The 72089-nt window shown below is 38.9% G+C and overlaps 1 protein-coding gene across 1 annotated transcript; it reads left to right on the forward strand.

Moving 5' to 3' along the window:
- The first annotated feature begins 11287 nt into the window (after window positions 1-11287).
- On the forward strand, window positions 11288-27508 carry DAZL (deleted in azoospermia like). Its single transcript, XM_033131769.1, has 11 exons — window positions 11288-11362; window positions 16890-17036; window positions 17311-17402; window positions 17932-17983; window positions 18396-18459; window positions 18552-18688; window positions 19771-19842; window positions 20609-20659; window positions 21554-21667; window positions 22719-22817; window positions 25532-27508. The coding sequence occupies exons 1-11, from the start codon at window positions 11288-11290 to the stop codon at window positions 25583-25585; spliced, it is 957 nt and encodes a 318-aa protein (XP_032987660.1). The 3' UTR covers window positions 25586-27508.
- Window positions 27509-72089: the final 44581 nt, after the last annotated feature.

The raw sequence follows: 72089 nt of genomic DNA on the forward strand, positions 1-72089 counted from the left end.
TGATGGCATCAAAGAGGCTTTTTCGCTTTTTCTAGTCCTCCATCTTCAGTGGAATGATTTTCATGTCTGTGTTGGTCAACTCATGGTCCTCCAAAGGTTGCTGCCCCTCCAAGCATCACAACCATGTCTAAGAAGGAAAAGAACAAGGGACAATGGGTAAGGAAGGGGCTTTCTCTTCAGGAGGCTTTGCCTTTCTATTCAGGAAGTGACACACTAGGGGCCCCGACCCTCAAAGTGCTTCTGCCTGTATCTCACTGACTTGAAGTGTATCATTTTGTCCACAAGCTGTTTCAGCTTTCACAGCTTCTGTAGTAGAGACAGGTAAGGGAGCGGGGGATTGGGTGGAGGCTGAGTTTGGGTCAGCCAGCCTACAGCATCTGCCAGGATCCCTCTTCAGTGTGGAACAGAGAGCCAGGCTTGCCAGCCAAATCAGTGAGAGCCCAGCACAGATCAGAGGCCCTTCTTCTCCCTCCAACACGAGGCCTTATAAAATCTCCATTTATCGGTCACTATTTTTGAGAGAAATGGGAGGGAAACTTTAATGTGATCCTGAGGCACAAATAGAATGAATTCACCCCATAGGGGGCTACTGACATTAGAAGAGATTACAATATTACCAAGAGGCCATATTAGAGCTTTCCTCCCCTTCATTCAGACCCTAATCTACCCTTCACAGTGTGTGACCTCATGGGGGCCTGTTGAAGAAAGTTAAATGTAAGGAAGCTACCTTTTTTTTGCACCTCTGAAGATAGCAGGGGTGAATATTGAATTCTGGTAACCCTGATAATACCAATAGCAATAGATTTTTAAAGATGAGAAATCCGTGTATCTGCTGCCAATCCTATGATAGGAAGGTGTGTATGTATATAACATCAAGTCTTGAAGCATTTCGCTAAAACAATAGTGTTTATTTACTGGGTACAAGAGTACAATTTTTTTTGTGTGGCCCTAAAGTGAATTCATAAGTAGCAATTGTTTCTGCTTGGAATCAAAACAAAAACTGTATTCCCCTTATTGTTATTTTGGATACATCTGTGGTCCAGTTGCAACATCTGGAACCTGTTGAACCTAGGTCTTTTTACAAACAAAAAGAATTCTAATATTAATTTTTGTTTTTAAAGAGATGGATATTTACTTAAACTAGGGTGGTTTGATATAAAATGTTCAGAGTGTTGGGAAAAAACAGATTTGTCTAATTTGGGGCTTGAAACAAAAGCTTTTGTGATACTGGATTCTGGGGGAATTTTGTTTTTACTTGTCAGACTTTGCACAAATGCCCAGTAAACATTTGAATGATCTGCTAACAAAGCAGCATTCTTTTTAAACAGTGAGCAGAGATGTCAAGAAAACTCAAAGGATTTTAGACTTAAAACATAGCCAAGCAGTCATTAGTTCATTTTTAAATCACGTAAACTAAATAGAATTTTTTGTTGTTGTTGTTCTTTAAAACCTATAATTTGATACCGGCCAGGCATGGTGTTAAGCACTACAGACTTCGTATGCTTCCACCTATCCTATCCTTCTACTGATCCTCTAAGGTAAAACAGTATTAGCCCCCTTTCATGGACAAGAAAACGGAGCTTAAGAGAGGGTTTATGGCTTGCCCAGTGTCATTAAGTGCAAGAGACAAATCAAATCTAAAGACGTGCTATACTCCTTCCCCAGTTTCACGGATGCTGCCATCCAAAATTTCACATTACATACTTTGGGCACTGAAATGGCTTTGAGAGAGGAAAATTAAGGTGGAATAGGCAAAACATTTCACAGAGAAGGGGCAACTTGACTAGACCTTCAAAAATAGGTAGACTTCAGAGAGGAAAAGTAAAGCTGGAAGGGCATTCTAAACGGAAGGCATACAGAAGGCAGAATGAGAAGGGAATGTTGGTGAGACAGTCTGATGACAGCTATGTAGGCTGAAGTAGTATGTTAAAGGGTTCTAAGAGCCAGGCTGAAAGGGTTACATTTAATACAATGAAGCTGGAACTAGGAAACCCTGGATGGTTTGTGAGCAGAGCAAAAGAGCAATATATCGACAGTAGTGTTGGATGGAAATTTAGGTGGCATGGATTCTAGTCATATAACTTGGAATCACCCAGACACAAAATGAAAAGAACATGATCTAATTTTTTTTTAACGAAGGGTATGTCCTATGGTCTAAAAGAAAGTGGTGGGACTAGAAAAGAAGATCTGTTAGAGAATCAATTTAAAGGAAAACAAATGGAACATGTTGACTAACTAGATACAGGAAATGACACAAGACTGTTTCCCTCAACTATCTTTTTTTTTTTTTTTTAAGTAGAGTGTATTCTCTTCTTTTCATGTGTCTTTTCTTTCTTTACTCTGTGAATTTTCTTCCAACTTGTGTCCTATTCTGTCCTCTCACTTCTTTTTCCTTATCCAGGTTGGCTGAAACGCTAGCTGCAGTTACACAAAACACAGCATCTGCCAAAAGGGAAGCCATGATGGTCTGAAATTACAGACAGATTTGTTTCCAGTCAGTTCCACACAGGACAAAGGAAAAGTTCTTAGAGGGGGAAAAGGAAACATCTTAGCTTCTCCTTTTAAAAGGCTGATCAGAGATTAATTTTTATTCGTGTTAATCAGATTGTTTTCAGAGACTTTCCTGCTAAGCTCCAAATGTTGGCCTTGTAAATGTTGTTTTTATTCACCAGATATCTCACCTCTTTTCTCTACAGCTGTTCTCTAAATAGAGGGAACCAGGGGCAAGAACAGAACTTTAAAAGTTGTTGGACCTCAGCACATTGTTGCCCTCAGATTTCTCTGAGATTATCACATTGCCAAAAACAAACAAGCAAGCAAGTAAACAAACAAATGAACATATAGAAAAGCTCTTTAGAAATCACACCTCCTAACAGTTCTCCATCTCTTTGGCAATTCCTTGAGTTCCAAAACAAACAAACAAACAAACAAACAACAACAAAAAATGTTCTTTGACAGTGAGGGATTGACTGACTTAAATAAGAGCTCTTTTCTGTTTTTGAGGAGGATGTCCATGAAAGAATTGATACTCAAAGGCATTAAAAGGTGCAATGGTGTTTATACTGGAGAGTTCCTTTTTGCTCTTGTTTGTGGCTTACATCTCTTCAGTTTAGGGAAAGAAATTCTTGGAAAGAATGTAACTCTAGTTCATTGCACTGGACTAGAATTTCAAGAAGGCACCAATACTGCTGTATCCTTTGGCCAAAGGGCTGAGGAGGCAAAAAAAGAAGACAGACACCCACAAAACAATATAAAAAAGACAAGCAACCCAAAAGAAAAATGGCCAAAGGCTATGAAGACAGCATTCACAGAAGAGGAACCTGAATACCAACAAAAAGGAGGAGGTTCAACTCCATGAGTAATCAGGGAAATGCAGAGTAAAACGAAAATGAGATGCCATTGCTTGTCCATCAGGCTGGTAAATTAAAGTGTGATAGTATCAGTACTGGCAAGTGAATAGACAAATGGGACTCTCATTCACAGCTGTATAGTATATTTTGGTACAGCACTTAAAAGGGCTAAGTGCTATCTATTAAGTGCTATCTATTAAAATTTCAATTGTGCGCATCTCATGTCCTAGCTATTATACTTCTTGATGTTCACTGCAGAAAAATACTCATGTGGCTCAAATTAGATTCATTGTATATTATTTGTAATGAAGAAAAAGTTAAAAAAAACCTAAATCTCCATTGACCAGGGAATGGCTAAATAACCATGGTATGTCCATGTTATGTAAAATTATGCCACAATTAAAAGGAATTAGGTAGATCTATATACTGACATTAGAAGTCTCTGAGTCATATTGTTAAAGGAAAAAAAATCAAGCAAGATGCATATAGCATGATAACATTTGTATTAAAAGCACAACAAAATATTATATATTCTAAATATACATATACTCTGTAAGTACAAATATATAGCATATATTTTCTACTAGTATACAAAAAGGAGCACATATTTTCCATTAGTACAAGTACTTTCTGTAAGTACAAATACTAAATATTTTATACAAGTATACAAAAGGGAAAGCTTAGAAAAATATAAGAAAGGATTCTTACCAAACTAGCAACAGTGGTTACCTTTGGGGGAGGGATCTGGGAGGCAAAGTTGGTGGGCAAAGGGGACACAAACCTTGCCTTTAATGCTTTTAATTTTTTTTTAAGAAAAGAAAACATATTCATGTGTTCCCAAAAATGCATAAGGAAAAGAAAAAATGTGAACATAGAAAGAATAAAACTATGGAAATGAAGTTGAGAGTGACTAGGGATGAGGGAAAAAAGACAACTAAATTCTACCAGCTTTTTCTCCCTTCTCCTCCACAAGTACTAAACAGCTTCTGACTCTCTGATTTGAAAAAAGTCTGCTCAGTGATGCTTCTTGCCTCAGAAAACGCAGTTTCAAAGAGATTTGGAGGAGGAGTATACGTGTGCGTAGGGAGACAGCAGTGCAGGCCAAGGCTGGAGATGATCATACTTTTTAATGTAGATAAATCAGAAATGACTAAAAAAAACCTTTTTTTTTTTAAAATGAGAAAACATTCAGCTTCCCTCATTATTTGGCTACTCTCATAGAATCCAGGGATTTGACACATAACTTTATCCCACTCTATTAGCTCTTTCTTTCTCTGTATAGTTTGCTAATATAGCATAATGATTAAGAACTCAGACTCAAAAGCGACTGGGTTAAAACTGCCACTCTGATACTGAAAAATTGTGTAATCTTAGATGAGTTATTTGACCTCTCTGTGCCTCTGCTTTCTTCTCTATAATAATAGAGATAGTGGAGATAATAACAGTACTTATTACTATTATAAAGATTAGATGAACTAATAGAAGTAAATGGTTAGAATAATGCTTGGTACATAGTAAACACCATTATCAGTATCAGTGCTTATTCTCATCCCTGTTACTTTCAATAAGTCAATCGCTTTTTACGGTTACCTGTTAAGGTAGGTCTTATGAAGGCATTGTGAAGATTAGGTCAGCTTGGTTCAGACCAATCCCAAAATTCAGGTAACCTGCTCAGAAGATCAAACGTTCAGTGAGTAAACTATTATGCAGGTCCCAGGGTTAAAGTTGCACAAGCAAGGCTTAAGCAACATTGCTCAGTGGACAGACATCTCTGCAAGTATGCATATGTACACTTGAGATGTATGTTGCTATGCAGGGCCAGGTGAATACAGGCTCACTAGAAGTTGAGGCACCATATCTTGAGATTTAAATGAAATTGGCTCAAACTCTAGCCCACATACAGTGGGAATAGCACAAACAAGGTCGGACAATTAAGTTCACGAACTCATCCTAGAAAAAGTGCTATGTACATACATCATTGCTGAATATCACTACAGTCGAAGTACCCACCTTGAGAAACTAAGCTATGCACCAACACCAGCACCTAGTCCACCCTTCAAAGCAATTTTGGAACTCTTTTTCTGGAATGGCCATCAGAGCTGTCATCGTATTCCCCTTGATGTCCTGAATGGCATCAAAATGTCTTCCTTTCAACATTTCCTTTATCTTTGGGTAAAGAAAGAAGACATTGGGGCCAGACCTGGTGAGTAGGGAGGGTGTTCCAATACAGTTATTTGTTTACTGGCTAAAATCTCTCTCACAGACAATGCCCTGTGAGCTGGTGCATTGTCATGATGCAAGAGCCATGAATTGTTGGCAAAAAGTTCAGTTCATTTTCCTCTTTTTCACGCAGCCTTTTCAGCACTTCCAAATAGTAAACTTGGTTAACTATTTGCTCAGTTGGTATAGATTCATAATAAATAATCCTTCTGATACCAAAAAAGGTTAGCAACATCGGTGCAACAAGTTCGCGAACTTAATTGTCCGAACTTGTATGCCTCTTCCTATCTCTCTGAGAATTCTAAGAGTATGATTTATGTTTTTCCAGGCCACTTCGGGCTCCAAGCTTCTGTTCCTGGTAAACTATTTCATCTGTGAATCATCTTGTTGCCCAGCGTGCAGTCCTGTCTATACCATGTTGCTACAGAAAGGGGAGGAAAAAAACCTTTTCTTGACATCCCTCTCAGAACACCACTGGCACAAAGCTTTTATGTATATAGTAGAACCTTAGTAAAGGTTGGAAGCAATAGAGTGGCATTATGCTATGGAGTCACAGAGCAGAGCCATAAATCTTTTAGCTGTTAACCCTCTTCTTAAAAGTGCTTCGGTTTACCTCACTCATCACCTATTTCAGACAAGGTTCTTTGTTGCAAGCAAATGCCACATACATTTTGGTTGATTTAAGCAGGAAAGGAATCTCAGAAAGGACTGAAGAATAAGGCTGGAAGTTTGTGTCTCCAGGAACTATACATGGAATCAAGCTGCAGAACTGGTCCAGTGAAGAAGCTTCAGCTGCCACTGCTAAGCACTGAATTGCAGTACAGCTGGCACAACTGACAGCAGTGGACATTGCTGCTGTAACTGATGCCATGGCTGCTGCTACTGTTATCAACCTTTCCAGAATGTATTCTCTGAAGTCTTTGTGGAATCAGTCTCCTATTCAAAACTTAGGATGAATACATCTCATTGGTGTTGTGTAGGTCATATGCCCAAGTCTAGCTGCAAAAGAGGCTGGAAAAGCAGGCTCTGTCTGTACGGTAGGCATTCTCAATTCTTGGGATGCAAGTGTATGACAAATATTTTCCATTGTCAGTGCGTCCTGAACTTTAATGTGCTTGTGAGCCATCTGGAGATCTTGTTGAAATGCAGATTCTGATTCATTAAGTATCAGGTGGGGCCTGAGATTCCATAGCACCCAGGTGATGCAAAGCTGCTGGTCTCCGGGCCACAATGAGTAACAAAGCTCTATAACAAAGATTTTCAAATTTGGTTGTATATTGCAGTAACTTGAGAAATATTTTTTAAAAAATACTGATGCCTGGATCTCACCCTTATCTGATTTAATTCCTCTGGGGTAATGCCTGGGAATATGAAACTTGCTTTTTAAAAAGCCTCCAGATGACTCCTGTGTGCTCAGATAGCATCTTTTACTGTAGGCTGCAACTTCTTTTCACTTTGTAAGGTTACTTCTTTTTTTCAAATTACCAGATTTCCAGTTTTGGAGACTTGCTTGGTCTCACCCTTAAAATTCAATTACTGTCATTTATTATGCAGAACAATTTGACACTCTGCCTCTTAGTTCCTTGGACCTAACTTTGCATATCCAAAGACCAGATAAAGAGTTTTCACAAGCCAGTACTTTCCAAAAGTATGCTACCTGTTGTCCAGGGAGGGTGTGATCTGTAGTGATCCATGGAGAATTATTTTAAATGTTAATAGCTATATATTTATTTTAATGTGCATTGATAAAAAAAGTAACTAATAGATGTGATTTCATAAATATTATTGCTTAGGAAAACAATGAGTTGTTTTTTTAAAAAAATTAGGTAAATAATAATGTAGAGATTCAGAGCAGATACAACAAAAATCATGAAAATGGTTTGCAAATAAATGAGGTTTGAGCATGCATATACTAATTGTAAGCCTTCTATCAAAAGTCCCAGGCTTTTGAGGCACAATAGAAATGGCAGAGATGTTAAAAAGTAGCATTTTTTCTTCTCCCTTTCCTATCAGTCTCTAAAGAGAAAGGAAGCAGTATACAGATTTATTTCTGAATTTATATAAATTATGCTACAAATCTTAACACAATTGGATTGGAATCACAGTCAACTGTGATTTTAAATAACAATTCTTTTTTTCTCTATTAAGTGAAGATTTCTCTGGTTTCAAGAAAAGACCACTAACCACTTAAAAAGTCATGATTTAAGCAAAAATAACTGTAAGAATTGTATATTTTATTAAAACTTTTATTTACTTAAGTGTGTTTTTCCAGGACCCATCAGCTCCAAGTCAAATAGTTGTTTCAATCTAGTTGTGGAGGGCACAGCTCACAGTAACCCATGTGGGGATCGAACCAGCAACCTTGTTGTTAAGAGCACAGTACTCTAACGAACTGAGCTAACCTGACACCCCAAGAATTGTTTATTTAATATGAAATATGAAAACTAAGAGAAGTGCCTTAACCAGTAAATTTTTTACAAGAAAATGGGTGGAATTTTTTCGAATTGTTGAAAGCTAATCCACAAATTCAGAGAGTCTAAAAACTCCTAAGGAGGAGAAATTTTTAAAACTCCACACCCAGTCACATCATTGTGAAATTTCAGAACACCAAAGAAAAATAGATCTTAATCAGCAATTAAATTGACAGTAGATTTCTCAGTAGCAACAAAAAACAGACGATAATGGAATAATATGTTTAATATTCTGAGAAGAAAAAGAAGACAACTGTAAACCAAGAATTATATATCTAGTAGAATTATCTTCAATGTACAAGAGCAAAATAAAAGTATTTCAGGTGGGAAAAAATCCTGAGAGTTTATCATATGACACTCACTAAAAGAAATTCTATAGAATTTACTTCAGGTATAAAGTAAAATAATCCAGAAGGAAGATTCAAGATATGCAATGAAAGGGTAAACAAAACATTTTTACACATGTTGGTGGGTCTAGAAAACATGATTTCTAATTTGTAGGAGGAAAACAGAATAGAACTAAAGTAGTGAATAATAGCTTATACACTGAGAGGGGGTGTGCAGTTAAAACAACCTCAGGCGTTTCAATTTTTCAAAAGGAAATATATTCGTTTTATACTTTAATATAGTAGAATAATCACCTTAAAATATACATAAAGTGTATTACTCCAAATAAGTTGAGAAAAAAAGACACACACACACACACACACACACACACACAAAGAACTCTTTCTCTAAGTTTCTAACATTTTAATCTCCTTTGTTGTCTGCCATTCTTACTTAAGGCAAACATTGTTTTATAATTTTTCGTTGTGAGCTTATCTTTAAAGGGTCTTTTTTTTTTTTTTTTTAATGAGAATTCCTTTCAGCCTTTTATGGAAGCACGTGGGTTTTATATTTGTTTCTGCCAGGCATTCCAGATATACCTTGTTTAGGATCTTTTTTGGGAGAAGGTGGGGGTCGGGGAAATCAATTTCTAGGTTTTGAGATTCTGGCAACACATTAAGTGCTATAAATCTAAACTCCAAACTCTTATGAAATGCATGTCTATGGTTTCAGAATTTCATCAGAGTTAAATAATTTTTTTTTCATCTGGAAACGGGACAACCTTCCTCATCTGCTTGTCCATTGGGTGTTTTGTATTTTCCCTACTCCATCCTTTTCTGAAGATGATGTCTTTCGGAGACAATGGCTTTTTGTAGTATATTCAGTTCCAGCTCCATGTAGTATATTCAGTTCCAGCTCCAACCGTGGGCTATTCCAAATCCTTACCACCTGCCCCTATACTTCCAGGCCTCAAGTTACGAAGACTAACAACGTCTTGCCACATCTAGGATGACAACCTATCCTGGTTTGCCGGGGACATAGTTTTCAGGAATGTGGGGTTTTCCAGTGCTAAAACCAGGCAAATCTAGCGCAAACTAGCTGGTCACCCTACACCCCAGCCCTCACACCCAGGGCGAGAAGAGAATCAGTTCAATAAGTCACTGGTCTGGTTTTCAGTTTAAATTCTGGCATCTTAAGATTTACCTTCATTTTTATGGGTTTAGCTGTATATTAAAAACGTCAGTTTTTATTCGATCCCGTAATGCTAGGTGTTGGTAGTGAGACAGCTTAAAGGTTACAGAAGTCCACTATTTTGCCAGCTTACAACGTAACATTTTAATGCTTTTCATCAGTACCAAAGTGAAGTTTGAGGATAAAAGTCAGAGCCAGTTAACCCGTGTGGATATACGTTGTTGGAATGGTTCCCAAAGTTGTGTGATTTGCTCCAACAGCTGACCCCACAGCTCACCCTTGCTCTAAGCGCTGTTTTTCTGATCTCGAGAATGTTCTAGAATTCTGTAGGCAGGCCTAGCTTCTTCCTGTAAGGCCTAGAAGATAAACTCTCCCCCTTTATAATTCAAATTCCGAGGAAAGAAATGTTTGCCTGTTTTGTTCACTCCTGCATCTGCGGTACCTGGCAATCATAGGCACTCAACTAATGTTTCTAGAAAGACCGAACAAGGTGGCCTGACCTATCTGGTTATTTCTTCCAATCAACCCATCTACCTCAAATTTCACAGAAAGGCGTCCATGTTTCTTTTCTGTTGATGTCTGGTTCCCTGTTCTACATGGACTTGTTTCTATTTCCATAGGCATTTCAATCAATTTTGGGGCCAGCGATAAGGATAATCGTGATCGGAATAATCCGCTGCATTCAGGACGCCATTTTGAAAATAGAGCCTAGACACATCAAAACTTCCTTAATTTTAACATACATTTAACTATGCGTACTCATTTCAAGTATGCTCATAAGGCACTTTCGGGGCGATGTGTGTGTGCGTCACTCTGTGTTAGGGCGGCGCTTCCCTAGCCGGCCGCTGCCAGCCAGCGCCCAACCCCTGTGCACCCCTGCGCACAGCGGCCCGGACGCCTGCGTCCCCCCAACCCCCCCACGCAGGGGGCGGGGTGCTGTTCCCCATTGGCTGAGACGGCTCGTACGAGCCCCAGTAACCCGCAGGCGCAGGAGCACCTCTGGGAGCCCCACAAGCCACGCCTCAGTCCGCCGGCGCCCCTCAGCCTGGCGGGTCAGAGCTGAGGGCTCCGCGGCCTGCCCGCCACGTCTGTCTTTCCTGACGCCTGTGACATAACCCTTTGCCCAGTCGAGGCCAGGCGGAGGGCACGAGCAGCCCCGACAGCAGCGCCAGGAGTGGGGCCAGAAGAGCAGCCTCTGCTCCTCCTCGAACCCCATCGGTGGGAATTGCTAGCCGCCGCCATCATGGTGAGCTGAGGAGGAGGCCCAAGGGACACAAGACCGGTGGGGTCCTCCAAGGTGGCCCAAACTCGGCTTTTGGGAGCGAGAGGGCAGAGAGGAGCAGAAAGCAGGGGTGGCCCCGGCTTTCCTGTGTGAGGCGCCGGCCTGGCCAGCGGTCTGAGGGAGTGGGGAGCAGCGGCCATCCAGGCGGCCGGAGCGCGGCCTCCATGGCACCGCAGGGCAGACGAGGAGGGGTGTGGTGGAAGGGTACAGCCCAGGGGACCCGCGCCCACAGCCCGCGGGGCAGACCACACGCAGAGCCCCTTCACTCCATACCCACGTCCCGCCACGGCGCGAACTAGTCTGGAGAATCGGCTGGGTTCTCCACCCGAGGAGTTGTGGGCTGGGGGACTAGCCTGTTCCCGCCCCCCCACCCCCCCAACCTCACAGCCTCCCTTCCCGCGCTTACTCTCTGGAGACAGGACAGGAGGCAGCGCGGCCTCCACGAGATGGCGTCGGGCCGGCAGCCACCAGAACACCACATGGCACCGGCTTTCCGAGGGCCGTGCTTATTGTCTTTGAGGGTCGGAGTTCCCTTTGGAAGTGGCTCCTTCCCAGGTCCTTGTGAGGGTTGGGGTGGTGTGTTCGTGGGGGGTACGGAGGGGGGAGGGGCCGCAAACAGAGGCGTCCTGAAGGCATGGCCCGCAAAGCGAGCCAGAGGCCGGGACTAAAGTGCTCTTGTGGTGGCCCCTTGTTCAGGCCCTGGTGGTAGTGGCGCCCTCATGGGGCGGACGCAGGCACAAAACTCACCTGCCGTCGGAATTTCCGCGTGAAGTCGGAGTGAGGGCCTTTACTTGTAAGGGACCACAGATTTGAGAAGTTGAGAAATGTTTTACTCGGGACATTTTTCTTGTCTAGGTAAACCAGGAGCTTTAAACCAAACGTACACACAGCAGTAGTCTTTGGGGCGTACAGTTATATGAGTTTTGATAAATGGATGAAGTTGGTTCACCACCACCATACGATACAATTCGGAACACTTTGACCAACCCTTAAATCACAAATGCGATATATACCGTGTGTATTTATTGATAGCATAATTCTTGTTCTCCCCAATTTTAGAGGTAAAGGGAGGAAATTTATATACAATTTATATTAGTAGTGTTGAAATAAAATTCATAATTATATGTAATTTATTTGTAATAATTATTTGTGTCATAATTATTCATGTGAATTATTTAATAATTACTATGAGTTACTATAAATGATTATTTACAATCATTTTTCCTCCATTTTCAGAGGAAAAGAGGGGAAATGCTAATAGCTTATTGATTTTTTCTGATTATAAAAGTAACATATTAACTCATTTGAAAGTAATAAGTGTAAGAAAATAGAGGTCCACCTTAATCCTAACACCTGTTAAAATTCTGTATGACCTTCCAGATCGTTTTTGTTCATGTATTGCATATAGGTAGGTAAATTTTATTTTACAAAAGTTGTCCCATACTATATAATACTATTTTACAACCTGCATCCTTCCCTTAATATAGTCGACATTATTTCAAAGGTAAGTTTAAAATAATTTTGAATATATAATGTTAGAGTATAAGATTGTGCCATTACTTCTTTTAGCAAATTCTCTTGTAATGAATAATTTTTCTATATTAAAACAATACTATAATGAGTATTTTTATGCAAATATGTTAGTATGTTTATTCTATTAATTCCTTGAAATAAATTGCCAGGAGTGGAATCACTCAGTGAGTTAAGCCCATTTTATAACAATTTTAAGTTACACATCCTTCCAAGTTACTCTTGATAAAGCATATACCAGTATATATTACTATTGATGTGTACAGTGATCTATTCTCCATACTCTTTCCAATGAGAGGAATGGTACTTTTGTAAGTTGCCAGTCTAGTAACTGGAAAATATTTCACTGTGTTGATGTGCTTTGTTATTAGTGAAGTTGAAGTTTGTCCTTAGCTTAAAAAAATTTGTTTTATAAATTCTGAATCCACCTTTCTATTTGTATATCTTGTTCTTAATGATTTATAAGAACATTATATTTATATTAAGCCTGTCACTAATAGTAGAAAAAAATTATAGTAATGATAAGGAGATGTCCTTATTCCTAATTTCGATGGAAGTGACTATAATGTTTCACTTTTAAGCCTGGTGACTGATGACTTAGAATTAGATAAAAAATAAGATGATTTTATTTAGGTGTTTTAAAAATGAAAAATATGAATGTTGTACTTTATCAAATGGTTTTTCAATGGTGAGTTACAATAATAGATTATCTAGTGAACCATCCTTGCATTTCCGGTGTAAACTACTTAATTGTGTATTTTTTAAATACATATACTGATGGAATCTTGTATCTGTTGGGGGCATGAATGGGACCATCTTAATCAGGTTTTGTTATTTAGATGGTGTTAGTTTTATAAAATGCATTGAGAAATATTCTTTTTTTCCCTTTGAATTTTTCTTTTTTTTAAAGGAAAGCATTTTAATGTTCTTCCACTTCTTTTAGTTACCATTGTTGCTGTCTTGGTGCCCGCCCCCCCACCCCAATCCCACCCACGCATACACAAATTCAGTTTCTTTACAGTTTGAAAAAACTCCCAGTGAAATTGAGCCAGGAATCAAGTGTTTTCTTAAGATTGTTTTTTAAAATTAGTATTTCTCTAGAAAGTTAGCCATTTCATCAAGATTTCCAAATTTACTTCTATAGAGTGTATACATAGCATTCTCTTATAATGTCTGGTGGTATCCCTTTTCACAACTAATGTGTCCTTTTGCTTTCTTACCCTTTTTCTTGCTTAGCTTTAACCAGGATTGTTTGTTTATTGTTTGGATTCCACCCACCTTTTCCCCCTAAGAGTTTACTATTGGATTTACTTAAAAGGTTTTATTCTGATTTTCATTTCCTATTTCCGTAGTTTTTTTGCTTTTATTAGCACCTTCTTTCTGTGGATGTAGCTGATGACTATAAATTGTAGACTTTTTTGGGTATACATAGACCTCAATTTGCTTGCATGTTGACATAGTAGTTGAATGAAATAATGTCAAAAAGATGACATACCAGGAGTTTAGTAACAATAAGTTTTTTTCAGCTTTTAGTTATCTTTGTCATTTGGTTATCCAACTGTAATAGATAATATATTACTGTAAATAGCAGTGATGAGAATTATGTATATAATGGCCTCCAAGTTCACCCCTATTTAATATCTCACATTAGTCATTTCAAAATACACCAACTACTTGAAGATACAATTAAGAAAAATAATTACTACTTACATTTAATTTACATGCAATTTATTTTCTGAATACTATTGATGGTTAAGATTAATACTTTAACACAAAACTTTTGCTTTAGCCTAAACATTCATTTGTGCTGTATTTTTGGCAAGAGTTTAAAAGTAACTAAAGGTTATCTATTGGTTATTGATGTTGTGTATATAAATTACAATTATATGTAAGTATACACACAGTAGGAGTTTAAATAATCCCTGCTGTTCAGTCTTGTTAAAATGGAGTAGTTTGCTCACTTTGTTAGCTTTGAGCGCCACCTGCTGGCTGAGGACTATGACATGATGGTTCCTTAATTTAAGAGGTTTGGACTCTAGTAAAATGATTTGATGAATTTTATATTCAATATATTCAATTAAGCAGGCGGCCAATTTGTGCACCCAACTCTAACCAAACTTACTATAATATCTAATGACTTTTTTTCTTTTCTCCAAATTAGTGTTTAGTTGTCTCAAGTATCCATTTTACTTTTATAAAATAGAGTATGAGAATTAAAATTTTCCTTTTTAGTTCTGGCGACATAATAGGGTTTCTCAGCCGTGACCCTATTCAAATTTGGGGCCAGATAATTCTTTGTTGTGGATGGCTGATATTTCATTATAGATGTTTATTGTAACCCTGGCCTCTATCCACCAGGCACCAGGAGCACCACTCAGTTGTGACAACCAAAAATGCCCCTGGCCCACAATATCTCCCCTGGTTGAGAATCAATGCATTATCATAACCCCTTATAATCTGGCACAGTTTTCTGGCCTGATGTTACACCTCTAAATTAAAATACATCCATCTGTTGTGATTCACAGAAATATAGCACTGTAAATAGTTTATTAGATAAAAGGGTATCCAAAGTTCATCCACAAATAAATGCGAAATTGAGAAGAAAAGAAATGTACAGAAGTTTTGGAACCACTGTTTTATTTATATTTTGGAATTTTGAATGAGTTAATTGAAAGGGATTGGTAAATTGTCTATAGAGAAGGGAAATCTAGTCAAGTTCTCAATAATTCAAGATACGTGGCTTCTGTAATATAGTCTCATTTAGAAAAAAAATTAAAATTACTAAACAAGTTTATGGGTTTTTTGTTTTATAATGGAAAAACTTTAGAAATCATTTTTTACTCTATCACTTTATGGTCATGAAATATCACTGTACCCTAGTTAAAGGAAAAGAATTAGGAAGTATTCAAATAGAAAGACAAAAATAGCAATTATAAGCACAAATTGATAGAGAATAGCCAAAATCCTCAAATTTCGTGATTTGACAATTTTTATTAGTATAGCAGTTTGTAGAATCTTCAATTTATCAGTAACTTTTAGCATCTAACAAAATAGGAACTCAATTTTTATAGAAATTAGTAACAATGTTGTTACTAATTTCTATAAAACTTACTATGCTTATCATTTTAAAAATATGTATCAGTTGGTTTCTTTTGTCCTTGTTTTCCTCCATGCAGAGTTGTAATAGCTTTATCTTTTCCTTGCAGCCTTTTGTACTTACCTCTTATAATTAATAAGCATTTTATGAGTTTCAAATGAGCGCGTGCGCCCTAAAGTACTTTCTTGAAGTTCCAACTCAAATTAGTTGTAAATTAATAAAGTATCTACAAAATAAGTAAATAGTAAAACCAGGAAATAAACATTTTTTTCACCTATTGAAAACAAATTCAAATAACAAGACACTAACTTATATTGGCATATCACTTTATACTTTACTAAATGAATTCACATGTTACCTCACTTCATTCTCTAAGCAATTTTTCAGAGATAAACAGCTACCAAGTAAGTGGCTTATAACCTAGTAAGGGACATGAACCTGCATCTCCTGACTAAATCAGTTTTTGTTTCACTATGCTATACTGCCTTTTCAATATATATGTTACCAGTAAATTATACCTCTGAAAAATTTGCATTAACCTTTGTGTGGGAAGACAAGACAGAGTTCTGACCAGAATCCAGAAAAATGAGTTTCATGTATGAGTCTCTTTTTCTGAAAGAAAGATGGTATCATTTGTATTTATTAGCCCACTATGAAAGTTGGACTTATTGGTAGGACTCATTTGGTGTAATTCAAGAAGAAAAATGTTATTCCAAAAGATGACTTTGAACACCTTAGCATTATAGAAAAGTATGATAAGCCCTTCTTTATAGGAGCTATGATATGTGAGCAAATAATGTTTTCATGAATATTTTCAAAGTAAAGTAGGCATACTAGCATAGGGAGTATTATAAAACCCATGTTAATTTTGGTGAATAGAAAGATGAGGCAAAAAAATTGGTTTAAAACTTTGATGTTTGTATTCTTTTTGATGCAGCTCTTTTTAAAAATTTCGTTTACCTTTAAAAGATTTACCATGCTTCCTAATAAGTTACTTATAAAATGAAAATTTGTTTATTGGCATAAAATTTGCTTATTTGATTGGGTGGCTTCAATAACTTCAGTTTTTTTACAAACCTGATCTTTATAGTTCTTTTTTACCAGTTCACGTAGTATTTTCAAAAACTCAATATAAAATCGGTATTCTACCACAGCATTGTACAAGAGATGGTGATGAGCAACACTGGATTTAAGAAAGTGCTAGAGGTTTTTGTTAAAATTTCATGCTGATCTATTCTGATTTCTTTACATCCTGAGCCTGAAGTAAGCTGTATTGATAACTAATTTACAATGAAAATAATTTATATGAATATGATTTATACTTGAAAAGCAAAAATTATATTTCATATCATGTGTTTTTTACCTGTATACAGGTTTGTACCTGTATATCTAAGTGATGATATCTGCTTTCCAAATTACAGTCTGCTGCAAATTCTGAGACTCCGAACTCAACCATCTCCAGAGAGGCCAGCACCCAGTCCTCAGCAGCTGCGACCAGCCAAGGCTATGTTTTACCTGAAGGCAAAATCATGCCTAACACCATTTTTGTTGGTGGAATTGATGTTAGGGTATTGTACTCATCTTTCATTCATTTAAAAAAATATTTAGTAAATAATGGGATTTTGACCTTTGTTGTAAATCATAAGGTTTTTTGTACTTTATGTAGGTTTGGAATTAGTTTATGTTTAACTTATGAGGATTAAAAATACCTTTGACAAGAGCTTCAGGTAGTTTGGGGATACTTAGGGGAAATACTTCCACATTATCAAATCTTCTTTTATACTATAATTGAAAGTTTTGAAAGCTGAATTTTTACACTTGAAGTCAAATTCTTTTCCATAGATGGATGAAACCGAAATTAAAAGTTTCTTTGCTAGATATGGCTCAGTAAAAGAAGTGAAGATAATCACAGATCGAAGTGGTGTGTCCAAAGGGTAAGTAAAACATGTTCAGTATAAACTGTAAAAAATATCTGAACTATATTGTCTGTAGAATATCAGAGAATTCAAAACTGGTATTCTTACATTTGTATAAATGAAATTCGTTGCTTTATTAATTTCTTTCATGTAAAGAATGAAAGTTTGCTGCCAGCTCTTTTATGTAATCATTTTTCTAGTATTTGTATTTAAATATTTCCCATCTTCATTTCACATAAGTAGATTAATCAGTTTTATCAAAGAATTGTTTTCTTTGCACATCTCAGTACCTTAAATTTTAACCATCTTGTCATAGATAATAAATTGAGGTTCAGGAATTTTCTGTTGATTAGGTTTCCACACTACCTTAATTGTAAGAAAAAAAGGAGTAATATTTATAGAGGATCTATCATTTACATCTTAATATTTATCTCAGTATTTCTTCATCCTTTATCATTTAACACTTTTGTCAGTTATTTCATAGACTACTAAAAGTTGTAAACCATTTGCTGTTGTGATTTTATGCTTCATTTATCTGCCTTTTTAGCTATGGATTTGTTTCCTTTTATAATGACGTGGATGTTCAGAAGATAGTAGAAGTAAGTAATCTTCTTATGGAAAAATCTCTTAATTAGAATATGGATGCAATGTTTAGTATTGTTGGAGTCCTGAATATATACTCAGTCTTGTATAAAATATAGAAACTGATACACTTCTTTTTTGAAATCTAAACTCATTTTACATAACTTGTCTGTTATGTAAACCTGTTTATTTTTGATTGGGCATCTAGTTTCATGAACTAGAGACAGTGTAAAAAGTTTTGATCAAATTCCACGACACCTCTGGACACTTGACTAGTGTACTGAGATAAGGTGCTGATAAATTTTGATTTAGTAGGTTCTTACCACTGATCTTTGATATCAGAAATTTTAGAAGACTTGGGGTGTTTACCGAGTCTTGGAAGTAAAGATTTGGAAATTAATTTTAGGTTTGTTACTGTTTTATTTTCAGTCACAAATAAATTTCCATGGTAAAAAGCTGAAACTGGGCCCTGCTATCAGAAAACAAAATTTATGTGAGTAAAGAAAGGAATTTTTCTTGTTGACACCTGTGTACCTTTTCAGAGAATTAAAAATAGACTTTGTCTTCTTTTTATTCTTTAAAAAGGTGCTTATCATATGCAGCCACGTCCTTTGGTTTTTCATCCTCCTCCACCACAGTTTCAGAGTGTCTGGAGTAGTCCAAGCACTGAAACTTACATGCAGCCGCCAACTATGATGAATCCTATAACTCAGTATGTTCAGGTAAGAATTAACCTACATTCTTTTTTTTTTTTTTTTTTTCATTTTGGAGATCTTATAGATGAGGGTACCTTAAAAGTAAGCTAGTCTCACTTCTTACCCTCTGTGGAATTATATCCACAATTTCCATGATAAGTGATAATACTGTCCCTGTTTGAATACTTTAAGTAATGGGAAATCTGTTGTTTTTTTTTTAATAAATCTGTTGTTCTTAGTGTTATTCCTTATTCTAAGTTAAATCTGCTTCTAAATAGTTTGTAAGTCTTTATCTCAGAGCTGACCTCTGTAGCCTCAAAGAGCATATCTCTTCCCTTTTTCCCCCTATATGATAACTCCAAAAATATTTGAAGACAGCTTTTCTCATGTGTCTGCCTGGTTAATTCTTCTCTAAAGTTAGCAATTTATCTAGCTATTCTTTATTTTCAATAATTCCCAGATGCCTCCTCACACAGACTGCTGACTTTTGGATGTATTCTGGTTCTGGAATGGATAGGTTTCTGATGACTTAACTGTATTTGTAAAATCTATGAGTAGCATATAATTTGGTTCTGGTTACTTTAATATTTGAAGTGGTGTTTGGAATATTTACTGTCTCTTATTGATGAAAAATAACGTTTATTTTCTTGGTTCATTTTACTTTTCTTCAGTTTAAAAGATTTTATTTGCAAGAAAAGAAACAAAATAATAATGAAACAGTGCTACAGTGTTTCTCTTTTGTTTACATTTTCCATCTACCTGAAGTATATGGTGTATCTTTACTTCTTTACTTGCTCTAAACATGACTAGAAGAAAAACCCTCCTTGTTCCTAACATTTACAGTGAATTATTACCCATTCGGGGTATATTCATGTTTGCTACTGCCTAGATGTTTTTAAATCAATAAATATTTGTTGAAAGATTTAAGACATTTTACTGTGTCTTTTCCAGTTTGAGGTTTATACTGCCATTCACTTTTAGAAGTAAAATACAGAAAACCATCAAGTCTGTAGGAGGACTATACACATTGATTACACATTACCCCATAATATTGTCAAAGAAACACAATACTGCCTAAAAGTATTTCTTTCTGTAAACTTTATTTTCAGGCATATCCTTCTTATCCGAGTTCACCAGTTCAGGTCATCACTGGATATCAGTTGCCTGTATATAATTATCAGGTAATTTAAAAGGAAACAAAATTATTTACTTTGGAATGTTACTGAGGCCTTTATTCACATAAATTTTCCTAATAGTTTGTCATTTAAACTAGTTAAATATGATTAAAATTTAAGAAAAGACTTTAAGGTCTCTGTATTATTGGAAATACGGGAATAATGTTTTGACAGGAATATACTTAGCAAGAAGTTTTCCCTTGTACTGTCTTCAAGATTTTGTATCCATTTCAAGTGGATTTTGTATCCACTTCTATATTTCAACATGTATTCCTCCATCTTTGCTTTCAAATAGCTGAAACACCCAGGCTGACTTACAAATTTTTCTAGGGGAATAGGGTGAAATAAAATGATTACTTAATTCTTAGAGCATTAAATTTCAATTATATTTGATAGTATTTATTTTATCTGGCTACTACATGTAGTAGTTCTCTGAATTTCTGCCCATAGATATGACCATATCTATGACCCATGACCTTATCAGTAGTAATGAATTCAAAGAACTGCTACTATCTTTGAGTTTTCATGAAAGCCAATTCCAGAAAATTGAGAAAAAGGTGGGGTTTATATATGAAAATAATAATAAAATCCTCAGGTATTAGAAACATGAAATACTTCTTTCTTTCATTCTGTTATTTTTATTACAATGAGTGCAAGGAGCCAGCATGACAAATACCTCAACATTGTCTATCTCATATCTTTGTGAAAATGTGTAGTAATATTTAGATAATAATTTCCATTTTTATTTTTTATTTTATTTTTATTTTTTAAGATGCCACCACAGTGGTCTGCTGGGGAACAAAGGACTTACGTTGTACCTCCGGTAAGGTGAATTAGAACATGTACTTCTGGTTCTTTAAAGTATTTTTTTGTTTATTATATATTTCTTAATCTTTTGCTATATCACGTATGCCTAGAAATGTTTTTGTTTTATTATTTATTTTATTCTTTATTTATTTATTTTACTAGTTTCAGGTGTACAAATATTTTTAATTGCCCTCTTACATTATGTGTTATGTTTTATTAATTTCTTGTCAACTCAAGTATATACTCTCATGGGAGAAATTGCTTTTTCGTCTTAGATTGTTTTTGTGTGCTTAAGCAGTGGCTGCTCTCATTTTAACAGGTGCTCAATTACTTGCTGCTCTCCTTTTAACAGGTGCAACAATTACTTGTTGATAGAATATATAATCCAAGAACGGTAGTATTAATACCTGTGCTAATGCCAATTCTATAGATATAGAATTAGTATTCAATCTGCTTCTAATTTTCTACCTATAAAAATACCTGAAGAGAAGTAAAGTAAATGTTTTGCTGTAATACTGTCATATGTTATATAAGAAAAGGAATAAAACAAAAGAGTGCCACCTCTAAAACATCTGAGCCTTTGTTACATTCTGTCTTTCATCGGGACTGGATATTTGAAGGATATAATATGAGTTAAAATTCTCAGGTACTGGGAAATATCCCTTCCCATACTACATTTTGAAGTTTTGAGACCTTCTAATTCTGATTATGTTGAAGCGTAAAAGTCATTTCAAAATAAGAGACTGTCTTATTGCATTTCAGCTATTCAGTTTAAAATAAAGTTTTTTTGATAATGTAATTGAACTTCAGCACGACCCACATTTAAACTTTCAACGTTAGCTCACCAATTTGAAGAGAAACGTATCTAATGTACATCTCTTTAATTACACTTTTATCTTTTTAAATGTAGGCTTATACAGCTGTTAACTACCACTATAATGAAGTTGATTCAGGAGCTGAAGTTTTGTCAAGTGAATGCTCAATTCATGAAGCTACTCCATCCTCTGGAAATGGTCCACAAAAGGCAAACGTCTAATTTTATTTGTTAATATTTATATTTTTATATTTATTTTTTCAAGTTTTAATAATGACCCTTTGAGAAGTAAGTGTCTTTGCCCAAATTTAAATATGGGAGCCATAAATTAAAGAGCTTGACTAATAGACTGTTACTTCGTCAGTTTATATTAACATTAATACAATCTCAGGCACCCCCAAACTTTCAGAGTATATGTGTGGGTGTGTATAAAATTTCTGACTCAGTAGTCCTTTACTCTGTTCCATTTTCATCATTTTTGTTTGTTTTTTAAACCATACTTTAATAAATACTGTATTAACATGATTTGGCAGAACGCAAATGGGCAGGTTTCCTCAAGGCTCCGATTCTTCAAAAGAGGGACTAGTATGAATTATATCTATCTTGTCTTACCAATTTAAACATTTACTTAGCTAAATAATAACATACAATTATTTATGGTATCCTTTCCATAAACATATATGGTAGCTTTCAAGAATGGTGGAGTCACTAGTAATAATTGAAATGTTGAAGTAGACAGAATTGTTTCTTTTTCATCATTGGAACAGGTTCCTATAATAACAATGCTCTATGTTTTGGTAGCATTGAAGGATTTTTATTGTAGTGTGTGACTTTGTCCATGTGTTTCTCTGGGGGAAAAAAGGTTGAGAACTATTGAATTATATGGTGGAAAAAATTCCCTGGTTTTGATATGTGATTAAAATTTGAAAAAATATTGAAATAGCTTACAGTATAATTATATCAGGTTTTATCTGACATATATTTAGTTCACTATTTTCTAACAGGAAAAATTAAAGAGCCTTAAACAAATATGTTAGGGTTTTACTAAATTGAGCTTTTTAAATCTATACTCTATCACTAAGGTTCTAAAATATTTATTGAATTTAGTAGAAAAGTTACATACTAACTGCCGTTGTAAGAATTATGAATTCCATAATTCTTTAGAAATAAGTATGTGTATTCATTAAACTTTATATTAAAAATTTGTTAGCAGTGAGTAAAAGGAATAGTCTTTAGATTACTGAAAAGTTCTGTGTTTCAGAAATCCGTGGACCGAAGCATACAGACAGTGGTATCTTGTCTGTTTAATCCAGAGAGCAGAATGAGAAACTCTGTTGTTACTCAAGATGATTACTACAAGGTATGAAAAAAATAGTACACAGTATAAGAAGCGTATTTGTCAGCTATGAAACATCTTTTTTTCCCTGTTGCATATATATTTTGAGATTACAGAGAGCATTTAATTGAACTCTTGGCATTTGACTGTAACCTGGTAAACCACTGTGAGTTTTACCTGGCAGTGTATTTTACGTTGCTCAAACCTTGATATAGTTAGTTTGTTCTTAGGGTAGAAATTTGTAGCAGAAGCTTATAATTGGAATAGTTTGCTAAAGAAAGAAGAGAGCTAAAAGAGAGTATTAGCTTGACAAAAAAGAAAAAGAAAATTTTAGATACAGAAAGCAGAATTTAAGAGTACATGGATATTGGACTGAAGAGAACCAAAGAGAAAGGTGATGTACTTGAACAATGTGGGGGGAGAAGAAGTAAAGTGAAGGAATAAAAAGACTTGAGAAAGAAATGGAGGTTGATTCAGAGTTGGTGAAGTGGAAGAGAATGTGGGTATTTGAATTTAAGTTCTGGCTTTATCAGGATTTAAGATCCTGGCTTTATCACCTTGGATAAGTCACATAAATTTTACTAAGGCTCCAGTTTTCACAGGTCTAAAATGAGATACAAGACTAAAGGTTTCTAAAATCTGTTTTGTTCTGAGTCTGTGAATATGGAAAGGAACTAGCTGGTCACTCCAATGAGGGAGGAATAGTGTGTGCTTACTAAAGGGACGTTTTTGTTTTGTTTTTTAATATGTTTATTGAGATACAATTTGAATATAATACAATTAACCCCTTTAAAGTGTGCAGTTCAATACTTTTTAGTATATTCGCAGACCATGACCACAATCAATTTTAGAATATTTGAGTCAAGCGAAAAGTAAACCCCCTACGATTAGCAGTCACTCTCCATTTCCCCTCAACTCCTCTAGCCCTCGGTAACCACTAACCTACTTTTTTATTTTTTTAAGCATTTTCCTATTCTGGACATTTCATATAAATAGAATAATACAACATGTGGCATTTTGTGACTGGCTTCTTTCAGTCAGTATAATGTTTTCAAGGTTCATCAATGTTATTAGTATCAGTACTCCATTTCTTTTAGTACATGTATCAGTACTCCATTTCTTTTAGTTTATGGATATGCTATTTTGATTACTTCTACTTTTTGGCTCTGATGAGTAATGCTGTGAGGATTTGTGTGTAAGTTATTGTGTGGACATGTATTTTTATTTCTCTTGGGTGTATGTATACCTAGGAATAGAATTACTGAGTCATATGGTAAATATGTTTCAAGGAACTGCTAGAATTTTTCCAAAATGACTACACCATTTTACATTCAAATGGAATTTTTAAATCATTGCTTTGTGTCTTAAAACAGGCAAGGAGAATAGGTTTTTTTGTTTTGTTTTGTTTTGTTTTATCTATGAATGGGCATAGCCTGAAGCTTAAAGCCTTTTTGATGGATGTACTGAGGACTTCCTATAATGCAGAAGAGTAGAGCCATAGCAGGATTAAGTTCTTACCATCTTCTCAACAGGGAGTAAACACATTCATTTAAAGTTGACATTTGTTCTTTTGTTGTTTCATTCTACTTAGACAGCACCATTTAAAAGGAAAGAACTAGGGGTATATGACAGCTTTTCTTCCCTCAAGTTCTGAAGGTTAAATAGACAGTACTTAAACAATTTGCAAAGCACAAAATGGTCTTTAAACTTGAGTTTTCATCTGGTATTAGACAAAAGCTTCCCTTTAAACCTTCCAGAGTTTTCTCCTCTGGGCTAGGAGTCAGAAGTTGGTAGTCTGCAGTTGTCTGACATGTAGACTTACTTTGATTGGCTAAATGTTATTGTTTTAATTGAATTTGAATGCATTGGGGCAGGGCATATACTGTTTCCATGGTACATTCTATTTCGTTGTCTTAATTTCAGCTCCTTCATAATTTTTCATATCCTGCCTGACCTATGAAGATATTTGTGACCACTTTTCTGACCTTTTACCTAAATAGGATATTACCCTGTTGACAGTTACATAATTCCCAGAAGTAACCCTTTATATGACAACTGAATTTAATCCTAGGAAAAGGGCACAGTTAAGCTAAATATGTAGAGAAGAACATACTATTATGTTATTACTGGTTCACTCGGCTTCATTCCTCTTTGCAAGGTCTCACCTCTTTCTGTCTACACATCTGCAGGCAACATATAAAATGAAAGGAAAATTTTGCATATATTTTTAATTTTTCACTTCATTTCGTAAAGAATGATACATCTTCATCACAGGTGAAGGGTATGCCTTTAAACATGCCAAAATTTTTATCTTTTAATCTAAAAGCATGGGATTTTGCCTTGAAGTGCAGTGCCGTTCTCAAGCTATGATTTCTACCAGATACACTTCTATTAGTAAAAACAGTACTTTTGAAAATTACATGCATTTTCCACCAACTATCTTTGGGTCATCACTGCCAAATCATTAATTAAGAATTTACATAAAACAATACTGATTCTGAGTGTTCTGTTTCTGAATTTACCAAGATTTCTTTTTTAACTAAATTGTTGAATAAAATTAGTCATTGCTACATTTGTTATCCCAAAGTATAAAAATATTTCCCAAAAAGGATCACTTTTCTCTCATTTGTAGTTTTTAAGACCAAAATAAATGCTTTAAGTATTTTGCAACTCTTTAGGTCATAGCCGTAACAGAAAATTTTCAATGAAATAAAAAGGACTGTTTTTCTCTCTTCTAGGATAAAAGAGTCCATCATTTTAGGAAAAGTCGGACAGTGCTTAAATCTGTTTGATCCTCTCTACTAACTTTCTAGACTCATGGGAAGATGCTGGTTTTGAATATTAAGAAGAGACAAAGTTTTTCACTATTATAGAAATTTAATTCTGAATATATTGATAAATCACATTCATACTATACAAATTGTATTAGATTGCCTAGTTTTATTTTACATTGAAACTGTTTTTCATTAGATGTTTGTTTAGAAACTGGTTCTGTGTTGAATATATAGTTGAAAGTAAAAAAAATAATTGAGAATGAAAGGAATAACTTTTAAGATTTATCTGTAAGGATATTTTTTTTTTTTAAAAAATTGAAATTGACATTTGAAGAGTTTAAAAACAAATGCTGATTTTCAAAAAATTGTTTTAAAAAACCCACTATTTTGAAAGGTCAGAATTTTGAATACAAGCATTTCATTTCTCCAGCAAGTACCTGTGAATAGTACAATATTTACAATATTGTGCTTTACATTTATGATTTGTCTAGAAATTTGTCAAGAAAACCACAAAAGCAGAGTTTTTAAAACTGCATTTTTAATCAGTGAAACTCAGTATATAGTTAGCTTTATTGAAGTCTTCCTTACCTAAACCCAGTAAAACCAATTCTAAACAGTCAATCAGTGGGTCTTATGTTTATTACTTGGAAATATTTTATCTTTTATCTGGTATCCATACATAGATATTTTATTTGATTGGGATGGTAATTAGGATAACTAAAATTCTGGACCTAATTTTTTAAAAAATCCAAGACAAACTAAACTTTACTAGGTACGTAAGTTTTTCAGTGAGTTACCATTCTCTTTTTTTTTTTTAAGAAAAATTTTTCCTTGAAATGCTAAACTTAATGGCTGTATCTTAAATTGTGCAAAATGTTGGTAATAAAGAATGCTGAAGCTTTTTTTTATGTCACTTAAAGGTTATAATCAGAGTATCTGAAAGGAATTGCTTTTATAAAAACATTAAAATATTAGTTATTTGTTAAAAAGCAAATAGATTTTTATTTTTGTTAGTCTAATGTATTTTCTTTTTTAAAGTAAAATGTGTCCAAGAGAGTCAAAGTAGTTTTGGCGTTCTTAAGTCACAAAAGTTGTTTAGTAAGCATATCCCAAGAATATACTAGAGTCAGAGTTAACAATCCATTTCTACATTAGCTAGTCTCATTAGACATCATGTAGTGTACAAACAACTAGAGCACCAGAACTCTTTTGCTGTACCCACAGTCTTGCTTTCCTAGCCTGTAACACCATTTTTCCAGGAAGCTTGCTCCTAAAATAGGTGATATAAAGGTGAGAAGTAGCAGTATGAGCAATTGAAGGCTAAACCTTGGAATAATAGCAATGGGATAATATTTTTTCTAAGGGAAACACTTGTGTCAGCATCATTTGACCTGCCACGGACATGAGTTTAAAATGGCTTCCTGGCCTATCTTTTCATTGGCCCCTTCACTAAAACATGAAGACTCCTTTTATCCCTAACTTAATGCAGCTACCATGGGGCATATTATCAGTGCCCATTGTTGTCTTATAATTCATAATAATTTTCATTCTGAATCTGAAGGGAAGAGTCTTTTAACTTAAGGATCCCCAACAGGGCTTTCCTATGCCTCATAATTTGAAAGTACCCTGAAATTTGTCCTTTTTAAAATTCTCTGTACTGTTTTTTGTGTGTGCTATAACATTCTTACATGTGTCATTCTATGATTAAATCTCCAGGTTACTATAAGTGATACCTAAATTCTAAAGAGCCACTTCTAATTATCTCGGTATGACTTTAAGAAAAATAGGGAATAAACTTTTTATTTGTGTGCTGTTTTGTTGGATTTGAAGTATTTAAAAGAGTAAGGTAGGAAGAAGTGACAAAGTCCTGAACCTTTCAAAATGGAAAATTAATTTTGAACTTAAAAGTATGTTCCTGTTACCTCTTGCTGATACTGTCTTTGCATAAACCAATAAATAGAAATAAATTTTTTTCAAAAGCATTTTTGACCTACTTATTCATGTCATGTTAGCTAAAGAAATGGTGGGGAGTTGGGTGTGTAGTATGTGACAAGGTTTAAATCATTGAAATTAAAAACTGTAAATGTTCAATTTGTTAACCTGGCAGAGTTACTTTATAAAAGCAAATTTTGGTACATTTTTTTTATAGCTTTCTCTTATGAAATTAAGAGAAATTAAGAGATAGGTTTTCATGAGAAAATAATCCCTCTTAAATGTTGAGTTGGAAATGGTTAACAGTGAGTTCCAATGCAGTGAGTGTATCAACAGTGCAGTAGTAGGAATGCTGAAAAGTCAATATAACTGCAGTCTCATGGCTAGGGTCCCTCTTTGGACTCTATAAACGTTTATTTTATATACTGTACACTTTGGGCCTAATCTCTGTGACCCTTTTATTTTGGGGTATTGTCGTTGTCAATAATAGAGTTTAGATTCTTCATATTGCACTTACTTCATATGAGGATGGCATACAAAAGATCATTATTCACCACCTCTTCCAGTTCTAGCTCCGGTACTCCCAGTTCTATAAGCAGAGGCCATAGGAGAGGAAATTCTCCCCATTGGATACTGCTAATGCTATATTTTATAACTGACTCATTACCAGAAAATTGATTCTGATAAAAAGGTTCTGCAAGATAAAAAAGTGCCTTCTGAATCATCAAAGATTAAATTTTGATGTTTGAAGTAGATTAATTTACAGATTAGTAATCCTTAAATGTGCATGAGTATGTATACACACATACATATATATTAATACTAATCATTATCCAGAACATTTGATTAGCCCTGACCAAGCTACATAGTTTATAAAATCATTTTGAAACTCTAAAATTAGACTACACATATCTTAAAACCTACCTTAAAAGTTTCTTTAAACCTACTTGATATTTTAAGCATATTTGCAGTTGAGGATTACCACAAAATTCTCAACACAAACCAAGTCTTCAGGATTGAAAAATTTCATACAGCACTTTTTTTGTAAAAAAGTTTCAAGTTACAGGAAAATCAAGTGACTCAAAAAAGTTAGTCACCCTTTTAAGGAGTGTATTCTGCGTACGCTTCCTTTTCCTAAGAATATGTTACCTTTGTGATTGTTCAAAATAACTATTCAATATTTATTAGCACCTTTAAACTGAAAGGAAGTCATTGACTTTTAAAAATAAATACTGCACGCGTTGTAAAGCGCTTTACCCACTGCTCTGAAATTCTCTTGGTTGTCTTTTAAGGTAAATTCATAAAAATGGGCTGCCACATTGCTTAATTGTTTTGCCAGCTTTCATTGCCGTTGTTTGAGGATAATAAGGAGCAGTAGTGATAACGCGGCATGCTACTCTGCTTTGGCAAATACGGCAATAGAGAGGGCGGGGAACCATAAGGGGGAGAAAAGCAGCAGTGTTTTTCATTGACCAAGTCTTGCAAATAGGCCCAGCTGTTGAGTATGATAATTTGGAATTCCAGAAACATGTCTTCTAGATGAGGAGTGCTCCTGTGCATATTTTGATAACTCTGTAATCTAGCCCTTCCCAACATTATGTGTAATATGTCTGTGTGAAACTGAATCTTTTTTAGTAATTCCTTACCACCCATCATCAAAAACTGAGTTTTCCATCTGTAGACGTACATTTGGTAGTAGAACACAATAAACATAAGAAGTTCAAACTATAAACATGCATTTTTGAATGCTCATGCAAAATATTCAATCTGCATAGCAAAGAAATGATAGGTAATTCTGCATTGCATTTAGAGTTAAAAACATCTGTCCAATATGGCTGTAGCTGTGGGCCAATCCCAAGACAATGCAAAAAAATTATCTCTTGATACAGAAGTTGAAACTACCACTGTACAATTAAGCTCTATGGTAGCTATATTTTAGGGTTTTAACTGGCCTGAAACAAAGTTTTCCACTTGTGTCTCTAGTTTTACCAAGGCACATGGAGGCTTTGTATCTTTTGTGTAACTCCATTAAGGAATATGCTTTGGCCTTCGTACAAAATTCCCCAATACCAGTTTCACTAGGCCTTTAACAAGAGAACAAATGCTTGCGTGATTGGGATATAGGGGTCATGAAAGCACTTTGAAGCAATAGTAACATTTCAAGCAGTTCAGAAGGTTGGAGGTTTTATAATCCTTAATCAGTTCTTTTTTTTTTTTTTTTTTTACAGAAAACAAATCTAGCAAAAGTGTATTAAGATAGAAGACACACTCTATTCTGGCTCAGTCTTGGGTGAAGCTATTTACTATAGAAGAAAGGAGGGGCTGACACTCAACTGACCTGTACTGGTACAGGCAAATGAGCTGTTCACAGTGGGCTGGTCCCCTCTGCCCTTGCGCATTTGATAACATTTTTAATATTATCAAACCTACCTCCCCCGGAACAAACCTGACTGGACCAGTGAGAATGGAGAGGGGTGATTTAAAATATAGTGCATTTTCTCTTCTTTTTTTAAACAACTGAGCTGATCGCCTGCCTAGTGTTTGAGCTACTTCACAGTGTGAGTAAAATCTGAACAGTGTTTAAATAGTACACCTGCTAAATGAAAAAATTTTAACTCTGCACTTTTTTTTTCTCAACATGGCTTGGTTGCTGCTCATCATTCTGGTTGGTGATATGTCTATCTTAAACAAAACCCCATACACTCACCACCCAGTTATATCCATAATTAGATGAGCCCTGGATCTGATGAGGGCATGTTTTCTCAATGATAAATCTCACAGAGAAGTCAAAGAACACCAGAACCATCATCTGGGATGCTTTTCAGAGATTCAGACTCCTGGGACCCATTCTCAGATGCTCTTACTCTGTAGGCTTGGGCGGACTCAGTATTCTGCATTTAATAAGTCCCTCAGGATTCTGACCTCTGCTACACTCACTCAGGGAAACACTGCCCCAGATAGCGATGGCTCTCAGTAGATCATCTCAGGCTTCCCCTAGTTTGGGGATAGCTGGATTTGGGGAACAACCCTGTCAGGTCCATTTTGATTCCTTCCTAAGGGATTTTGTTTGCTTATAGCTTAATTCGTCTTTCCCTGCCCAGGAGTGCCAGTTACCCATAGGCAAGAATGGCTCATGAACAGGTTGAAAAGTGGATCGAATGAAGTCTGAAAGCCAAGACTTGCGGCAAAAAACAAATGGTAAGAGGGAGTGGAGTGTCTGCAGGAAAAAAAAAGCTGGATTATGATGCCAAGTGCAGGCAAACTGAGGGTGAAGGAGTAGGCTCTGCGGGAAGGGGGCAGCGTGGAGTTGGGGGGGACAGAGATACCATAGTTGCCTCCTAGAGGGAAGCACTATCCCTTTGGCCCACTTGACAAATTTGAACAACATATTGCCCGTGGTTTGTAGAAGAGCATGTGGCCTTTCATTGCTCCTTTTCCTGCCTTGGAATTAACTATGTCTCATCCTTAACAAGAATGTTAATAACAAGTCAATACTGGAAACAATGTTAAAAAATCAAGTTCCAGAGACATTCTTGGGCATATTGAGATCCCTATTGTTTGTGTGTGTGTGTGTGTGTGTGTGTGTTTAAAAAAGTAACAATTTACATAGAAGAGTATACAATAAGTATACTTTTAAAGAATAATAGATACCCAAATTAACTTAAGAAGTAGAACATTACATTATACGTTCTCTTCATGCCCTCTCTGATCATACCCTCTTCCTCTTCAAGAGATAACCACTAAATTAATTTTTGGTTTACTCATCCACTAGATAACTTGTTTTTTTTCACGTTTATTTTTTTATGGCTTTACTTGTTTTTAGGCTCCCTCCCTTTCTTTTTCCCTCCTTTTTTCCCTCCCTTCTTCCCTCTCTCCCTCCCTTCCTTTCATGATTTAATTTTTAAGAGCAATTTTAGGTTCACAGCAAAACTGAGGAAGATACAGAGATTTCCCATATAACCCCTTCCCTTACCCCATTATCAACATTCCCCAATACAGTGGGGTGTTTGTTAGAATTGATGAACCTACATTGACATATAGTTACTCAGAGTCTACAGTTTACTTTAGGGTTCACTCTTGTACATTCAATGGGTTTGGACAAATACATAATGATCTAAATTTATCATTACAGTATAATACAGAGTATTTTCCTTGCCCTACAAATCCTGTGTTCACCTATTTATCCCTCCAAACCCACCCCGAGCCCAACCCCTGGCAACCACTGATCTTTCTACTGTCTTCATAGTTGTACCTTTTCCAGAATTGGTTGAAATTATACAGTATGTAGCTTTTTCAAATTGGTTTCTTTCACTTAGTGATATGCCTTTAAGTTTCCTCCATGTCTCTTCATGGCTTGATAGGTCATTTCTTTTTAGTTGACTACATTAGCTGACTAATATGCCGCTGTCTGCATGTGCCCCAGTTTATCCATTCACCTACTGAAGAGCATCTTGATTGCTTCCATGCTTTGGCAATTATGAATAAAGCTGCTACAAACATCCGTGTGTGTGCAGGTTTTTGAAACAGAAGTTTTCATTTCGTTTGGGTAAATATCACAGAGTGCAATTGCTGGATTGTATGGTAAAAGTGGTTCTGTAAGAAACTACCAAACTGTTTGCCAAAATGGCTGTGCCCTTTTGTGTTCCCACCTGCAGCTCCACATCTTTGTCAGCGTTTGATGTTGTCAATGTTCCAGATTTTGGCCATTGAATAGTGTGTAGTGTTATCTCGTCGTCGTTTTAGTTTGCATTTCCCTGATGACATATGATGTGGAACATCTTTTTATATGCCTATTTGCCATCTGTATATCTTTTTTGGAGAAGCATCTGTTTCATTCTTGGGCCCATTTTTTTTAAATTGGTTTGTCTTCTTATTGTTGAGTTTTTAAAGTTCTTTGTATATGTTGGATAACAGTTGTTTGTCAGATGTGTCTTTTGCAAATGTTTTCCCCAAGTCTGTGGTTTGTCTTCTCATGCTCTTGAAATTGTCTTTTGTGGAGCAGAAGATTTTAATTTTAACAAAGTCCAGCTTATTGATTATTTCTTTCATGGATCATTCCTTTGGTGTTACATCTAAAAAGTCATTGCTTGACCCAAGGTCATTTAGGTTTTTTCCTGTGTTACCTTCTAGGAGCTTATAATTTTGCATCTAGGATTAAGTCTGTAATTCATTTTGAATTAATTTTTGTAAAGAGTGTAATACCTGTGTCTAAGTTCACGGGTTTTTTTTTTTGTTTTTTTTTTTTGTATGTGGATGTCCAGTAGTTCCAGCACCATGTGTTGAAAAGACTATCTTTCCTCTATTGTATTGCCTTTTCTCCTTTGTCAGAGATCAGTTGGCTATCTTTATGAGGGTCTCTTTCTGGGCTCTCTGTTCTGTTCCATTGAGCTATTTTTCTATTCTTGAACCAATACCACGTTGTCTGATTACTTTAGGTATGTAGTAATTCTTGAAGTTGGGTAGCATCAGTCTTCAAACTTTGTTCTTTTTCGATACTGTATTAGCTATTCTAGGTCTTTTGCATCTGCATATAAATTTTAGATCAGTTTGTCAATATCTACAAAATAGCTTTCTGGGATTACATTGAGTCTACAGACCAAATTGGAAAGAACTGGCATCTTGATAATGTTGAGTTTCCCTAGCCATGAACATGGAATATTTTTCCATTTATGCAGTTCTTCTGGGATATCATTTATCAGTTTTGTCAGTTTTCTCATATAGATCTTGTACATATTTTGTTAGATTTATACCTAAGTGTTTCACTTTGGGAGTGCTGATGGAAATGGTATTGTGTTTTTAAATTTCAAATTCCCCTCTTTAATTACTGGTATATAGAAAAGCAATTGACTTTTGTATATTAACCTTGTATGCTGCAACCTTGATATATTAATAATTGCTTATTAGTTTCAGGAGGGTGTTTTTGGTCAGTTGTTTAGGATTTTCTACATAAATTATCATGTCATCTGCAAACAAGACAGTTCTATTTTTTTTCCAATATATAACTTTTGTTTTCTTATCTAATTGCGTTAGAAAATACTTCTAGTATATTTTCACTGCTATTTAGTTGAGTGTCAGTTGAATAGCCTATGGTTTATTTATCCTTTCTCTTGCTGAGGGACCATTGAATTTTATTTTTTATTACAAAATTCTGAATGTTTACACTTTACTTATTGGTTCATTGCTATTACAAACTCTGCTACCATGAATATTATTAAATGGCTTTATGATTGGGGTCACTTTGGAACCCATCTCCAGGTAGGTACTAGAATGTTGTTATCATAAAAGAATGTGAACTTTAAATCCTAGCCCCAACCACTTCCTGAGTAACCTTGGATAAGCTTCTCTCTGAGGCTCATTTTCTTCTCTCTAAAACAATAATTTTAGTATCTTCTTTATAGCGTTGCTGTGAGATTAAATTTGGCAACATATCAACACGGTTAGCTTCCCATCCTCCACTCTACCCATCCACTTTCCACAAAGGCCCACCTGGGCTTTTTCTGCCATTCCATTTCAGTGACCAGAACTTGACAAACATTCCACGTAGAGACTGACTGTGCTTTAGTAAATGGGTGGGATGCTGTATCCTGAGATACAGTATTTTGTGCAACTTTTTTGGCAGCAGCAAGCAGCTTATTATTTTGAGGTCTCCAGAATGTACTCGAGAATGGGTCTCCTCTTTTTTTATGGGAGGGCCTTGATTGACTAGAGTAAGTGAATGAAGTAACTGCCTGGGCCAGCATTCCGTAGCACAGTTTGATCCCACCCATTAAAATACTCACAGTGGCAGGCAGGATTCGTCATTCAGTCTTTTCATCACAAGAATACGCCCCGATATTTGTATAGCCCTTTAGGATTTTCAGAGCTACTTCATATGTGTGATCTCATTTGATCTTCACCATCTCCTTTGAAGGATGGGGCATATCTAGGTTTCAGGTATGATTTCCCTAAATTTACCCACTTTGGGATTAGGAGAAATAAGAAACTAGGACTCTACATAGCTGGGCCATTGCTTTTTCTGCTATGTCATAGCGGGCTCACCAAATACAAAAAATAAAAGTGTTACTATGTTCTGTAAAAGCTATTAACTAGGGCCAAAATATAAATTGGACAACTTAGCATTTGATGGAGAAAGAAACATCACTTATAATTAGAATAGATCGAGCAGCGGTAAGCAGCTCATTATTTGGGGGCCCCGTACTTACCATGTGCCAGGCTCTGTGCTAAGTTGCATTAGGTAGCTCTCCTCCTTGAATCCTCACAACGCCCTAATCAGGTTAGATATTGTCCCTGTTTTTACTCACCAGAATTCAAGTGCTTAGAATATGAAATATCTTGCCTAATGTCACAGACTAGTTAGCTGCAAAGTCAGGAGTCTGGCTGCAGAACCCTCAAGTATAACCACTACCGTACAGTCTTCTGTGATTGTCGCTTAAACCACAGTCCAGCCTTACTGCACTCTCCTTAGTACGCAGTGGTTTACACAGAGCAGAGCTGTTGTGAAGTTTGGAACATGTCAAAAATTGAATAACTTTTCTTCCTTTGTAGAATCCTTTAAAAAAAAATAATCTGTTGGGGTGAAATTCACGTAACAATCATTTAAAAGTGAATAATTCAGTGGTATTTAGTACATTCTCAGTGTTTTGCCAACTCCACCTATCTAGTTACAAGATATTTCCATCATTCCACCTCACGTGGGCTTTAAAATCCCATGTCATGCTGCGTCTTTGCCAGGCTCAGAGTCTGTCACCGTGTTGCAGGTCACTCCCACGCGTGGACATCCTGCTTGCCCTGCTCAGGCTCTGACAGTAGGCCAGGCAGTGCTCCTGTGTGGACACTCTCCTTGCCTTGTGTGGTCCCTGACACCTGCTCTGGGCTCCTGGGCCACCTACACCCTCACCCTTCTTCCACTCTCAGCTGGTGCAGATGGCTACTTTGCTATGTCCCAGCAAGTTGTTTTAGCACAACTGTTTGCTAAGGGAGGAGAAAGAGGGAACAATATTTGCATTTTTAAACAAATTCCGTGAGTGATTTTTTTATGATATTGTTACAGTTGATCAATAAACCTTACTTTGAAAAACACTGAATAAGAGCAATGAAACCCAAATCCTTTCGATATTAAAAATAATTTGAGAATGTGATTTAGAATGTGCATTGACACATAGATGAGAAATAGCTCATTATTTCATTTAAAAATTTTACCAGAGAAGAAAAATACGTTATATGAAATTAATAAATAGAATGTCCCAGAATGTCAGTAAAGCAAAGGATTACATGAAAGAGCTGTGGTTCCTGTCCGTTTTCCTGAAAACTCCATAGATAAGCTTTACACGGATAATGATGAGGAATGAGTTAGGGTGCCTGTTCTCATAAAACATTTCTGAACTGGATTGTCCAAGGACCACTCCTGCCCAGTTTCTATATCGTGATACCATAAAAAAAAAAATAGTAATCCACCATCTGGAAAACATTTAGAAGTAACTGAAGTCTCTACTTAAGTCTTATGAAGAATGGCTAATGGAGAAATTACATTGCATGACACACACTAAAAGTTTTCTGCCAGTCAGCTACTGCTGTGTAAGTGTCTTCTTCAAAACTCAGTGGGGTAAACAATAATGACTTATTATTGCTCATATGTCTGTGGGTCATTTGTTCTTTGGCTGACCTAGGAAGGACTCAGTTGGCCTGACTCTGCTGCATGTGCCACTCAGCTCCTTCAGGAACCTGTAGGCTGGACAGGGTCCGTTCTTATGACGGTGGCAAAGATGGAAAGCCTTTAAAGCCTGCATCTCAGAACTGGCTCACTGTCCCTTCATTCATCTGTCTTTTGGCCAAAGCAAGTCATATGGCCAAAGCCCAAATTCAGGAATGTTGAAATATATTCTGCCCTTTTATTAGGAGTGTCTACAAAGCCAGATGGCAAAGGCAGTCAACACAGGAAGGGTTGAAAGAAAAAATAAACCATCAGCCCTAAAGAAACTCATCACCCGTCTCCCTTCTTGAGGTTCCCCTCATTAGGGTACCTGCTGCCCTCCAGATATTTCTCTTTCCAAATTTTCTGTCTTAGTTCATTCACATCAGCAACCTTCTCTCCTTTGACACCGTCTTACACTATCCCAACTTGTTCTCTCAGATTTCCCATTTTCATTTACTGGGCAGGAGACGTCCTTGGACAATCCAATTCAGAAATGTTTTGTGAGAACAGGTACCCTAAGTCATTCCTCATCATTATCCGTGTAAAGCTTATCTGTGGAATTTTCAGGAAAACGGACAGAAACCACAGCTCTTTTATGCAATCCTTTGCTTTACTGGTTTACTGATGAGGCCAAACAAAGGAGGAGGGTGCGCAGGCAGCTGGTGAAAGCTCCCACGTTACTGATTTCTCCCTGCTACAGTCCATGACTAACAACTGACGTGCGTTGGGAATCAGGTGTTTGCCTATCCAGATCAGAGCTGTGGAGGAAATGCTGTAAATGTTTCCATGGCTGCATAATTGAACCATATTTCACCTTGATAAAGCTTAAATGTCACTTCCAGACTAGGTTAGTTCCCCCTAAGGCTTACTGAATGCGATGTCATCAATAGCCAGTGTAACTAAATACTTACTTGTGAATTTCCTAGCTTACTGCCTGCTTTGTTCCTCCCACTAGACGGTGAGCTCCTCATGGACGGGGAGTGTGTCTCCATCTTTCCCTACAGCCAATCCATTAACAAGAGCTGTCAGCCCTGCTCCAGTACTCACCCCAGTCCATCCACATCTTGCCGCTGTACCGCTGGCCTGGTCCGAGGCCCCTCCATCTCAAGCCTGGATTACTGCCATGGCCTGCTAGGCTACTTCTGCTGCTGCCACTGTGCCCACTTATAGTCTATTCTCCATGTGGCAGAAGAGTGACTTTTGAAAAATAGATAAAATAGACAGCAAATTGTGTTTCTGCTGAGCTCAGAATCCGTCTGCAGCTCCTTGGAATCTGACCTCTGATTCCAGTGGTTGATGATAAATGTTTACTACTAAGCCAGCCAAAAGGTCCTAGATTTGTAGTTTATCCATGTTAGTGGTGTAAATACTCTTATCTTGGACGATTTCAAGCTTCTTTCTTTCCTCCTTCCTTCTCTCTTTCCTTCCTCTCTTCTTCCCTCCCTTTTCCCTCATTCCCTTTTTCCCTTTCCCTCTCCTTCCTTCATTTTTACCTTGCTCCCTTTTCTTATTCTCTGCCTCCTTCTCCAGAACTTACATTTCATAACAGGAAGATTCATGTTTGTCTTAGTCATTGCTTAAAGGTGCCAGGCACATAATGCTCAATAAATATTTGTTGAATGAATGATTGATTAAATGAATGGATGATCCATTCTTAATGCTGTCCTTCCAGCATTTAAAGATTGTTCAAAGCAGACGGCATAGTTTTAAAATAACCGAGTACTGTTCAGCACTTTCAAGTTAACAAATCATTGCCTCACGCGTCATTTCGTATGAACAAGGCACCATCCTGAAAAGAAGCTGGGGACGGTGTTCGTCTCTCCACTTTGCAAATGAAGAAACAAAGACTCAGAGGGGTGGAGGTGCCCACCCAAGTCACAGTGCCAGTGACAGTATCTGCAGGGTCTGACTCGCAGTCTGGTGTTCTTTCCCATGGTCACCAGTGACTTTTGTGAGGATCTCAGTGAGGAAGCCTAGTGTCTTCAGAAGGAGTTGTCCCAAGAACAGGAGAGAAAGGGAGGGAAAGTGGGAACAGGAGAGACTTACCTAGACCTCTACTAGGCAGGCTGTACCTTTCACCTCAGGGCCAGTGCAATGGTGATTTCAGACCGTGCTCCCATTCCTGTCACCAGATTCACACTTCCCCATCCCCCAGATTTCACAGAGAGCAGGCCCACTCCTAGCATCCCTGACTTCTTACACTTCTGCAGAAATAGGCAGCAGAGATTGCAAGCTGGAGACCTGCAAGCTGAATACAGTCCCCCGTGTATGATTTATTTAGTCCCTGTAGTGTTCAAAAAATTGGGCCAATTTACAGAGCAGGAGATCCCACATGGGTAGGTGGTTTCTTCTGGCAAAGAGAAAACTGGCTGTTATTGGGTAGGCTGACGGTGACCATCCCCTGAATCCGTTTTCATGTTTGTGCTGTTGTTTTTCATATTGTTGAAAAACATACTTCTGAACCCACATTTCTACCAAAAGGAGGAAACAAAATATCACATCATTGTCATGCAGGGAGTCATGCAGGGTCTCTGGTCCCGCTCCCCACATAAGAACGCAGGATATGGTTGAGGCCAAACAGGAACACCCACGGAGCCATAGATAGGGGAATCATACCACTATGTTCTCGCTGGCGGCGGGGTTGGAGACACAGGAGGCAGGAGACACACGATCCGCAACCCACCATCCACTTGTTTCTGCCAACCAACCTCACTTGCTAACTGCAATCCGCCTCTCTGCAATTCGTAATCCACACTCCGCCATGCCACGCCATGCCAGGATGCCACACCACCATGCCACCATCTTCTTGCTAGCCCCCATCTTCTGCTAGCGTAGCCAAGGCAGTTATATTAGTGGCCAATGGCTCACTGGTTACGGGTGACGGCCAACTAGCCACAGCTGATGGCCATCCAATCATAGTTGATGGCCATTTACTATCTGAGCCAGCACCTTTCCACGTGAGACCGAAAGCCTGGAAACTACACTCCTGGCTCTGTCCCCACAATCATCACTTGAGTGAGAGCCTTGGTTTACATCAAATATACCCTCTTAGTCCTCTCAGTAATCCCACAAAGAAGGCTTTGAAAACCTCCATTGAGGTGAGTGAGGATCCTGGAGTTCAGAGAGCTTGAGGGTCTTACCCAAGGTTTCATAACTAATTAGAAGCAGACATAAAACTGGAACACAGCACCTCACTTGACGTGAAAATTCGCATAAATTGCATTTGCAGCCGTACATCGCCTTAGTGTGTTCACCATATGAATTGTGTGCAACTTGAGGATGTAGACTTTGTGTAATCTTCCACATGCCCATTAGGTGGCGCCATAACCCAACAAAGCCATCCAGGACAATGCCTTTGTGGCAATTGGTTTCTTCTATTATTACAGGATTTTAAGTCAGAATGGGTTTTCCTCTTTGTCTTTTTTTAAAAAAATGGTTTTTCAGCACACAATATAGCGTGGCTTTCATGCCAGGCATAAAATGAAATTTGCCTTAATCCATCACCTAGGGAGAAAGTGTTTATGTGTCACAATTGACATCTGTTAAATTTTAAATGAAGTGAGCAAGCAATAAGAAGGCCTCAAATACATTCTTTGTTCAGGAAGTCATGCAGACACTGATCAGCTGCTCTGTACAATTAAGAATAAAACAAGCACCTTTTCTTTCCCCAACAAGCGCTGTTGAAAGCCCCAGTGAGGAAAAAGGCAGAGGATGGATGGACTTGCACTCCATGAGGTTAACACTTCTGTTTCAGGTTCAGGCAAATTGGCTGGGCACAGCAGGGATGACTACTATGACAGCTCCATTGTACTTGCTTCTATCCAGAGGGCTGAACGGGAGCTCAGACCTACCGCCACCTACCCCCTACCCACCACTTACCTGCTACTTTTTTTGCAAAGTGTGACAAAGTGTGAGGAGCATCACCCCAAGTGGGCATATTGGTTTTATCTATCAGGATATTATTATGACTGTATTCTTAAATCAAAATATATTTGTTCTTTTGTATTTCCCACTAGCAAGGAATTTGGCATCAATCCCTCCAAAGTTAATCCTTGCTATCTATTATTGAAGCTTCATTATTGAAAAGAGAATGAAAGCAGATATAATTCTGATGTGCAGCTTAAATATCAGTTAACAATTTGCTCCTTTTAAAGATGTAATATCATAAAATGAGAAATCTAACCTTGCCTATGAAACCAATATTATAATTGTGGAATGGGATATTTGATTGCTATTCAAATGTCAGTGGGTGGGATTGACCCTTAGGCTGACTGGCTGTGGGGTTTGGCCATGTCCACAGCTTACAGGCTACTGTAGGGGGCCCTTACCACATGGAACAGGATTTGCCCCAGTGGGCTTTGTTGCCTGTTGAGACCCCCCCCTTTGGCTGTGCCACTTGTGGGGCTAATTGGATGGTGCTCTGCTGTTGTCTGAAGCCAACCTCCAAGTATGTTGGTTCTGGGTCCTCTTGGGAGGGGCTCCAGTACAGGCCCAGGTCAGTCACTGCCTGTGATTGGTTGGGAACTACCTGCTAGGAGCTACAAAGCAATCCAGCGTTGGTCACTGCCTGTGCTGGACCTGGAGGCACATGGGAGAGGCCACACTATGAACCAAGGATAGCTGCCACCAGTACCGGGTCTGGGGTAACTCCACAAAAAGCCAGGACACACCTAGGCCTGCTGCTGATTGCCGGCTCCTGTAAGGTTCAGCCATTGATAAAGCCTCTTACAGTACGAAGTTTGGTGTGGCGGGTCTCAGTGAGTCAGCAGGGTGGAGCAAGCGGAACTCACCAGACCAATCAGATTCAGAGTTGGCCGAAAGCATAGGGGGCAGGCTCAACACAGGAAAGATGGCGCCCACCTGCCAGCTACACAGGAGAAGGACCCCACACAGGGAAAATAGTGACTATCTTCCAGCCCCCACCCCAAAGCCACACACTTCAGTCTGCTGCCCTCTGTATGCCTCCAAGGCCCCGTGAGTCACTGTTCTTCCACCGGAGCCGAGGGTGAGAACCTGTGAGTGAGTCTGTGTGGGCCCTTTAAGAGGATGTTTGGGTTTCCTGCAGCCTTCTGTCCCACCCAGACAGTCGGAATCCACACTGTTTTTCACAGCCAGGTGTTGTGTGGGCTCCTCTTCCCAGCACCAGTACTCCAGGCCAGCGAGGTTGGTGTGGGACTGGTGTCCCTTGCCCCTCCATGGGGAACCTCTGTGGCCAAGATATCCCTCCCAATTTTCATCTGCCACATGGAGGTTTGACGTCAGCCCATTTCAAGTCTCCTACCAGTCCCACTGTGGCCTCTTTATATCCTTAGTTATAACTTCTGTTCAGCTATACTTCAGATGGTTCTTTAGGTTGCTTGTTCTATAATTTAATTGTAATTTTGATGTGTTCACAGGATGAGGCAAGCACTGCGTTTATCTTGGATCTCCCTTAATTTTTTATATACAGATGTTTCTTTTTAATTTTTATATAGTCAAATGTATCTAGCAGTCTTTTTTTTTTGTTAATTTCTGCCATTGTATCATGTTTAGTTGGGCCTTCCCCACTTTAATATGACATAAATATTTACTCATATTTTCTTCTGGTTGTATTGTGGTTTCATTTTTCCATTTAAACATTTAATCCACTTGGAATTTATTTTGGTATATCGATTTTTAGCCAGTTGTTCCCAGACACTTAATTAATCTATCTTTTCCCCACCTATTGCAATTGCAAATCTTAGTATTCTACTGTTAAATTTTAATTTCTGGTCCAATAATCTATTTTTTCATTCCTACATTTGTAACAAATTTCTTAAATTATAGTTTTAAAATATGTTTTACTATCTAGTAGGGCCTTTCCCCTTTAATTTTTAAAAATTATCTTAGTTACTCTCACAAATACATTCTTCCAGTAGAATTTAAAAAAATCAATTTGTTAAGTTTAAAAAATTAAAGTTCTATTAAATTTAGAGATTGATTTGGAAATAGTTGGTATTTTGACAGCCCTGAGCTTTCTCATTCAGATGGATGATGTTTCCTTGCATTATTCAAGTCTTCTTTCTGTGTTTAGGTCACGTTTTATATTTCTGCTATAGTTGGTCCTAAGTATTGTATGATTTTGTTGCTTCTGTGAATGGGATATTTTCTTCATTATATTTTCTAACTTGTTTTGGCTGAATATTATTCTCTTGTATATACGAGGTCTCATGGTACATACAATTAAGTTTGCGAACTCATCCTAGAAAAAATGCTACATACCTCATTGCTGAATATCACTATGGTCACCTTCGAAGTACTCCCCTTGGGAAGCTGTGCACCGATGCCAGCGCCTAGTCCACCCTTCAAAGCAATTTTGGAACTCTTTTTCTGGAATGGCCATAAGTGCTGTCGTTGTGTTACCCTTGATGTCCTGACTGTTATCAAAATGTCTTCCTTTCAATATTTCCTTTATCTTAGGGTAAAGAAAGAAGTCACTGGGGGCCGGATCAGGTGAGTAGGGAGGGTGTTCCAATATAGTTATTTGTTTACTGGCTAAAAACTCCCTCACAGACAGTGCCATGTGAGGTGGTGCATTGTCGTGATGCAAGAGCCATGAATTGTTGGCGAAAAGTTCAGGTCGTCTAACTTTTTCATGCAGCCTTTTCAGCACTTCCAAATAGTAAGCTTGGTTAACTGTTTGTCCAGTTGGTACAAATTCATAATGCATAATCCCTCTGCTATCAAAAATGGTTAGCAACATCGCTGCAACAAATTCACAAACTTAATTGTCCGACCTTGTATATACCACCATTTATTTATCCATTTATTGTTAATGGGCAGTTTCCCCTTTTTGACTATTATGAATAGTGTTATGAACATACGTGTACCTGTTCTTGTTAGAGTCATGTCTTCAGTTTTTTGGCGTATATATACCTACGAGTGGAATTGCATAATCATATGGTAATTCTATGTTTGACATTTTGAGGGACTCCAAAATTTTCCATAGCAGCTAAACTACTTTTGCGTTCCCACCAGCAATTTATGAGTTCCAGTTTCTCCACATCCTCACCAAGACTTGGTGTGAAGTGGCATCTCATTGTGGTTTTTATTTGCATTTCCTTAGTGACTAATGATGCTGAGCATCTTCTCATATATTTATGGGCTGTTATAGACCTTTTTTGGAAAAATGCCTGTTCGAGTTCTTTATCCGTTTTTTTATGGAATTGTTTGTCTTGTTTGATGTTGACTTCCTAACTTTTTGACAGGAAAAGCACTGATTGAAATTTACTGTTTTATGTAGAGTACTTTCAAAAGCAAAAACTAGAAGACTCAACACAAAATGACCTAAATGATAAAAACTTTTAAATGTTTGCATGGTTATTATATGTCAGGTATTGTTCTAGCATTTCCCACATATTAGTTCATTTAATTCTAGAAACAACACTACAGGGTAGGTACTATCAGTATCTTCTTTTCACAAATCAGGAATATGAGGCACAGAGAAGTCCAACTTCATACAACTGGTAAATGATGAAGTTAGAATTTGAACCTGGGAAGTCTGACTCTACAGTCTCATCTCTGAGTGACTCAGTAAATAAGAAAGATTTATTTTCTCATGTAATAGTAAGTCGACAGGGGAGCGTACCAGCATTGATTGGTTTAGCGGCAAAACATAATGCAGGACTCAGGATTTTCCTGTCTTCTTAATATGAAAAAGGCCTTTGCCTCAAGCCAGACCCTCCTGGTCACAAACTGGCTACAACAGCTCTAAGCATCACATTCCTTCCCAGCCACATCCAAATGCCAGAAACAGCAGGCGTCTTTGGTTTCTTCTTTTTTAGGAGTGAGGAAAACATTCCTAGAAGCCCTTCTGGCAGACTTCACTCACATTGGCCAGAATTGTATCACATGCCGTATCTTAAACCAATCTCTGGCAAGAGAAACAGAATTAGTTTTGGACATACACTAATCAAAATTTTCACCCTAACACTTTAGTGGGGTCCGTCCTCCCAAAAATATCTGCTGCTCAATTTGTGAACAGATTTGTTTTCTGATAACAAAGAAGAAAGGTTGTGACCAACAGCTTCTGTGAAACTCAAGGTCAGTGACATCTTCTCTGTGGGCTGGTGATTTCTTGGCCCTGATTTCTCCCAAGCCCTCTCTTTGATTCCTTTTAAACCCAACTGATATGATGCATACACGAGAATTTGAACTTCTGTTACACAACTATTTGCAAAACCCTTTGTGCCAACTTCTCTCGTTACATTTTCCTCTGCAGCTCACTGGGGCATGTGTTGCTTTAGGCTGACCTAGGCGTGTTCAAACTAACTGCAGATTTAAACTGTGAGCCCTAGTACTCTTAAAATCCTAGCTCCCCTTTATAAAAATTCCCCAAAGTCATTCTTAATTTCACATGCTTGCCAAATCTTAAATCCAAAAGCAAAAGCCGATTTACCTTTACTGACACTAAAGCTAAACAAAATCCTTGGGTTTGGGGGCACATATTGGAGTCCTCAGTAGCACCCCATAGCAGAGGTTTAGGTGAGGTTTTCCCCTGATACTTTTAAGTGTCATTGAACTCTCCTGGCTGAAAGGAAATAGACAAAGCTTTCTTCCACATTTATATCGGTCATAGGAAACCTCTCTAAATGGTCCAAGTGAAGTAATCCTGGGACAAGTCATTTTATTCCATGTTCATGCAATGGATACACTGCCTTGAACATCTGTGAATTTACCTTTTCCTTGCATTTTTTCTGAACACTGCCCCTCAGCCAATTTTAGTGTATTTTTGGTAATGAAAACAAAAACAAACACACTTAACCTTCAAAAAGGTAGATGGATGCCAGTCACTTCAGAATTAGAGACAAACATCTGTAAACACTGGTTAAGCAAATCTGTATAATGATCCTTTTGCAGTCACTGCGTGAGTGAAGCTTTTCCTTCCCATTTACTCTGCAGCTTATGTGAGGTGGCCATGATTTAACAAGAGCAAGCTCAAGTTGTAAAGCTTTGTGGTAGTGAATTTCTTGTCAAATAAGGTAGTGAGTTTCCTATCAAAGCGAGGATTCGAGAAGAAGGTAGATAACCTTTTGTCCAGGATTTCTGAATTAGTAGAGGTTGAACTTCACGAACTTATTTAAGGGCTCTTCCAACACATTCTAAGGTAAGTCAGGAAAAATTATATTCATACGGTGCTTTACAAATTGTAAAACCCTTATGAAACCCTTATAAAACATTTTATCTTATTTAAGCTTTAAACAACCCTGTCAGGTAGGTTGGTTTTTTACTGTCATTTTAGAGATGAAGAAATTGAGGTTCAGATAGAGGTTCAGCAATTTATCCAGGGTCACACATTTAGGAAGTGGAAGGTCTTAGGAACTTTGTGTCAGAGATCGCGCCACACTCAGGACGAGCAGGATGAGGCAAGGCATGGCTGCGGCATCAGTGTGGCTAGACACATGTGGCTGCTCTGGGCCTTTCCCTTTCTCTACGCCCTAAGGCGGGTCCTCGGCAAAGCTGTGTGGCCCCTATGTACTCTTTCTTGGTTGCTGTAGATCAGAGCTGTCCTGTCTCAAAAGGGAAGTTTGCGAAGCCTATGGTTTAAACTCCTGGAGTATCCCTTTTTACAGGACCACAGGCAGAAGCACCCCAAAGAAGGGGGCTGTCAAGTGGGCTCTCAGACCATTGGCCATTGGTGGGGGAGAAGGGGTATTTCTGTTCAGTAGGGTCTTTCCAGTCATACCACAGGCTACTCCACCTAGTCCGAATTGTGTGAGAGCACAAAGGACAATACCCAGCTTGGTGGAGGAAAGAATGCTGGTGGAGGGGACAGGATGTCCCGTTTCAACTCCCCCACAGCCCCCAGGCTCTGGCATAGATGGGAGGACAAATCCCCTTGTGTAAGGGCCTGGGAACGCAGCTTTCTTCCACATAGTTCTTCCTATCAGATTCTGCCCTATTCTGGTAATTCAATGGGAAATGAATCCACCCAGGAGTCTGGGCTGGCCCCTGAAAGGAAGGTAAACATAACAAAGAGAAAGTCATTGCCAATTTTAGAGACCATGTGTTCACAGGAATAAACAGGAATACAGCCCGGTGGGAAAATGGGCATTTCACCACATGTTATATCTAAATAGGCAACGGTCAAGCAGAAATATACTTTGTGTCCTTTTCATTTGGGTTAGCCAATGGGGGTAAGTGAGGGGGTAATAAAGTATACACAGATTACTTCAAATATAATATCTCTAGGCTTTAAAAAAACAAAAAACTGAGTCTGGCTATTCCTAATGTACCAGGAGGCAATTGCATTTTCATTGAATTTGGAAGATTTTTCTCTCTCTGTCTAAATATCTTTGACCACATAGTCTGAGTTTTGGGCCTGTTGGAGAGACATTTTCTGACTCTGAGGGCCTGAGGAAACTGATGTTCAGAAAGCGGTTAAATGACTTGCCCAGGGCTACGCAGCTTGGAAATGTGAAGTCAGGACTTCACCCAGTCTCCTGCCTCCCTGTCCAATATCTTTTCACACACCTGGATAAGACACAAGCATGAGGGGCGCCAGGCACCCCACTACACAGCAGGGTAGTGTGTTGATGCTAACTTTTGTAATTATTTTTACCCCAGGGGCTTTCCCCCAGTCAAACTACACTGCAGGCGTCTGCTGTCTCAGAGGAGGGATGCTAAAGGCATAAAGGTGGAAGCAAAGGTTTTCTGTCTCCCACACCAAGGCTTTAAAGATGCAGAAGCTTAACCCAAGCTCTAAAGGAATTAAGGCCCTAAGTTTATGGCAGAAACAATAGATTTAGAAGAATAAATGAAGTTGCCAGAGCTGATTCTTCTTACTCCAAAGAGTGGGAGAGAGAAGAGAGGCTTAGGGAGCAGGAGAGTTGGGATGTTAATGAATCTCTGAGAAAGGGGACCATGCCTTGCTGTCCCCTCCTCCCCGCCACATTTCACTCGCAACCACGGGCATATGGGCATCGCTGAGAGAGATGCAGCCTCAGAGAGACCTCGGAGATGGGGCAAGGACAGAGAAGAGAGCTTCATGCACCGGTGATGGAAAGAATAGGACAGTGATGGCATCTCGGGGGCACAACAGTAATTAGGGCAGTAATGAGGGACCAAGTGGCCCCTGCACATGACTACCCATCTTTGCTCCAGAGTGATACCCCATCACTGTGGAAGCCCCCTGCAATTTCGATACGACCCCGGGAGTGATGGAGCCGAATTACACTTTGAACCATATACAATTGCCATGTTTGTTGTTTAGAAATGATCAAAGAGCAGCAATTTCATATTGTTCAGTGTAATGTCGTAGGACACCCAGAACTGCCTGCAATTTAGTTTCTATCACCCAGTGGAACAGGGGTTTGAAATGGAAATCATCTGGTCACAGTCCAACAACGACACTTGGACTTCTCACCTCTACCCCCAGCCCGCCCACCTTGGAGTCAGCATGTTGTGTTCACTACACTTCATTGCCTCAGCCCCAAGCAGTTTTTGAGATGTCCAGTGGTTGAGATCAGCACGTGAGACATCTCCAAGACATTCGGCTCTTCATTAGGGTGGATTCTCCTCCACACCCTGCCATTTCAGACTTACATACAGTTTCCAGTATGTATGGATGCAGGGAAGCAGGGAAAACTCCTTCTTTCCTTACAATTTAATCCAGTTTACAGTCTTGTCGATGTCTCAGGATTAGAGAAATGCAGGAGCCTACAAATCATCACCTTTACTTTTTAAGAGGGTTGAGCTTTGTGTTAGGCTTCTCACTGAGGTAGGGCAAGTGATGGTGGAGAAACTTGGTCCACACTAGCTGAGGAGTGGTAGCCAGGAAATTGCTGGTAAACTCATTAGCACTCACTCTTCTTGGCATAATCCCTGGGGTGATCTGTAATGACAGGAGTCTGGGAATTGCTGAAGAAGTGACGCCAAAGAGGTCAGAAGGCATTGCCCCTACAGAAGAAGCCATCTCTAGGCATAGCACAGTGATTTGTACAGCCACGGGGACGAGGCCCATCCTGTAGGATAGTAGTTCTCAAGTTGTGTGCCGAGGAACCTTGATGTGGGGCCTCGGTGACGATATCGGAGCACGATAGGGTAGTTTCGATTTTTGAGAGAAACTCATTAACCTGTGTCAGATACTGAATAAAATTACCAGCTCAATGTAGCTCATGGTTTTAACATGAGATCATGACATCACGTCTTTGTGAAGCTGGTTTTCAGATGATTGCTACGATAAACAGCAGGCTGTATGCAAAAATCAGTGTAGAGTAGGAAACGACAGTGGTGTATCCAATCCGAGTCCAAGGTGTGAGAAGTTGTGCAGTGCCCAACAGGTCTACATATCCCATTATTAAGAAATTGTGATAGTGTAAAAATGAAATAAAAGTACTCTCTTATTTCAATCTATGTGTATCATTTTTTTTCCAAATAACTACTATGTTATTAAGGCAATTATTAAATTATTTGGACATGACTAATTAATAAACAAATCTTCTGGGTATTTCTCTTGCCATGAAAAATTGCTGAGATGCTAAAGAAGCTGTGAACCTCAAAATTTGGGAATCTCTGCCCTAGAAGATGGGCAACTAAAATGAACTTGGGTCCCTGGATGAACCACCTTGAATTGCCCACTACCCTGGATAGTTATGCGAGAGAGAAACAAAGTTCTATTTAGTTTGAGTCACCATACTTGAGCTCTCTTTGTTACAGCAGCTTAACCTATTTCGTTGCTCAGTAAACATTTGTGGGTGATTAGACTTGGCACTGATTTTCGCCATTATTTCATATTTTGGACTTATTTCTGGAACAGAAATAAGAGATGGGTTATGAAAAAATTCAAATATCAACAAGGGGCTATGGGAAGTATATGGGAAAGAGCGCTGGACACCTACTGGTTATTTGACGTTGAATATCAGGTTCCTCATTTGTAAAATGGAAATAATTTATCCACCTTGAATACCTATGATGGTGAAAATTGGATAAGGTAATAACCATGAAAATACTTTGAGAAGTATTATACATATAAAAGTAGTTTTCATTGTAACATTTATGAAAATACTGACTCAAGGGACCATCTGAAAGGGTCTTGTTGGTAGGAAGGAATGCCTGAATTAGTGCAAAATATGAATAATCAAGTTGCTTTTTTTTAAAATTAAACTTTATTTGTTCAAAAACAGTTCAGAAACACATTTAAGCACTGTCATTTAGAGGCTAAATTTTAACAAATAAAGAATCATTTACCCCTTGCACATTAAGTTGCAGCCCCAGTAGCTTATGTGATTTGATTACCAATAAATTCATCGGGATTACAAAACATTTACTTCTCTTAAATAGTTAGGCAATCTTCCATTTTCTCGATACCTTTCATTTATTCGAAACCTATTTTGTCTTTATCAGTGTCTCTATTAAACTCCATTTTGTCCCCTGTATGAGTTTTTACTATATTAAATTAGTAGGATCTGAATTAATAATTATTTTGGATAAATCAATCAAATCCAAGGAACCCAGTAAAGAGCAATATGAGAGGTGGCCCTGGAGTGGAGAGCAGAGCCTGGAGCGGACATTGGCCATTCAAAGGCATCTGGCATCCACTGCCCTCTGTGACTGTCTCCTCTTGAGGGATTTTCCATCATGCAGGGCCTTGGGAGGTAGGAACACAGCTAGGGAACGCATTTGGGCTCAGCTTCCCCTCTAGGTTGTGAAACCTGAAAACTACGGTGCAAGTGGAGGGGGGTCACAGAGCCTAGCGGGATAAGGAGGGGTGTGCATCCAGTAGTTGCTGTGACATGATCCTTTTCAGAACCCTCTAGGTTCTAGGACCCCATTCCCCCATCAAGTCAGTGAGCCCCAGATAGCCTTCCATTTACACCCCTTTTTGTCCAAGAGAGCCAGAATCCATTTTGAATTTTTAATTGTTTTTTATTTTATTAAGCAGATAGCCAAATTAATATGATATCCTTTCCTGAACAGTTTTTTTTTTTACCCACACTTTTTTGAGCTAATTTATAGTGTTGCTGGTGCAAAGTGTTAAACAAAAAAGAAAGAAAGAGTGATTTTAGGAATAATAGCACGCTTTCCTGTCTCGATACAGAATTCCTGAGTTGAAGATTTAAGATGTATCTGGGAAAAGTCTGTGTTCTCTTAAAATGTAGCCATGTTTTTATAATTGATATATTATGTCCTTTTCATATTCTTCATCTGTGTGTGGCTGCAAAAATTATAAAAAAAAAGTTTCTGTTTCAAAAGATCTTCTGTATGGAAAAAAAAATTTAAACTGTAATCATGCTTCTGAGAATGTTTATCTCACTTTACTAAAACATCATACAATCCAACCTCATGGGCATTTTTTATTCTGACACTTATAACTCTGAGTAAGAACACCATCCATCTTGGGAGAAAAAGCATAAAGAGAATGTTTCTTTCCTAAATATACTTACTGCTCAATTTAAAGTGTGTCTGTGGTAGAGAAGGGGAAGAATGAATTTTTCTTGAAATCTTTGAGAGGCTAGTTATTCAACACTGTCTATTTTAAATAAACTTTATCATCTAAAATCATTAAGAATTTAGTTCTTTGGAATATTGACTTTCTTGGCCATAGGGAAATCCAAAGGAAATGGATGTAACACCCATGGCTATATTTTGGCAATAATATTTGCTTTGAAGAAAAGACTATAATTAGTAATGCAATTCTATCTTTCTGTGTGTCGAATTATTTAGCTTACCTTCTTTGATTCAGCTTTGTGGTGATCACCTAGTTCAATCAGTTCCCTTGGGTTATCTACTTCTTTCCAACTAGCTGCCACCATGTTGGTTCAGGTTGCCACCATCTCCTTCCAGTATTAACACAACATTTTATCTGCTTTCATTGCCTCCATTCTCACTCCCAACTCCCGTTCTCTAATTCATTTTTAATAGCTAGACATATCTACTTAAAACACAAATCTGGTGACTTTATCCAATGTCAAATATCACTCAATGACTTCTCATTGTACTTAAGAGGAAAACCAAAATCCTTAACAGGCTGAGAAGGCCAGCATTATCACTGATTTTTAACTTTAAAAAACAAACCTGAAAGAAAGAGTCTTATAATTTATTATGTCAAACAAATATACCAGAGCTAGATTTTGAAACTCATAACTTGCAGTGGCCTCATCTTTCCGTAGCTCTTTATCAGTAATCTGTCCAATTTTTCGTACTTTTGACAAAGGAAAAACAACCCTGAAATGGTGAAGCAACAGAAATGTCTGATTTGATGGAAATGTGTTGAAACTAAGCAAAAAATGTTTAAGTTGGCAAAAATTAGAGCCAAGAAAAAAGGAAGAAAACAGCTAAGGCCATCCATCACGCAGGAAGTGCCCACATCCAGATTGGAACAAGAAGTCCCAAAAGTACAAAAATTTGTAGGCAAAATGTAACTTTGACTTACAGTCACTTTTTTTCCCAAGGGAAAGAGATGTGTGTGTGTGTGTGTGTGTGTGTGTGTGTGTGTGTGTGTGTGTGTGTGTATAAAAACAAAATTACATTATTTTAGAATAAAATTGTTCCGGCTGCAATAGCTTTCTCAGTGGGCAATTGGCCATGCATCATGGGTGCCAGAGGGATAGCTTTAATAACAGAAACGAACAACAGCTCTATTAGCCTCCGACTTCAGATGAATTGGCCTTCGGGTTGATTTCCTCCAGAGCCCCAGCCTGCTTCAAGAAAGGAGTCATGCAAAACTCAGTTTATTTTTTATTCCCCTGGTGGGAAGTGATGGATCAAACATGCAGATATCCATTGCTTGCTTTAGGTTGAGGTTTAGGTCTGTAAAATGGCATGGTTGGACTTGAAAGTTCTTTAGTCTGTGCTGGGGATGCATTCTTTACAGAGCCAATGACAATATGTTCATTCTCTGGAGGAAAGGTTTGGAGACTTACATATTTGAGCACTTTCCATGTGGCACATTGTGTTCTGTGTTACATTGTAAATTTTCACCTTGTAGCTATGGTTCTTCCCATTTTATAGATGGAAAGATGGAGTCTCAAATATACACTTGAAAATTAGTGATATAACCTCGTGGGATACACATCAAGAGACTGAGTTCCTAGACAATAAGACACCCAGATAGATTTAAGTATCTCCTTGCAAAAAGTCAGCTACAAGGCTTCCCCCCACCACCTCAAGAAAATCCTTGTAGCCGACAGGTGAGGAATCATTGCATTCATCCATGAAGTATTTGTTATCCCATCAGAAGGATTCATTCGTCAGAGAGTAGAGGACATCGGGAGTTGTACCCAGACAGAGAAGTTGTGCTGGAATCTCCCTGCTATGCAGACCCACAGAGGATGTCCCCTGGGGGCCTGAATGTGGATCCTGCAGGTAACTTTAAGGTGTTTGACCTGGGGGGTGGTTTTAAATTTTGCTGCTTTATGGTTTGTTTGGGGTTTTTTGTTGAGCCAACTCTTTTTGAGAATGAGTGGTAGAAAAGTAGTAAGTACAAGTCCCGAGTTTTAGGAATACTTAGTGTATACTAGATAAACACGACTTGTAAATGTTTCTTCCGTTACTAGTTTCTTGGTCAAAACATTCCAATTTGGTCAGATCTGCTTTTATATGCAGACAAAAAGATGATCTAGTACTTATCTTTTGGAGCTCTTACTCTGTCCTAGTATTTTGTAGTAGGAAAGTTTTTTTTAAATGCACCATTAATTTTTATTTTTAAGTTTCTGTTGTCCCTGAAAATTTCTTTGTAAAGGAATGGCCTTTCTTTTGAATGTTGCAATCCTTGGCTTTCCACTTTCCCTTATTATCATTCACTGAAAGTAAATAAAGATGATGTCAGTATTATAATAAAGTGATAAAGTGTGATAACTGAAAACATAAATCACCATACTCATCTTTTCTGGGCTTTGAGATCACTGCTGATGTTCACGCTACTTTATGAAAGGCAGAATAAGGACTGCCACATGCAAGCTATTAGAGCTTGGGCAAGTCAGTTCTCTGCCCTAGGCCTCAATTTGCAAATCCGAAAAATGGGGCTGTGGGGATGAAATGAAATGACTGATGGAAGGAAAACTCTCAGCAGATGGCCTGGCACATGGTAAGTCCACCACAAAGGGTAGCTCTTTGTTTATTTTTCTATCCAAAAGACCACCAGGCTTATTTGGAGATTTTTATTGAGGCTTCAAGTGCATGACATTTTTAGCTTTTATTATAATAAAAAATAAGTACTTAACAAGATTGTTCATAGCAGCTTTATTCATAATGGCCCTAAGCTGGAAACAGCCCAATCCATCAACAAAAGAGCAGACAAACTCTGGCCTTTTCACAGAAAAGCATGCTGCTCCAAAAGCATAAGGAATGAACAACGAATTTACGGCGGCAACAGGGATGAGTCTCAAAACCACTGCGCTGAGTGAAGACGCCAGACACCAAAGAGTCCGTAAAGTATGATTCCACATATTTGTGGAAAAATTATTCTATGGTAGAAAAGAAAAACAGAATAGTGGTTGCCTCTGGAGAGTCGGGGCAGGGAATGACTGAGAAGGGATTTGAGGGAACTTTCTGGAGTGTTGATAATGCTCTGTATCATGATACAGGTTTGGGAAACATTTGTCAGCATTCATCTAATGGCACACATAAGGTTTGTGCGTTTCACTGAATGTAGCTCTTCCCTTGAAAGGAAAACAGGCAGATGCAAAGAAATACTGAACTCTAGTTAATAATTTACATGCTGAAATGTTTAGGGGTAAAGTATACCCCTAACTTGGCCATGCATCAAAACATAAGATAGATAGATAGATGGATGGATGGATGGATATATGGCCAGATATGTGATAAAGCAAGTACAGTAAACTTAAATGTAGAATTTAGGTGGAGGGTATATTGGGCAATCACTGTAAAATACTTTCAACTTTTAGTGGGTTTGAAAATTTTCATAATGAAATGTCGGAAAACAAATCAATGCTTAATTAGGACAAATAACTTCAGACCCTGTGTAATGAATGCGTTCATTCACTCGTCCACGTAAAGAAGTTTCACTGCATTCTTACTGTATGCCGGACACACCGCCCGTTGCCCTCATACCTGCGACTGCCTCGTCAGTAGCCTCCACACATGCTGTGCTGACCCATCGCCTTATTCTTCCTCTCTTTCTCCACTGGTCCAGCCCATCTTTCAAGCCTCTGTTCTATTTCTGCTCTTCCGAACAGCCCTGTGAGCCTGCTCCTGCCTGAGGAACTCTGTCTTCTTTCTCAAGGTCTACTCACGGAATTTGACCAAGTTGAGAAAGGCCAGGCTGGGCATAGGATGGGAGTTCAAGATTCTGGGCAAATCTGGACATGAGCAGCTGTTTCTGCCATTGTAGGCTCAAGGCAAACTGCAGGGGCTTGAGGAAAGCAGAAACCCAGAGTAACCACAGTCTGCATGAATTTGCATTATATGCATTCTAAAGCAGTATAAAATATGACGTCTCACTTTATATACAAGATACAAAATAATTCAATGCCCTACTCTTAAAAGCTCATCAAGAATCACATAATGTTTGTGAGCTGTACGCTGACTGGGTTAAAAGGTAGGTTTATACTGCTGGTACATGGAGGAGTCTCTCCAGCAACAACACAGAATTACTCCTCAATGCTTCGGAAGGATTGCTTTTGAATTATGTAAATCTTGAATTATTCGAGGTCTTCAGGGAGGCATGACTCTTACAACATGTGGCTTCCCTGTAGATTGAATCCAGAAAAATGAACAGTATAGCACAGCGAAAGGAACAGAGACCCCTCTGGCTGGCAGAAAGTGAGAGGGCATGTGAAGTGTGCATAGCTGAGAGAGTGTGGAACCGCGGGGCCAGGGCCAGGGCAATGGTTCTGTCCCTATGCTCTTTGCTGACACCATTCTGTTTATTTTTTGTATTTCAGGTGTACAAGGCAACATAATAGACATTTACACCCCTCACAAAGTGATAACCTCCCTCCCTCAAGCTACTACCCCTCTGATATCTTATATAGCTGTTACAATACCATTGGCTATCTTCCTTATGCTATACTCCACGTCCCATGGCACCATTCTTTGTTCCCCAATTTTATCTATTTGTTAACATTGTTTTAAAAATCTTTTAAAGTGTTTGACCTACATACAGTACACTAGTTATAACATAGTAATTCAACATTCATAAACTTTACGAAGTGATCACCATGGTAAGTCTAGTAACCATGCGTCACCGCACAAAATTATTATAATATTATTGACTATATTCCCTGTGCTGAGCATTCCATCCCTGTGACTTATTTATTTTATAACTGGAAGTTTGTACTTGTTAGTCCCTTTCACCCTTTCCGCCCATCCCCCATCGCCCCTTCCCTCTAAAAATCATCAGTTTGGTCTGTGTATCTGTGGGTCTCTTTCTGTTTTGTTTGTTCATTTGTTTATTTTGTTTTAGATTCCACATGTAAGTGTAACCATATGGTGTTTGTCTTTATCTGACTTATTTCACTTAGCATAATACCCGTTAGGTCCATCCATGTTGTTGCAAATGGCAAGACGTCATTCTTTTTAATTGTTGAGTAATATTTCATTGTATATATGTGCCATATCTTTATCCATTCATCTATCATCACCTAGGTTGCTTCTATATTGTGGCTGTTGTAAATAATGCTGCAATGAACATAGGGGTGCGTATGTCTTTTTGAAATAGTGCTTTCGGGGGTGACGTCATAGGAATGGCGGCAGCAGGGCGCACTATCTGAGTTCTCCTCCAGATCTTGTTGCAAACGGGAACTATAACCCATCGAGGAAATTTTCGCTCACCACACAATATTGTGGAGAGATTCGTGGATTGCTTGAAGCTAAGAAATTCTTGGGGATAAGCTAACTGGACGGAGCAAGGAGAGGAGGAGGAGAAGCGGCGTGGGAGCGCCCGGCCGGCAGCGGCGGGAGAGCCCAGCCCCCAGCGGAGCCTCAGCTGGCGGGGGCGAAAACCGAAAACCACGGAGCCGGGCAGGCGCGGGATCCCAGGCGGAGCGGAGAGCGCAGAGACCGGGGGTAGGCCCTTTCCCTGCTCCCACGGCTGATTTCTCCCGCCGGGAAGGCGGCGCGCCCTGCGGCGGACGGGGGGCGCAGTCTCCATACCTGGGCCCCTCCCCCCCGCCCTGCCCTCCCAATCTTACCCCGCCCTTCCAGAGACTTAAACCGGCCCCTGAACTGAGAAGTGGTATCTAACGCTCACGCTTTGGGAAGCCTGACGGGCAGCCCTGACCCAGGCAGACTGGGCAGTGTGCGTGATTTTGGCTGCGCTAGGAGAGAAGAGACGCCTCCACCCCCAGCCACCACCTTTTCTGGCCTGCGGGAAGAGGGCGACGCACGGCTGGCCTGGGAGAGTGAAGACCCCTCCATCTCCAGCCCCCACCCTTCCTGGCTTGCCTAGGGTGGGGTGGGTGCAGCTGCCGAGACACACCCGGAGATCAGCAGTGAGGCAGGCGCAGCTCTGGGCTTTCAGCAGATCAGAAATCTCCTGCCCGCACTCACACACACACACTGAAGAGGTGCCTTAAGACTCAAGAGTTTTGGTCACGTATCTGGTGGTGCCACTCTCAGTGTGCATTTGTGCAGGCAAGGGCAGAAACTGCACTGATATTGTAAAAACTATCATCCAGACCCCTCAGGCCCACGCTTTTAAGTCTGCAGTCCCAAAGTCTCTCTGGGCATCAGGTGACCGGCTCTGCCTGCGCAATAAGCAGGGGGCTCCTTGGTACAGCAGAGAACAACCTGGACATTGCTTGGTGGGCTTAGGCCGAGACTGTCGCTGCTTTTTGTATTGCTTTGTTTTGTCTTGTTTTGCTTTGTCTTTATATCTTTGATATCTTTGCCTCTGTCGAGTGGGGTTATCAGGTGGTTTTTGCATGTGAACGTATTTGATATTTTTCTTTGTTGTTGTTGTTGTTGTTGTGCTTGGTGATTTGCTTTGTTCTGAAACTGCCCTGCCAGGGCCCAGCTTGTGAGGCACGGTCAGCAGATCAGAAATCTCCCGCCCGCACCCATGCACACACACTGAAGGAGTGCCCTAGGACTCACGAGCTCTGGACAAAGGACTGGTGGTGCTCCTCTCGGTGTGCATACGTGCGGACAAGGGCAGAAGCTGCACTGACTTTGTGGAGACTATCATCCAGACCCCTCAGGCCCACGCTTTTAAGTCTGCAGTCCCAAAGTCTCTCTGAGCACCAGGTGAACGGCTCTGCCTGCGCAATAAGCAGGGGGCTCTTTGGTACAGCAGAGGACAACCTGGTCATTGCTTGATGGGCTCAGGCCGAGACGGTCGCTGCTTTTTGTTTTGCTTTGTTTTGCTTTGCTTGGTTTTGTTTTGCTTTATCTTGTATCTTTGATATCTTTGCCTGTGTTGAGCGGGGGTTATCGGCTGTTTTTTTTTTTTTTTTTTTTTTTCTTTTCTTCTTCTTTGCTGTTGTCGTTGCTGCTGTGCTTGGTGATTTGCCTTGTTCTGGGACTTCCCTGCCGGGGCCCAGCTTGGGTGGCACGGGACTCGGCATATCTGGGGGCCAACTCCAGACCAAATCGGAGTGCAGCCGGGGTTGACCTACAGGTCACATACCTAGAGGGGGTTCTCGGCAGGCTCTGGAGCCCATAGAGGCCAAATCACATTGGGGTGGTCAACCCTCACGCAGCAGAGTGGGGGGCAGAGCCAAGTCTCACGGCAGGTCAGCCCAGGAGTTGACCCCACCTGCTCATTAGCGGGAAGCAATTAAAGATCTTCTTGAACGGGACAGTGTACACAACACAAGACTCACCTTTGGAGCACACGCAGAGGAGGACGACGTGGTGCGAGTCAAATATAAAGGACACATACTACACAAGATAACCTAGCAAGAACTAAGAACTCTAGGGGATCTACCTAATATATCAAAATAAACACAGTCAGCCAGAATGGGGAAACAAAGATACACGTCCCAAATAAAAGAACAGAAGAAGCTTCCACAACTGGAACCAAATGAAGCAGACGTAACCAACCTCTCAGAGACTGAGTTCAGAACACTGGTGATAAGAATGTTTAAGGAGCTTAGAGAAGACATAAAGAAGGATGTAGAAATCATAACAAACGAGCTTAGAGAAAACATAAAGAAGGATGTAGAAATCATAACGAAAAACCAGTTGGAACTAAAGAACACAATTACCGAAATTAAGAACTCACTTGAAGGAATTACCAGCAGGCTAGATGAAGCAGAGGATCGAATCAGCGACTTAGAAGACAAGGTAGCAGAGATCACCCAAACGGAACAACAAAAAGAAAAAAGAATAAAAAACAATGAAGATGGCCTAAGAGACCTCTGGGATAACATCAAGCGCAACAACATGCGCATCATAGGAATACCAGAAGGTGAAGAGAGCAAGCAAGGGATTGAGAACATATTTGAAGTAATAATGTCTGAAAACTTCCCCAACCTGATGAAGGAAACCAACATACAAGTCCAGGAAGTGCAGAGAGTTCCAACCAGGATTAACCCAAACAGGTCCACACCAAGACACATTATAGTTAAAATGGCAAAGCTTAAAGACAAAGAGAGAATCCTAAAAGCAGCAAGAGAAAGACGGAGGGTTACATACAAGGGAACTCCCATAAGACTATCAAATGATTTTTCTACAGAAACATTGAAGGCCAGGAGGGAGTGGCAGGAGATACTTAAAGTGATGGAAAACAAAGGCCTACAACCTAGATTGCTTTATCCAGCAAGGCTATCATTTAAAGTTGATGGACAGATAAAGAGCTTTCCAGAAAAAAATAAGCTAAAGGAATTTATTACCACCAAGCCAGCATTGCAAGAAATACTAAAAGGTCTTCTGTAAATAGGAGAAAGATCAAAACAACCTAACTACAAATTTAAAAATGGCAATATCTATGTACCTATCAATAATCACTTTAAATGTAAATGGATTAAATGCTCCAATCAAAAGACATAGGGTGGCTGACTGGATAAGACAGCAAGACCCTTGTATATGCTGTATACAAGAGACTCACCTCAGAACAAAAGACACACACAGGCTGAAAGTGAAGGGTTGGAGTAAGATATTTCATGCAAATGGAAACGAGAAAAAAGCTGGAGTTGCAATACTTATTTCTGACAAAATAGACTTTAAAATGAAGAACATACTAAAAGATAAAGATGGGCACTATATAATAATAAAGGGATCGATCCGACAAGAGGACATAACCCTAGTAAACATCTATGCACCCAACATAGGAGCACCTAAATATATAAAACAGGTACTGACTGACATAAAGGCAGAGATCAACAGTAACACTATTATAGTCGGGGACTTCAACACACCTCTGACCACAAGGGACAGGTCTTCCAGACAGAAAATCAATATGGAAACAACAGCCTTAAATGATACATTGGACCACTTGGATTTAATCGATATTTTCAGAACATTTCACCCCAATGCTGCAAAATACACCTTCTTCTCAAGCGCACATGGAACATTTTCCAAGATAGATCATATGTTAGGCCACAAAACAAGTCTTGATAAATTTAAGAAAATTGAAATCATACCAATTGTCTTCTCTGATCACAATGCTATGAAATTAGAAATGAACTACAGGAAAAAAACGGGAAGACACACCAATTCATGGAGGCTGAATAACTTATTACTAAATAATGAATGGGTCAAGCAGGAGATCAAGGAAGAAATCAAAAGATATTTCGAGATAAATGAAAATGAAAACACGACGACCCAAAATCTTTGGGATGCCGCGAAAGCAGTCCTAAGAGGGAAATTCATAGCTTTGCAGGCCTACCTAAAGAAACAAGAAACATCACTAATCAACAGTTTATCTTCACATTTAAGGGATCTGGAAAAAGAACAGCAAAATAAGCCCAAAGGGAACACAAGGAAGGAGATAATAAAGATCAGAGCAGAATTAAATGAAATAGAAACCAGAAAAACAATACAAAAGATCAATGAATCCAAGAGTTGGTTCTTAGAGAAGATAAACAAAATCGACAAACCATTAGCCAGACTCATTAAAAAAAAGAGAGAGAGGACCCAAATTAATAAAATCAGAAACGAAAGAGGAGAAGTGACAACGGACACTGCAGAAATACAAAGAGTTTTAAGAAGTTACTATGAGCAACTATATGCCAACAAATTTGACAATTTGGAAGAAATGGACAATTTTCTAGAGGCGTACAACCTTCCAAGGCTAACTCAAGAAGAAACAGAAAACCTGAATAGACTGATTACCACCACGGAAATTGAATCAGTAATCAACAGTCTCCCAACAAACAAAAGCCCTGGACCAGATGGCTTTACAGGTGAATTTTACAAAGCGTTCAAAAAAGAATTATCACCAATTCTCCTCAAGCTCTTCCAAAAAATCCAGAAGGAGGGAAGACTCCCAAACACTTTTTACGAAGCCACTATCACCCTGATCCCAAAATTAGACAAAGACACCACAAAAAAAGAAAACTACAGGCCGATATCTTTAATGAACATAGATGCAAAAATCCTCAACAAAATATTAGCAAACAGAATTCAGCAATACATTAAAAAGATCATTCACCACGATCAAGTGGGATTCATTCCTGGTATGCAGGGGTGGTTCAACATCCGCAAATCTATTAATGTGATACACCACATTAACAAAATGAAAAATAAAAATCACATGATCATATCAATAGATGCAGAAAAAGCATTTGATAAAATTCAACAGCCATTTATGATAAAAACCCTTAAGAAAGTGGGAATAGAGGGATCTTATCTCAACATAATAAAGGCCATATATGACAAACCCACAGCTAACATCATACTCAATGGGGAAAAGCTAAAACCATTCCCCCTAAGATCAGGAACAAGGCAAGGATGCCCATTATCTCCGCTTCTATTCAACATAGTTCTGGAAGTTCTTGCCACAGCAATCAGACAAGAAAAAGAAATAAAAGGCATCCAGATTGGTAAGGAGGAAGTAAAGTTATCATTGTATGCAGATGATATGATACTATATATAGAGAACCCTAAAGACTCCACCAAGAAGCTATTAGAGCTGATAGATGAATTTAGTAAAGTGGCAGGATACAAAATTAATATTCAGAAATCAGTTGCATTTGTATATACCAATAATAAAACATCAGAAGGAGAAATTAAAAAAACAATCCCATTTACAATCGCTCCAAAGACTATAAAATACCTGGGAATAAATTTAACCAAAGAAGTAAAAGATCTATACTCAGAAAATTATAAGACACTGATGAAAGGAATGAAGGAAGATATAAATAGATGGAAACACATATCATGTTCATGGATAGGAAGAATTAATATAATTAAAATGTCCATACTGCCTAAGGCAATATACATATTCAATGCAATTCCTATCAAACTGCCAACGTCGTTTTTCACAGAAATAGAACATATAATCCTAAAATTTATATGGGACCATAAAAGACCCCGAATAGCAAAGGCAATCTTGAGAAATAAGAACAAAGTGGGAGGTATAACAATACCTGACTTCAAATTATACTACAAGGCTACAGTAATCAAAACAGCATGGTACTGGCATAAAAACAGACACATAGATCAATGGAACAGAATAGAGAGTCCAGAAATAAATCCACGCCTATATGGCCATTTAATCTACGACAATGGAAGCAAGAATGTACGATGGAGTAATGACAGTCTATTCAATAAATGGTGCTGGGAAACCTGGACAGACACATGCAAAAAAATGAAGTTGGACCACCTCCTTACACCATATACAAAAATAAATTCAAAATGGCTTAAAGACTTAAATGTAAGGTCTGAAACCATAAAATACCTAGAAGAAAATATAGGAAGAAACTTCTCAGACATTACCCGGAGTAAGATTTTTACTGATATACACCCTCGCGCGAGGGAACTAAGAGAAAGAATAAACATGTGGGATTATATCAAACTAAAAAGTTTTTTCACAGCAAAGGAAACCATCAATAAAACAAGAAGGGATCCTACTGAATGGGAAAAGATATTTGCCAGTGATATATCTGATAAGGGATTAATATCACAAATCTATGGAAAACTTACTCAACCCAACTCCAAAAAAACAAACGATCCAATTAAAAAATGGGCAGAGGACTTGAAGAGACATTTTTCTGAAAAGGACATTCAGATGGCAAACAGACATATGAAGAAATGCTCAACCTCACTAACCATCAGAGAAATGCAAATAAAAACCACAATGAGATACCACCTCACCCCAGTCAGAATGGCTATCATCAATAAATCAACAAACAACAAGTGCTGGCGCGGATGTGGAGAAAAGGGAACGCTTGTGCACTGTTGGTGGGATTGCAGACTGGTGCAGCCGCTATGGAAAACAGTATGGAGGTATCTCAAAATTCTGAAAATGGAACTACCTTATGATCCAGTAATTCCACTCCTAGGTATCTATCCGGAGAAATCCAGAACTTCAATTCAAAAATCTCTATGCACTCCTATGTTTATTGCAGCACTATACACAATAGCTAAGACATGGAAACAACCAAAATGCCCATCGGTAGATGATTGGATTAAGAAACTGTGGTACATTTATACAATGGAGTATTATGCAGCCATAAGGAAGAAAGAAATCTTACCATTTGCAACAACATGGATGGATCTAGAGAACATTATGTTAAGTGAAATAAGTCAGACAGAGAAAGATAAGTTCCATATGATCTCACTTATTTGCGGATTCTAAAGAAAAGAATAAGTGAATGAACTAATCAGAAACTGGGAGACAATGAGGAAAAACTGAGGGTTGCTAGATGGGCGGGGGGAGTGGGGGGTGGGGGGGAGGGTGAGGGGATTGGAGGGCAGTCGGTGACCACAGGATGGCCACGGGGTTTGAAAATTAATCTGGGGAACGTAATTTGGTGGTTACCAGAGCGTAAGGGGGTTGGGGGGTGGGGGATGAGGGTGAGGGGGATCAAATGTACGGTGATGGAAGGGGAGCTGTCTCTGGGTGGTGAACACACAGTGTGATTTATGGATGATGTGATTCAGAATTGCACAACTGAAATCTATGTAATTCTACTAACAATTGTCACCCCAATAAATTAAAAAAATAAAAAATAAAAAATAAAAAAAAATAAAAAATAAATAAATAAATAAAAAAAAAAAAAAAAAAAAAAAAAAGAAATAGTGCTTTCGTTTTCCTTAGATAAATACTCAGAAGAGGAATTGCTGGGTCATATGGTAGTTCTATTTTTAAATTTTGAGGAAACTTCATACTGTTTTCCATAGTGACTGCAACAAAATACAATCTCACCAACAGTACACAAGTCTTCCCATTTCTCTACATCCACGCCAGCACTTGCTTGTTATCTTTTTGATAATAGCCATTCTGACAGATATGAGGTGGTATCTCATTGTGGTTTTGATTTGCAGTTCCCTGATGATTAGTGATGTTGAGCATCTTTTCATATGTCTGTTGACTGTATGTCTGTTGATCTGTATGTCTTCTTTGGAGAAATAGCTATTGAAATCCTCTGCCCATTTTTAAATCAGATTTGATTTTTTTGATGTTGAGTTATATGAGCTGTTTATATATTTTGGATATTAATCCCTTATCAGATATATCATTTTCAAATATCTTCTCCCATTCAGTAGATTGTCTTTTCCTTTTGCTGATGGCTTTCTTCACTGTGCAAAAAATTTTGATTTGATTTAGTCTCATTTGTTTGTTTTTACTTTTGTTGCCATTGCCCAGGGAGACACATCTGAAAAATATTGCTAAGACAGATATCAAAGAGTTTACTGCCTATGTTTTCTTCTAGGATTTTTATGGTTTCAGGTCTTACCTTCAAGTCTTTAATCCATTTTTAGCTTATTGTATATGGCATAAGCAAAAGGTCCAGTTTCATTTTTTTACATTTATCAGTCCTGTTATCCCCACACCATTTATATTTAATGAAGAGACTGTTATTTTCCCATGGTATATTTTTGCCTTCTTTGTCACAGATTAATTGACCATATAAGCATGGGTTTATTTCTGGGCTCTCTTTTCTGTTCCATTGATCTGTGTGTCTGTTTTTGTGCTAGTACTATACTATTTTGATTACTATGGCCTTGTAGTATAGCTGAAAGTAAGGGAGCATAATATCTCCTGCGTTGTTCTTCTTTGTTAATAATGCTTTAGCTATTTGGGGTCTTTTGTGGTTCCATATAAATTTTAGTATTATTTGTTCTAGTTCTGTGAAAAGTTGCATTTCTATACACTAATATGGACTATCAGAAAGAGAAATTAAGAAAACTATAAATTCCATTACAGTTTCTTCAAAGAGAGAAAAACACCTAGGAATAAATTTAACCAAGGAGGTGAAAGACCTGCATTCTGAATACTATCAGACATTGATGAAAGAAATTGAAGATGAAACAAATAAAGGATATACTGTGCTCATGGATTCAAAGGATTAATGTCCTTAAAATGTCCATACTCCCCAAAGGAATCTACAAATTTAATGAACCCCTATCAAAATACCAATGGCATTTGCCACAGAACTAGAACAAATAATCCTGACACTTGTTCTTAAACGAGGCTTTGGGCTGGTGTGGGCTAGTGTGAGCTAGAGTCATCCCTTTCACCTCCCGCCCTGCATGTGTTCAGTCTCTGGGTCCTATCCATGCAGCTTCATAAATCTCCGCATCTTCTCTTTCATTCACCATCACTCTGCTGTCCAAGCCTTCTTCATTCTCCTCCAGACCTCTGCATTGGACATCTAGTACCCCTGCTTCTACTCTGTCTCCCAACTCATCCTCCGTACTGCAGGTAGAGCAGTCTTCTCAAAATGCAAATCCGATCATGTTGGTCCTAATCAAAACCTCCAGTGGATGGACAGAAACTTTCATAGGTCCTGTGTGCCCACCCCCTCCTCCACCCTGTCAGCGTTGGTCTGAATGTTTGTGCTGCACCTCCGCCCACCCCTAAATTCAAGTGTTGAAATCCTAATGTCCAAAGTGATGGTATAATATTAGGAGGCGAAATCCTAATGTCCAAAGTGATGGTATAATATTAGGAGGCGGGACCTTTCGGAGGTGCTTAAGTCATAGGGTGGAGCCCTTATAAATGGGACTAGTGCTTTTATAAAAAAGGTCTAACAGAGTTCCCTCACCCCTTCTACCATGTAAAGACACAGTGAGAAGGCACCATTTCTGAACCACGAGAGGGCCCTAACCAGCCACCTAATCTGCTGGCACCATGATCTTGGACTTTGAGAACTGTGAGAAATAAATTTCTGTTGTTTATAAGCTACTCATTCTGTGGTACTGTGTTACAGCAGCCCACACGAACTAAAACACTCCTAGCACTCTACCCCCTGGCTTCCCTTAAACTACCCCTCGTATTACTCTTACCATCTCCCACAGACCACAAGGCCATGGCACCTGCTGTTCTCTCTGCCCCGAACACTTTTCCCTTCCCTCTTCACGCAGTTAATAGCTATTCCTCTTTCAGATCTCCTGTCAGCCTCACTGGTTCAGGGACACCTTCTCTGAGCTCCCTAATTAGGTCCTGACCCTCCTGTTTTCAGTTGCCACTGTTCTGAGGTCCTCTACTTGGGAGCACTTCTCACGGTGGTCATTCTGCATCCTCTGGTGGAATTCTTTCCCCATGTCTGTGTCCCCACCAGGCTGTGGGCTCCAGGAGGCAGGGACTAGGTTTCACTCACCACTGCCTCTCCAGTCTTTAGCACAGTAGCTGGCTTACGATAGACACCATTTCATGTTAACTGAAGGAAGGAGAAAGAGGGGGGAGGGTGTGGTGGCCACGAGAAGGCACCCAGCTCACCTCCCAGCACAGACGGTATAGCTGGTCAACGACCCCTTCGCTGTGCTCTGAGGTCCAGCTCCACATTGACATGGAGACCACACCGTGGGCAGGCTGCTCCCAACCAATGACTGAGCACATAAGGACACTAAGCCCGTCCTGTTCCTGGGAGACATTGGACCTCTTGAATGGCGGACTCTGGTTCAAGGATTCCCTCACAGAACTAGGTGAACCTTCCTTAGACTACAGAGCAGTCTAGAATGCTTGCACCCAATCTTCCTTCCCTCTCTCCTCCGCTCAGGTCAGACTTGCATCACCACGTGACCACTCTCCAAGTCTTTCCTAGCTTCCTCCCCATTTTCTCTAGCAGGCCATCTGCTCTAATAAAATCCTTGCAAGTTGCATCCCATCTTGGCTTCTGCTTCTCAGAAGATACAAAACTCACCTAGAGGGAGGGAATGACGAATGAGTGATCAAGCCTGCGTTGGCTTGGCCCAAAGTTACACCCTGACTGCCCAGTGCTGCTTTCTAGTTGCTGACTTCTGTTGCTCCTGAGATGTATTGCTGTTTATATTTTCATTGCTTCAGTGTCTTGCCTCCGTGGTTAGCTCCCTGAAAGGTAACGAAATGGCCAGTGCACTTTGTGTGGTTTTCTCCTATCTTTTCCAGGAGAAGAAAGCAGTACTCACAATGCTTTATACACAGAGGAGGCAAAGTCCTAGATATTCAAAAAATAGACACAAAATGTATGGGAAGCAATGTTTTTCAAACTGGGTTGTGACCACTACGGATAAATTGAGTGTCTCAATACCATCTAAAAAAAAAAAAAAAAAGGAAACTGAATCAAATAGAATTAAACAGAACAGGGTACAGATATCAGGATATATCACAGAAAGAAGAGGTGAATTTTGTGTCCTGAATGTTTTGTGTCAGTTTTTTATGTATAAGTATGTTTGTACCAGGGTCATGGGGTGAAATGTATTTCTTATTGGTAGGGGGAGTCATGGTTAAAATGTTTAGAAAAATGATCTACTGGGATAGTTCAGCATTTCTCCAGAATACATTTATCAACCAAAGTGTTCCTTTCAAAAAGAATTTACTAGTCAAATTGGTAGAGCAAATCCAAGCAAGTGACTGACTCTCCTGGAGAGAAAATCTCCCAAGTAGATCTCAGCCCGCTTGAAGTGTATTAAAGGCTCTGTCTGCATTATCAAATCTATTGAATGTCGAAGGTTTCACATATAATTGAGCATGGAATGCCTCCTCCCTCTTTTATTTTTAATCACCCCTGAGCATCTTTGAATCCCAGACACAATCATGGAGAGACACTGACCCAACTCATTCACCTCCAGACTTCCCCCCAACCCAGGGGATTTGTCACTCTACTGTCCCCACCCCCTTAGTGTCTGACTTCTCACTCAGATAATGATTTTGTGTGCATCTTTTTCATATACCCAGCGACCCATGCCATGGGACAGAGACGCCAAATGGCTTTTTCTTATTATGTTCCAATGGGCCTCCAGGATGCACTCACACTCTCTCTCCTGGCGCTTCTGTGCCAAGTGCATGCCTTTGCAAGACAGCAGACAGTCACTGGAGTAACTCCTGGGCCATGAAGACAGGGAAGTTCAGTGGCCCACATGGGGGCTAAGCCTCATTCTTCATGCTTAGCGATATGGAGTTAAATAGCCAGGATGCTGTGCAACAAATGAAAAGTAAGTCCTAGCAACTCAACAGAAATCTGCTCCTCTCCTGTAATTAGCAAGGAGATTAGTCTGACTTAGAGAACAGTCTGGGAATCAAGAAGTCTTGGTTCTGGACTGTGTTCTGGCTGTGGGACCTGGCCAAGCCGCTGGGCCTTATGGGTAAAAGCAGGTGGTTAGTTTAAGTGATCAGATCAACCCAAAATAGTAGACGCAAAATGGGCCTCAGAAGACTCCAGTTCACGTCTTTGGTTGAACAGATGAAGAAACTAAAGCCCAGAGAGCCCAAGTAACTTTTACTAGTCCACACAGCATGTAAGTAGCACAGCACAGATGGGAACTCACACGTCTGGCTCGTATTTCAGTCCATTCCCATCTGACAAGGCTGTCATCCTGACATCCCTTCTATAGTGGTATTTTCCGGCATAGAAAGTAAAGAGGCAAACAGCATACATAGCTCATCTTAGAGATCTTTAAGTGGCCTCTAAAAAGAAAAGAAGAGAAAACAATTACAGAAATTGTAATTGTTTTAACAGCAACATTTGCATACTCTGGTATTTCTAAGTGCTTTGAAAATCTTATTAGCCCAATATAAGTACATGAAGCATTTCTCCCATTTCCCATTGGAAAACATTTTCCTTAATTCCGAATAAATGACATTTGTATTACTGGGTGTTTGTTCAACCCTTTAATTAATCAAGACTCTCAGGTACAGTGGTTAGAAATCCAACTAAACCAGTTTGAACAAAAAGAGGACTTTATGGCTCATGTAAGTAGAATTCCACTCATAATTGAATTCACAGACTTAAACAAGATTGCAGTTTGTTCTTTCTCTCTTGCTCTCATACATGTTCTAAACTGCACATCTCTGTATGGTTGTGGCCTCATTTTTACCTTCTGAAGATATGCTTTCTCTGCATCGTGGGAAGGATGTTTTCTAGCAGCCCATTTCCAGCTCTACCACCAGTTAGTTTTTCCTCTAACTCTAAATAAAAAAAGCCTAGGGAATAACTCTGATTGGCTCTGCGAGGGTCACTCGACCCCTTATAGACCAATCACTGGGACCAGTTGATTGGGTTACTATGAATGTCTGAGTCAAGGTTGTATGCTTACATCTACGGCAAGGATCTCCATCTCCTGGGATCAACAGTCCCACTAGAATCTGACGATTAAGTCTGGGGAGAAGTACTCCCCAAATCAAGATACAAAGTCAACTGTGAATGGTTAGTTGACATGGAAAACTGAGCTTGTGTACAAAAGACAAGTGGCCAGCCTAAATTCCAGGAATGAAATCATTGCCCAGTTCAAATATTTACTTTTGCACTTCGTGTTCACAGCTATGTTTTTACACACATAATGCAATACCAGGGATCTGGCTGATCTAATTCCCATTTTCAACCCCATGCCCATAGATAACTACCTTTTTGCTGGAGGTGGCTAAATTATATTATTCTGACCAATAAGACATAAGTGCATGTTTACTCTGTGGTGCTCGGGAAAGCATAACTTCCCAGATATGTGTTGTTTCTTCTTGTTTCCTTCTTCTGATGGAAGATGGATGTGATACCTGGAGTTACAGCAGCCATCTTACCACCATGAGAGAAAGCCCAAAAGAATTATGAGCTGCAAAACAGGGCCATCAGCTGTTGCCTTGAGACTTTTTTGCTATGTGAGAAAAACAATCCCCCTATTTATTTAAATCACTGAAGTCAAGTTGTCTGATACTTGCAGCCAAAGTATTCCTATCTGATACAATGGATAAATCAGATTCATATGTAACCATAAATAAAATCTTAAAAGTTATAGAATCTGGTACAGGTCTATGTCTCTGTTTTACTCTTAGAGTTTTCAGTTATCCATCCTTTCAAACTTTGGGGAAGATGAAAAAGACACAGTTCTTTTACCCAGAGGAAGCTTACAATTAAATAGAGCTTAAAATTTAGGACAATGTTTAACAAAGAACTCCTTCTCATGTTAATTCCCCAATGCTGTAATTAAGCCCATTTGCTTTTTATTTCATCCTCAGTAGAGCTCAAAATGGCTAGTTAGCACCTTTTTAAATAGAAAAGATGACTTAATTAAAATACTCCTCCATGTCTATGGTTCTGTGGTGTGTGTGTGTGTGTGTGTGTGTGTGTGTGTGTGTGTGTGTGTGTGTGTGTGTATGAGAGAGAGAGAGAGAGAGAGAGAGAAGGAAGACGGGAGCACTTGTTTTTCTGGTTATTTAACATTAATTTCTTTGAATTTATTCATAATTTTTTTCAAACATCTAGTATTTATGTGAGATTTGACCAAACAAAATATACAGTTAGAGTTTTTAAAAACTTGTGTAGTTACTGAAATCTCTGGTCTAGCTGGAGAATAAAATTGTGACAACTTTTTGGCTTCCTGCTCCAAATCCCTCCAGCCCTAAAGCTGGAGCCACACAGCCTCTCCTGGGTAATTAAGTCGTCATGTGTGTTAGCTTGGCTTCAAATTCTGGAATCAAGATTGTCCGTGGGCAGAAGAAATGGATGCAACTTCGGCTCAGGGACAACTGACACTGAACAGTAATCTCCGGCCATGATCATTTCAGGCTTGCTGTCCTACTTCACCAGTGACTGGATTCCCCACGTGGTCTTTAATTTCCTTTGCTAGGGGTATATTTCCTGTTTGGTCTTGTCTCTCTTCTTCTGGTAACTAACTGTTCTCCAGTTTTCCTGCCCTTCCTTTACTCTGAATCTTTGTGGTTCTAGTGAAATTGACTCCATCTTCATCCCTAAGAATGAGCATGTGACTATGTGACTCAGGCCTGGCCAATCAGAGTATCCCATCACCTTGGATACAGTGATTGGTTCAGAGATGGCCATGTGACCAAATCAGGCAATTCAAAGCAAATGACACTCAATGATAGGACTTCTGTAAGAATGATTGGGAAAGGAAAGCCTTTTCCCCACAGGGGTTGCTGAGAGGAGAGGATATGAGCCTGGCATCACTGGCAGCCTTTTTGCTACTAAAAGGGACAAGCCGCCTAAGAACAAAGCCCACAAAAAGGCAGGAAGGGCTGATAGAGAAAGAAAGTCAGATCATAAAGATACTAAGCCCTGGATCCAGCCTGGATCAGCACTTTCTATTGACTTACTTATTTCATGATCCAATACAGTTCCTTTTTTTTTTTTTTTTTTTTGGTTAAGCCAATTAAAGTGAATTTCCTGCCCTGAACCCTAGTGTCTTCTGCCTGGGTCCCCAAATCCTGTTTGGATTAGACGCCTTGAATGGGCCATGAACATTATCTCCCACTCAACCTTGCAACAGCTCCCATTCTAAGGACTGACCTATTTGACTTTCCTGAAACTCAGGGCTTGACCAACTAGTCCTTATAGAAATTAGCTCCCGAATAAGCCCTCGTATCCCTATTGTAGCAGAGACCCTCGTGACCCACCCAGATCCCCAGTGGTTCTATCACTGGCTGCTGCTAAAAGCTCACATGGCAATCCTTGCCTGTGAAATACCCTTAGGAGACCGGAGTTGCCTGTCTATGAGGCACCTGGGAGTTACAACCTCTCAGCAGGGACTGAGACTAGACTTCACCGGAAACCACATCCTTGCTGAGCTTCTCCTCCTTTTCTATTCCTTAATCAATAACTTAGACAAAGAATCCCTATTTCAAGCTCTGTTTCTAGGGAACCTGACCTATGGCAAGTTGTAATTTCCAAAAATGGCAGCCCCAATGTCTCTCAGTCTATATGCTCTCCTGACAGTCTGACTTCCCTCATTGGGGGGTGTCTATTTCCCTCCCCTTGACTCTGGATGGATGTGTGACCGTTTCGAGGAGCAGAGTATGGTGACAGTGATGCTATGTGACTCTGAGGCTAGGTCATAAATGGCAGTGGAGCTTCTGTGTTGCTTGTGGGAATACTTGCTCTGGAACCCTTCAGCCTTCGTGTGAGTACTTCAGTTAGCCCATGAAGAAAGGCTACGTTAAGAGACCTTGAGGAGAGAGAGAGAGAGAGAGAGAGAGAGAGAGAGAGAGAGAGAGAGAGAGAGAGAGAGAGAGAGAGAGAGAGAGAGAGATCCTGACTAGCCCCAGCTGCTCCAGCCTCCTGGCCCCAGCTTTAGCCCATGAGAGTCCCTGAGGCAAAACGACCCAGCCAAGTCCTTCCCGAATTCCTGATGCACAGAAACCATGAGAGATTAAAAGAAAATGGTTGTCAGGATTGTTTTAAGCCAGTGTGTTTTGGAGTGATTTGTTGTGCAGAGATAGAATCTGGAACATGACCTAAGACATCAATCCTTAGCCTTTATCCAAATGTGTATTATGGCCTGATCTTCCCTGGTTCTGTTTGGCAGCCCAAAGAAGCAATATCTGCCGGTAGTCCTGATGGCAAACACAGTTGGAAAAGCTGTGGCTTTCCAGGTTTCCCCCCTCTGGAAATGGGGCAACACTGGCATTTGTGGGTTGTCATTGTCATTCCACCAGCACCCAGA

This window comes from Rhinolophus ferrumequinum, chromosome 17 (genome assembly GCF_004115265.2).
Source record: "Rhinolophus ferrumequinum isolate MPI-CBG mRhiFer1 chromosome 17, mRhiFer1_v1.p, whole genome shotgun sequence".
Taxonomy (NCBI): Eukaryota; Metazoa; Chordata; class Mammalia; order Chiroptera; family Rhinolophidae; genus Rhinolophus; species Rhinolophus ferrumequinum.

Excerpts from the sequence above, each read along its gene's own strand:
- DAZL (XM_033131769.1), top strand. The coding sequence starts at position 11,288 with ATGGCGTCGGGCCGGCAGCCACCAGAACACCACATGGCACCGGCTTTC. Across the intron at positions 11,363-16,889 it reads CGTGCTTATTGTCTTTGAGG|TCTGCTGCAAATTCTGAGAC; the intron begins GTCGGAGTTCCC and ends TCCAAATTACAG. Across the intron at positions 18,689-19,770 it reads CTATAACTCAGTATGTTCAG|GCATATCCTTCTTATCCGAG; the intron begins GTAAGAATTAAC and ends CTTTATTTTCAG.